The sequence below is a fragment of the Mustela putorius genome, unplaced genomic scaffold (assembly GCF_011764305.1).
Source record: "Mustela putorius furo isolate JIRA1106 unplaced genomic scaffold, ASM1176430v1.1 tig00537332_pilon_pilon_pilon, whole genome shotgun sequence".
Lineage (NCBI taxonomy): Eukaryota > Metazoa > Chordata > Mammalia > Carnivora > Mustelidae > Mustela > Mustela putorius.
Genome location: NW_025422454.1, coordinates 1,782 through 73,870, shown reverse-complemented (window position 1 = coordinate 73,870; position 72,089 = coordinate 1,782). Strand labels below are relative to the sequence as shown.

Sequence of the window (72,089 nt, the reverse complement as noted above, 5' to 3'; positions counted from 1 at the left end):
AGCAGAAAGCCCAATGTGGGGCTCAATCTCAGGACCCTGGGATCATGACATGAGCTGAAGGCAGAGGCTTTAACCCACTGAGCCACCCAGGCGCCCCTTATATTTTCATTCTTATAACATGCAACCCTCGTCAAAGTCTTAATACCAATAAATACAGAAACGGAAATATTTGGAAATAGCTTAAGTCTTAATAACAAATATGCATGGGTTTTCCTATTAAAAAATCTAGATGGGTCCTAGATTCTGACAGAGTAATTCCATAATCTATGTCTTCAAATTTTCAGGCAGGGGACACCTGGGTGGCTCAGTTGGTTAAGCAGCTGCCTTCGGCTGAGGTCATGATCCCAGCATCATGGTATCAAGTCCCACATCGGGCTCCTTGCTTGGCAGGGAGCCTGCTTCTCCCTCTCTGCCTCTCATTCTGTCAGCCTGTGATCCCTCTCTCTCTCTCTCTCTCTCTCTCTGACAAATAAATAAATTCTTTAAAAAAAAAATTCTCAGGCAGGATTTTGTGCAATAAAAATGAGAAAGTCTGGCATCCAAAATGTTCTTGTCACAAGAAAATAATATGCAATTATGAGTGGTGATGGATTTTAGCTACACTTACTGCAGTGACTACTTCTCAATACTTATGTTAAAGAAACTAATATAATCTCATGCTCATTTATATCTCAATTAAAAAAAAAAACGATGTTTACAACTGATTAAACATGAAAGCCACAGTAAGAAGTCTGAAGTCATTTCTGTGGAAGTTGTTGATTTTATAGAATGCTAAAGTCTCACTAACTTGGAATGCATGTCTAGATTAGTGGCAGAAAACATCATTAACCTAGGTCAATATAGTGTGCAAATAATAATTTTGATCATTAATAGTGTTCTGAAAGAGAAATTTATATTATTAAGACAGCATGATAATGAAAACAAATGATATCCACTATTTAAAAGAGGCCTTTCTTACACTGTTGGTGGGAATGCAAGTTGGTGCAGCCTCTTTGGAGAACAGTGTGGAGATTCCTCAAGAAATTAAAAGTAGAACCTCCCTATGACCCTGCCATTGCACTATAGGGCATTTACCCCAAAGATACAGATGTCGTGAAAAGAAGGGCCATCTGTACCCCAATGTTCATAGCAGCAATGGCCACGGTCGCCAAACTGTGGAAAGAACCAAGATGCCCTTCGATGGACGAATGGATAAGGAAGATGTGGTCCATATACACTATGGAGTATTATGCCGCCATCAGAAAGGATGAATACCCAACTTTTGTAGCAATATGGACAGGACTGGAAGAGATTCTGCTGAGTGAAATAAGTCAAGCAGAGAGAGTCAATTATCATCTGGTTCCACTTATTTGTGGAGCATAACAAATAGCATGGAGGACATGGGGAGATGGAGATGAGAAGGGAGTGAGGGAAATTGGAAGGGGAGGTGAACCATGAGAGACTATGGACTCTGAAAAACAATCTGAGGGGTTTGAAGTGGCGGGGGGGAGGTGTGAGGTTGGGGTACCAGGTGGTGGGTATTATAGAGGGCACGGATTGCATAGAGCACCAGGTGTGGTGCAAAAATAATGAATACTGTTATGCTGAAAATAAATAATTTTTTTAAAAAGAGGCCTTTAAAATGAATTTATTATGTAAATATCTGAACTTCCACTTTCATTTTCAGAGTCAGCTTTCTTTGATCCCACTAAGTAGTGAGACAGGTAGAACATGCCTGGGAGAAAATGTTTACTCTCACAACAGTTTTTTTTGCTTCTTTGTGTATAAACTGCTATGACAATCTGCCCCACTCCATCTCTGCTCTAACAGTTCCGGTGAGTTTCACCATCTTCATTATTTTTTTTCTGCTCTTTATACCTGTTTGGATGGTAACCCCAGACTGACTGCAGCTCTTGCATTTTACTTACATATTCTAAAAACACTTTCCATGCTTTTACCATCTTCCTTTAAATAAAATCTTGATATCTAACATCTTCTCTATAGTGACGTTTGCTGTGTTTCTTAAGCAACCTTTCTTTGAATCCTATCAAGCACGCAAAAAGGCCTTTCCTACATTTTTTTCTGTGGAAAATCTTTTTCAGATGTCTCTTTCCTTCCACTTACAAGCTTTGATATATCTGCCCATAACATAGTGTATATTTTTAATCAATAAAATTTATTTCTTTACAGCACCTTTAGGTTCACAACAAAACTGAGCAGAAAGTACAAAGATTTCCCATAATGCACCTCTCCCCACACACAGACAGCCTCTCTCACCAGAGTAATACATCCATTTCCATCAAGGAACCTATACTCACATGTCATTATCTCCCCAAATATTCTTTTCATTAGGCTTCACACTTGATGTAGTACATTTTATGGTTTTCAATATACATAAAGACATGTATCCACAACTGTACTAAGATACAGATGTGCTTCTTGCTCTAAAAATCCTCTGAGCTCTGTCTATTCATTCTACCCTCCACACCGACCTTTGGCAAACACTGATGTCGATGTCTCCATTGTTTTGCCTTTTCCAGGATTCATATTGTTGCAATCACATAATAGGTAGCCTTTTCGAATTGGTTTCTTACACTTAATCATACACATTTAAGTTTCCTACTTATCATGTCATGCTTGATAGTTCATTTGGTTTTAGCTCTGAATAACAATGCATTGACCAGAAAATCACAATTTATTTCTTTGTTCACCAATGGAGACCTCTTGGTTGCTTCTAACGTTTGACAGTTATAAAAAAAACAAAAAAAACAAAAAAAAAAAAACAACAACAACAACAACAAAAAAAAACCCAGCTATAAACATCCATATGCAACCAAAATATGCTTGGAAAATGACATATGGCTTGCTTTTAGTGTTAGACCAAGTCTTAATCTGTCTTTTGCTGGGCTTTTGTTTCCACTTACTTATCAATTTTTACTTTATCAATTTTTTTTTCAGTCCCTCAAGATTTGGAAAAATGTTTTATATTCTGTTAAATAGGTGCAATAAGAAGCAATTATGATTTTACCATCCTCAGTTCTTGGTTCTTAGTCTCTCTTGACTCTTAGTCTCTCTATTTTTAATATGAATTCAGGAGAATTAACACCAGGAGCCACTTTAAGAGAGGTTTGAAAGAAAAAAAAGAAAAAGAAAGAAAGAAAGAAAGAAAGAAAGAAAGAGATTAAGCTGGTTCTATACAGTTTTTTGTTTTTTGTTTTTTTAATTGCACAGCTGATTTCTGAATGCCACTACTGGAACAAGTGAATCTTCTATCATAAAGGTGCTCATGATGATTGGTATTATATGTAAGTAAGGAATTGTAGAACACTAATGAAAAACTAATTGTTGCACTGTATGTTGGCTAATGGAAAATGATGATAAAAAATAAGTAAGAAAAATAAAGTCATGGTTTTAATTTTAGATTTAAACTTCATCACTAGTGCAGAACGTGTATCACTATGTGGACTATAAGTCCAGGATGTTTATTAGAATTATCATTAAAATTGTCTTGACTTGATAATTTATTGATCAAATAATTTATTGATCAAAAGCAAAATTACCTTGTTTGCTTTGGACAGGAGAGTTTTGTTTGTTGGTTTTGTTTTGTTTGTTTTGTTTATTTGTTTGTTTCCTGCAAATGACCCTATCCACATCTCATGAATACTCCATAAAATTAAGTTTTCAGTTAATTCTGGTATGGGGGAGTTAGGATTCACTTAGCTATTGCATTAAGTTTCTTTCTCGTACCACTTCCTTTCATGCATTCCATTCATGTCAGTGATGGAATATAAAGACCATGAAATATTTCTTACCTCTCTTAGTCACACAAAGCCCATTTTTATATAAATGTGCTTAGTTATACGTTTTCTTCACTATTCTTAATATTTGAAAATAATGTTTGACACCAAACTTTTCTCATGGCACTTTTCATCTCTGTATTTCTCAGCGTATAGATTAAGGGATTGAACATAGGAGCAACGATGGTATAAAATAGAGCAAATATTTTGTCCTCAGGGAAAGTGGTTGGAGGTCGAAGGTAGACAAAGATTGAAGGCCCAAAAAATAAGCTGACCACAGTGATATGAGACCCACAGGTGGAGAGAGCTTTGCGTCTTCCCTCAGCTGAGCGATGTCTTAGACTAAATAAAATAATGACATAAGAAATAAACAAGACAACAAAGGTAACTAAGGTGACCATACCTGAATTGGCAACCACAAGGATCCCAGTGATATAGGTGTCAGTGCAGGCAACTTTCAGCAGAGGGAAGATATCACAAAAGTAGTGATCGATTTCATTAGGACCACAAAAGGGCAACTGGATTGCCATCAATAATTGAGGAAAAGAATGGAGAGCCCCACCAGCCCACGCAGCCAAGACTAGGAGATGGCACCTTGTCCTGTCCATGATAATCACATAGTGGAGAGGTTTGCAGATCGCAACATAGCGATCAAAGGCCATGACTGTGAGGATAAAGACCTCAATACTCCCAAAGAAGTGCACAGCAAAAACCTGTAACATACAATTACCATAAGAGATGGTTTTTGTTCCCCTTAGTAAGTCACCAATGAATTTGGGTGTGACGGTAGAGGTGTAACAGATGTCCATAGAGGATAAGTGGCTGAGGAAGTAGTACATGGGTTGGTGCAAAAGAGGGCTGCATCGAATGGAGACAAGGATCAGAAGGTTTCCTGCCAACAAGGCAACATAACAGAATAAGAAGAGCACACAGCAAAATATTTGCATGTTCTGGTCATATGAAAGTCCTAAAAGTATGAATTCTGAGATGTTTCTCTGCTTCTCCATATACTTGAGTTTTCTCTATGTTACACACAAATGAGTTATATATCTGAAGGAAATAAACAGAAATTTGGTTTAAACTTAACATTATGAACACAATGATATACAATTTACAAAAACTAGATTGTCATGAATATCACATTAGTATAATCATTCTGGATTTCTTTCATCTGTTTTATTTTGTTTTAATTCTATAGAAGTATTGAGGAATAATTTTATAATGGGAATAATGGGAAAGATCATGTATGTTACTCAGTTTTTTTTACTGATAATGATTTCTAAATATTTAAAAGAAGATGTGGTCCATATACATGATGGAGTATTATGCCTCTATCAGAAAGGATGAATATCCAACTTTTGTAACAACATGGATGGGACTGGAAGAGATTGTGCTGAGTGAAATAAGTCAAGCAGAGAGAGTCAATTATCATATGGTTTCACTTATTTGTGGAGCATAACAAATAGCATGGAGGACATGGGGAGTTAGAGAGGAGAAGGGAGTTGGGGGAAATTGGAAGGGGAGGTGAACCATGAGAAACTATGGTCTCTAAAAAACAATCTGAGGGGTTTGAAGTGGCGGAGGGGGAGGTTGGGGTACCAGGGTATTATAGAGGGCACAGATTGCATGGAGCACTGGGTGTGGTGAAAAAAATAATGAATACTGTTATGCCAAAAATAAATAAAAAATAAATTAAAAAAAATACTTGATAGAATTCATAGTGAAGGTATCTGGGCCTAGGTCTTTCTTTTTTGAGAAGTTTTCAATTACTATTTGAATTTCTTTCTTTAGGCTTATTCATGTTTAAAATACTAAATATCAATAGTTTATAACTCTCAGTGTGTCTATTTTATGTAACTTGTCTAATTATTTGACAGTTTATAATATCCCCTTAATTTATATATGTTTATAAAAAATAAAAAATTTAAAATAAAGATTACTCCTGTTTTGAAAAGAAATAAATGATGTTTTAAAATTAAAAACCATTCATTATTATAAATTATATTATTTAGGTAAAAAAAGAAGATTTTTAAAAATTGTCCCAAGTCAAAAAATGTTTTGCTGCCTATATCTTAAATCTGTGTGGGTAACACATGAGGTCAGCTTTCCTATTTTCACCATTTTCTGTTCAAATTCCGTGGATTATCTGGCAGGGAATCCTTGAGAAATGGACATATATCAGCCTGAATAGCTAATGGTTAATTTGTATATAGCACCCTCTTTTTTTGCTATGTGACCAAATATTGCAAATGGGTCACGCTAAACCAATGAATTCATTGTTATTTTTTTTTTTTAAAGTGAAGAACAGTGGAAAAGTATATGGAAAATAATGATGAGCTACAGAGTATTCAGCAGTTAATCTTAGCTAAAGACTATTGAAAAGCTTTCCGGAGATTGAATTCATTGACCTATTCCTACTCATTGCAAGTGATGCTGAAACTTTGTTAATGAGGTGGAAATATCGTTAATTTTCAGATACAGTTATTGACCTAAAACAATTTGGTTTAAAAAGAATTCTTATGCAAGAAAACTGCAAACAATTTAAAAGCAGAATTCACTTGACTAATCCAAAGCTTTGATTTTAAAAAGAGGAAACTCAGATCAAGAGATCTAAGGATTTTTTTTCAAGATGAGGATATTATACACTGTGAATTATGGGACACAGAAATCCTGATTTCCCCCTCAATTTTGAATGAATTTTATGGGAGAGAGCTGAGAGGGATGATGATGAGTGTCATGAAGAAAACATGAAAAGTCTATTCTGAGCCCTCCTCTGAGTAGAAAATTACATGCAAGATAAGATGATGAATGGACACCCATTCTGTCTTCCTGAATATTTATGGAAATAAAGATATATGGACTATTTAACATTAATGTTGTCTGGAATTTTCTCATCCTAAAACATTTCAAATAATTTTCCTTCAGTTTTACCAACATGTATATAGCTTAAATAAAGATTCTTCCTTGTTTCTATACCATCATTGGCCTTGAATCCACAATAGTGCTACTTATCCTTCTCACCCTGCAACCTGAAGGGTCATTACACATGATCGGGGCAGGGAGCAGATGTAAATGGGAAAAAGAAAAGAATTCTTGTCATAGAAATAAGATTTTGATGGGAAAGATAGTATGGACCCCTCTTAGGTAGAAACTGAAGTCACAGTTGACTCATAAAAACATCAGGCAACCACTGAACCAGTGGTTAGAAGAGCACAGCACAGGAAGAGGGAGAAACATTGAGGTGTCTAAAGGAAACTGACCAATGCCATCCTTGAGTGAATTCCTTCATCTCTCTAAACTTCATTTTAATCCTTTTACAATGAAGATATCCTTACAAAATTCAGAATTTTAATGAGGAATACATGAGGTAATATGAAAAAGCCAGAGATGTGTGTGGTTCAAAAACTGTCATTTTCCTTTTATATAGTCTTTACTTTCTGAGTGATTCCTTTAGGACCACAGACTGTCATGTGTGTACACACCCACAATCAATGGGGGAAATGAAGGAAATAAGAACATTCATAACAGGGATTTAGCAAATGTGATCATGGGAAACTCCAATTTAAAATCTGTTACAGAAACTCTTTTAATATCATCAATAATTGGTTATCTTAGCATGTTTTTAACACTGATCACTAATCTAATAATTTCTTCTCTAAAAAAGGCACTCAAATGATTACTTATTTTTTGCATTATTGAATAAAATTATGTGTATCTTTTGGATTATGCTGTTCATAAAAGAGTAGAAGCTCTTTTTATATATAATTGAAACACTTGGAAGCTAAAGACCACCCTGCTTAAGAATGTTTGTGGAACATAATCAATAACATGGAGGATATGGGGAGAAGGAGAGGAGAAGGGAGTTGAGGGAACCTGGAGGGGAGATGAACCATGAGAGACTGTGGACTCTGAAAAACAATCTGAGGGTTTTGAAGGAGTGGGAGGTGGGAAGTTGGGTGAACCCAGTGGTGGGTATCATGGAGGGCACGTATTGCATGGAGCACTGGGTGTGGTGCATAAACAATGAATTCAGGTACACTGAAAATAAATTAAAACAATAAAAAATTAAAAAAAAAAGAATGTTTAGATCAACCAGAAAATCAAAGAAGAACTTAAAGAATTCATGAAAACCAATGAGAATGAAGACACTTTGGTCCAAAACCTATGGGATATGGCAAAGGTGTTTTAAGGGGGAAATACCTAGGCATCCAAGCCTCACTCAGAAAAAAATGCAAAAATCTGGTATACAACAGCTCTCTTTTCACCTTAAGCAACTGGTAAATCAACAATGAATTAAGCCAACCCCACACACAGAAAGGGAAATAATCAAGATTTGAACAGAGGTCAATGAGATAGAAACTAGAGATACAGTAGAACACATCAATGAAACCAGAAGCTGTTTTCTTGAAGGAATCAATAAGATCGATAAACCACTGGCCAAATGAAGAAAAAAGAGAGAGGACCCAAATTAATAAAATTATGAATGGAAAGGGAGAGATCACAACTAACATCAAGGAAATAGAAACAATCATCAGAAATTATTATCAATACTTATATGCCAATAAGTTAAGCAATCTAGAAGAAATGAATGCATACCTGGAAAACTATAAACTTCCAAAATTGAAACAGGAAGAAACTGAAAACCTGAATAGACCAATATCTAGTAACTAGATTGAAGCAGTGATCAAAAATCTCCCAAAAAACAGGATGCCACAACCTAGAAGCTTTTACATGTAGATAGAAGTTTCTACCACAATTTCAAACTTTCAGTGTAACACAATATTCATGCATCAGAAAGTAAAAACACTTAGTGTAACAGAATGTAGGATTCTCAGATAAAACTAGTCTATTTTAAGATGCAGATGTTTTGAAATAGGAGAAAGTCTACATTATTGTACATATTCAAGCTTAAACTAGCCTGTTTCAAAATAGTTATATGGAAGACTGCCTGTATTCAAGATCTGCGGTCACAGTGAAATTCAGTACCAACTTAAATATGGTTTATCTATCTCTACTATTTTTCTCTCCCCAAAAGGGAATTGTGTTTATAAATAATGTGCCATTAGTCTAAAGTATGGTAAAACACTTCTGTAGTAATTAAATTGTCATATGCTGCAAAAGAAGTTATAAGCTTTAGAATGAAATTACATAGAATACATATAAAGAACACACAAGCAGCCTAGCACATGTGTGGTGGGACCCTTCCCAAACCAAGGTGACAAGGGTAATTCACTAACCATAAGGTCTGAGTGGCTGTCTGGTTAGATTTGGGGCTGCATCAGGAAGCATTCCGTCTGCACATACTCACTCTGCCAGTTTGTGTCTAGTACCAAAACCTGGAGTCAAATGCAGAGAGGTACAATCCCAGAATTCAAACACACCCGGATGAATTCTCTGCAAATATTTTGACAATCTCAACACATCCTAAGCCTTCTACAGGTTATAAGGTTAGTGGCCTTCCAATATTCAGTAAGTCTTAGTGATGCAAGAAGTGGATCTTCATCCCTCAGGGAAGTAGCCTGGGAATTTCAAAAGTTGATTTAGCTTCTTAATAATAGTTCAGAAGAGGGGCACCTGGGTGGCTTAGTCAGTTAAGCCTCTACCTTCAGCTCAGGTCATGATCTCAGGGTCCTGGGATTGAGTCCCATATGGGGCTCTCTGCTCAGCAGGGAATCTGCTTCCCCCCCTTACCCTCTGCCCATCCCCACTGCTTATGCTCACTTGCTCTCTCTCTCAAGTAAAGAAAATAAGATATTAAATAATAATAATAATAGTTCAGAAGAAAAAGTGAGAAAAGCATTTTTATATTCCTACAAATGCTTAAACAGTTTTGAGTTCATTGGAAAGATCCATTTATATTATGCCTATCATTGACTCAGAGGAACAGAATAATACTTAATTGGTAATGATAGGAATTAATAGGTCTGTGAAATATATCTGTAATTATTTTCCCAAAGGCATTTCTAGACAGGCCATGGTCCAAGTGTTGCAAATTCACCAACAACAGTAATGTGCTTGATGATCTTGGGTATAAACTTTCCACATTCGCCTAACTGGAAAAAAAAAAAAATGACTCTTTTTTCCTAAAGGTGAAAAGGCTGTAGTGTGACTGTCATGTGCTCTTCCAGCTTTGGAATTGGAAGGAAATTGTAGCCTATAGTAGTATCAGGTTTCGGTTCAGGAACTCTAAGATGAAGCAGTAGAGGAAACACAAAAGATGACCACATAGAGTCCTTTTTTCTTTCTTTCTTTTCTTTTTCTTTTTTTTTTTTTTGAAATTTTCAAGATCTTTGGTGTGCATGGTAGGTAGATAAATAAAATCAATGACTTGTGATACCATAATTAGAATGACCTCATTATTGATTAATGGCCTGTTGGAAAATGGGAGACAAGAAAAGAAAGGAATAAAGAACTCTCTCTCATTATGTGGGAGAGAGGAAAAGCAAATATTATAAGGGAAAATCAGAAGAAGGAAACAAAGTAGAGCAAGGCTTTTTTTTTTTTTTTTTTTTTTTTTAATTTTTTATTTTTTATAAACATATATTTTTATCCCCAGGGGTACAGGTCTGTGAATCACCAGGTTTACACACTTCACAGCACTCACCAAAGCACATACCCTCCCCAATGTCCATAATCCCACCCCCTTCTCCCAAACCCCCTCCCCCCAGCAACCCTCAGTTTGTTTTGTGAGATTAAGAGTCACTTATGGTTTGTCTCCCTCCCAATCCCATCTTGTTTCATTTATTCTTCTACCCACTTAAGCCTCCATGTTGCATCACCACTTCCTCATATCAGGGAGATCATATGATAGTTGTCTTTCTCTGCTTGACTTATTTCGCTAAGCATGATACGCTCTAGTTCCATCCATGTTGTTGCAAATGGCAAGATTTCATTTCTTTTGATGGCTGCATAGTATTCCATTGTGTATATATACCACATCTTCTTGATCCATTCATCTGTTGATGGACATCTAGGTTCTTTCCATAGTTTGGCTATTGTGGACATTGCTGCTATAAACATTCGGGTGCATGTGTCCCTTTGGATCACTACATTTGTATCTTTAGGGTAAATACCCAATAGTGCAATTGCTGGGTCATAGGGCAGTTCTATTTTCAACATTCTGAGGAACCTACATGCTGTTTTCCAGAGTGGCTGCACCAGCTTGCATTCCCACCAACAGTGTAGGAGGGTTCCCCTTTCTCCGCATCCTCGCCAGCATCTGTCATTTCCTGACTTGTTGATTTTAGCCATTCTGACTGGTGTGAGGTGATATCTCATTGTGGTTTTGATTTGTATTTCCCTGATGCCGAGTGATATGGAGCACTTTTTCATGTGTCTGTTGGCCATCTGGATGTCTTCTTTGCAGAAATGTCTGTTCATGTCTTCTGCCCATTTCTTGATTGGATTATTTGTTCTTTGGGTGTTGAGTTTGCTAAGTTCTTTATAGATTCTGGACACTAGTCCTTTATCTGATATGTCGTTTGCAAATATCTTCTCCCATTCTGTCAGTTGTCTTTTGATTTTGTTAACTGTTTCCTTTGCTGTGCAAAAGCTTTTGATCTTGATGAAATCCCAATAGTTCATTTTTGCCCTTGCTTCCCTTGCCTTTTGCGTTGTTCCTAGGAAGATGTTGCTGCGGCAGAGGTCGAAGAGGTTGCTGCCCGTGTTCTCCTCAAGGATTTTGATGGATTCCTTTCGTACATTGAGGTCCTTCATCCCTTTTGAGTCTATTTTTGTGTGTGGTGTAAGGAAATGGTCCAATTTCATTTTTCTGCATGTGGCTGTCCAATTTTCCCAGCACCATTTATTGAAAAGGCTGTCTTTTTTCCATTGGACATTCTTTCCTGCTTTGTCGAAGATTAGTTGACCATAGATTTGAGGGTCTATTTCTGGGCTCTCTATTCTGTTCCATTGATCTATGTGTCTGTTTTTGTGCCAGTACCATGCTGTCTTGATGATGACAGCTTTGTAATAGAGCTTGAAGTCCGGAATTGTGATGCCACCAACGTTGGCTTTCTTTTTCAATATCCCTTTGGCTATTCGAGGTCTTTTCTGGTTCCATATAAATTTTAGAATTATTTGTTCCATTTCTTTGAAAAAGATGGATGGTACTTTGATAGGAATTGCATTAAATGTGTAGATTGCTTTAGGTAGCATAGACATTTTCACAATATTTATTCTTCCAATCCAGGAGCATGGAACATTTTTCCATTTCTTGTGTCTTCCTCAATTTCTTTCATGAGTACTTTATAGTTTTCTGAGTATAGATTCTGTGTCTCTTTGGTTAGGTTTATTCCTAGGTATCTTATGGTTTTGGATGCAATTGTAAATGGGATTGACTCCTTAATATCTCTTTCTTCTGTCTTGCTGTTGGTGTAGAGAAATGCAACTGATTTCTGTGCATTGATTTTATATCCTGACACTTTACTGAATTCCTGTATAAGTTCTAGCAGTTTTGGAGTGCAGTCTTTTGGGTTTTCCACATATAGTATCATATCATCTGCGAAGAGTGATAATTTGACTTCTTCTTTGCCGATTTGGATGCCTTTAATTTCCTTTTGTTGTCTGATTGCTGAGGCTAGGACCTCTAGTACGATGTTGAATAGCAGTGGTGATAATGGACATCCCTGCCGTGTTCCTGACCTTAGCGGAAAAGCTTTCAGTTTTTCTCCATTGAGAATGATATTTGCGGTGGGTTTTTCATAGATGGCTTTGATGATATTGAGGTATGTGCCCTCTATCCCTACACTTTGAAGAGTTTTGATCAGGAAGGGATGTTGTACTTTGTCAAATGCTTTTTCAGCATCTATTGAGAGTATCATATGGTTCTTGTTCTTACTTTTATTGATGTGTTGTATCACATTGACTGATTTGCGGATGTTGAACCAACCTTGCAGCCCTGGAATAAATCCCACTTGGTCGTGGTGAATAATCTTTTTAATGTACTGTTGAATCCTATTGGCTAGTATTTTGTTGAGTATTTTCGCATCTGTGTTCATCAAGGATATCGGTCTATAGCTCTCTTTTTTGGTGGGATCCTTGTCTGGTTTTGGGATCAAGGTGATGCTGGCCTCATAAAATGAGTTTGGAAGTTTTCCTTCCATTTCTATTTTTTGGAACAGTTTCAGGAGAATAGGAATTAGTTCTTCTTTAAATGTTTGGTAGAATTCCCCCGGGAAGCCGTCTGGCCCTGGGCTTTTGTTTGTTTGGAGATTTTTAATGACTGTTTCAATCTCCTTACTGGTTATGGGTCTGTTCAGGCTTTCTATTTCTTCCTGGTTCAGTTGTGGTAGTTTATATGTTTCTAGGAATGCATCCATTTCTTCCAGATTGTCAAATTTATTGCCGTAGAGTTGCTCATAGTATGTTCTTATAATAGTTTGTATTTCTTTGGTGTTAGTTGTGATCTCTCCTCTTTCATTCATGATTTTATTTATTTGGGTCCTTTCTCTTTTCTTTTTGATAAGTCGGGCCAGGGGTTTATCAATTTTATTAATTCTTTCAAAGAACCAGCTCCTAGTTTCGTTGATTTGTTCTATTGTTTTTTTGGTTTCTATTTCATTGATTTCTGCTCTGATCTTTATGATTTCTCTTCTCCTGCTGGGCTTAGGGTTTCTTTCTTGTTCTTTCTCCAGCTCCTTTAGGTGTAGGGTTAGGTTGTGTACCTGAGACCTTTCTTGTTTCTTGAGAAAGGCTTGTACCGCTATATATTTTCCTCTCAGGACTGCCTTTGTTGTGTCCCACAGATTTTGAACCCGTTGTGTTTTCATTATCATTTGTTTCCATGATTTTTTTCAATTCTTCTTTAATTTCCCGGTTGACCCATTCATTCTTTAGAAGGATACTGTTTAGTCTCCATGTATTTGGGTTCTTTCCAAACTTCCTTTTGTGGTTGAGTTCTAGCTTTAGAGCATTGTGGTCTGAAAATATGCAGGGAATGATCCCAATCTTTTGATACCGGTTGAGTCCTGATTTAGGACCGAGGATGTGATCTATTCTGGAGAATGTTCCATGTGCACTAGAGAAGAATGTGTATTCTGTTGCTTTGGGATGAAATATTCTGAATATATCTGTGATGTCCATCTGGTCCAGTGTGTCATTTAAGGCCTTTATATCCTTGCTGATCTTTTGCTTGGATGACCTGTCCATTTCAGTGAGGGGAGTGTTAAAGTCCCCTACTATCATTGTATTATTGTTGATGTGTTTTTTTGATTTTGTTATTAATTGGTTTATATAGTTGGCTGCTCCCACATTGGGGGCATAGATATTTAAAATTGTTAAATCTTCTTGTTGGACAGACCCTTTGAGTATGATATAGTGTCCTTCCTCATCTCTTATTATAGTCTTTGGCTTAAAATCTAATTGATCTGATATAAGGATTGCCACTCCTGCTTTCTTCTGATGTCCATTAGCATGGTAAATTCTTTTCCACCCCCTCACTTTAAATCTGGAGGTGTCTTCGGGCTTAAAATGTGTTTCTTGGAGGCAACATATAGATGGGTTTTGTTTTTTTATCCATTCTGATACCCTGTGTCTTTTGACAGGGGCATTTAGCCCATTCACATTCAGGGTAACTATTGAGAGATATGAATTTAGTGCCATTGTATTGCCTGTAAGGTGACTGTTACTGTATATGGTCTCTGTTCCTTTCTGATCTACCACTTGTAGGCTCTCTCTTTGCTTAGAGGACCCCTTTCAAGATTTCCTGTAGAGCTGGTTTGGTATTTGCAAATTCTTTCAGTTGTTGTTTGTCCTGGAAGCTTTTAATCTCTCCTTCTATTTTCAATGATAGCCTAGCTGGATATAGTATTCTTGGCTGCATGTTTTTTCTCGTTTAGTGCTCTGAAAATATCATGCCAGCTCTTTCTGGCCTGCCAGGTCTCTGTGGATAAGTCAGCTGCCAATCTAATATTTTTACCATTGTATGTTACAGACTTCTTTTCCCGGGCTGCTTTCAGGATTTTCTCTTTGTCATTGAGACTTGTGTAAATTTTACTATTAGGTGACGGGGTGTGGGCCTATTCTTATTGATTTTGAGGGGCATTCTCTGAACCTCCTGAATTTTGATGCTCGTTCCCTTTGCCATATTGGGGAAATTCTCCCCAATAATTCTCTCCAGTATACCTTCTGCTCCCCTCTCACTTTCTTCTTCTTCTGGAATCCCAATTATTCTAATGTTGTTTCGTCTTATGGTGTCACTTATCTCTCGAATTCTCCCCTCGTGGTCCAGTAGCTGTTTGTCCCTCTTTTGATCAGCTTCTTTATTCTCTGTCATTTGGTCTTCTATATCACTAATTCTTTCTTCTGCCTCATTTATCCTAGCAGTGAGAGCCTCCATTTTTGATTGCACCTCATTAATAGCTTTTTTGATTTCAACTTGGTTAGATTTTAGTTCTTTTATTTCTCCAGAAAGGGCTTTTATATCTCTCGAGAGGGTTTCTCTAATATCTTCCATGCCTTTTTCGAGCCCGGCTAGAACCTTGAGAATTGTCATTCTGAACTCTAGATCTGACATATTACCGATGTCTGTATTGATTAGGTCCCTAGCCTTCGGTACTGCCTCTTGTTCTTTTTTTTGTGTTGAATTTTTACGTCTTGTCATTTTGTCCAGATAAGAGTAAATGAAGGGGCAAGTAAAATACTAAAAGGGTGGCAACAACCCCAGGAAAATATGCTTTAACCAAATTAGAAGAGATCCAAAATCGTGAGTGGGGAGAAAGGGGATAAAAAGAGGTTCAAAAAGGAAGAGAGAAAAAAAAAAAAAAAAAAAAAAAAAAAAAAAAAAAAAAAAAAAAGAAAAGAATTTTAAAAAAAGAAAACACCTAAGAAAAAATGTAAAAAAAAAAATATATATATATATATTATATATTATAAACTAGTAAAAAATCGTTAAAAAAGAAAAAGGTAACAGTTAAAAAAAAAAAAAAATTTTACCCGAAGGCGAAAAAAAAAAAAAAAAAAAAAAAAAAAATGAAAAAGAAAAAAAATTAAATTAACTGCAAGACTAAAAAAAATCACAGGAAAAAAGCCATGAGTTCCGTGCTTGGCTTTCTCCTCCTCTGGAATTCTGCTGCTCTCCTTGGTATTGAAACCGCACTCCTTGGTAGGTGAACTTGGTCTCGGCTGGATTTCTTGTTGATCTTCTGGGGGAGGGGCCTGTTGTAGTGATTCTCAAGTGTCTTTGCCCCAGGCGGAATTACACCGCCCTTACCCGGGGCCGGGGTGAGTAATCCGCTCGGGTTTGCTTTCAGGAGCTTTTGTTCCCTGAGCGCTTTCCGTAGAGTTCCAGAGGACGGGAATACAAATGGCGGCCTCCTGGTCTCCGGCCCGGAGGAGCCGAGAGCCCAGGGCCCCACTCCTCAGTGCGCCCTCAGAGAACAGCGCCCAGTTACTCCCGTCTGCCTGACCTCCGGCCGCGCTCCGAGCTCACCGAGCCTGCGACCGGTTCAAGGTAACACGGAGCTGCGAGCTTACTGTCAGCTCTGTCTCTGTAGCCGGCTTTCCCGTTCCAATACCCGCAAGCTCTGCGACACTCAGACACCCCCGATCCTTCTGTGACCCTGCGGGACCTGAGGCCACGCTGACCCCGCGTGGGCTTCGCCCCGGTTTAGCCTCTGGAGCGATGTCCCTCAGCGGAACAGACTTTTAAAAGTCCTGATTTTGTGCGCGGTTGCTCCGCCGCTTGCCGGGAGCCGGCCCCTCCCCCCGGGGTCTATCTTCCCGTCGCTTTGGATTCACTTCTCCGCCGGTCCTACCTTTCAGAAAGTGGTTGATTTTCTGTTTCCAGAATTGCTGTTCTTCTTCTCTTCGATCTGCCGATGGATTTTCAGGTGTTTGCAATCTTTAGATAAGCTATCTAGCTGATCTCCGGCTAGCTGAAGCAGTCTCAGCTTGCTACTTCTCCGCCATCTTGACTCCTCCCCCATCATGTGCCTTCTTAACATGTTTCCCATCTTGTTTGTTATCTGCTCACTGACTATTCACAGGTGATTTAGACTCAGCCTCATCTGCCTGATGATAAGCTGACGACAGTGATACAAGACCCACAGGTGAAGAGGGCTTTGTGTCTTCACTCAGCTGAGTGATGTCATAGACTAAATATAATGACATAAGAAACAAACAGGACAACAAAGTTAATAAGGTGACCATACCTGAATTGGCAACCACAAGGACAACAGTTATGTAAGTATCAGTGCATGCAACTCTCAGAAAAGGGAAGATATCACAAAAGTAGTGATCAATTTCATTAGGACCACAAAACAGCAATTGAATTGCCATCAATAATTGAGGAAAAGAATGGAGAGCCCCACCAGCCCAAGCAGCCAACACTAGGAGATGGCACCTTGTCCTGTCCATGATAATCACATAGCGGAGAGGCAACGTAGCAATCAAAGGCCATGACTATGAGAATAAAGACCTCGGTACTCCCAAAGAAATGCATGGCAAATAGTTGTGACATGTAATTACCATAGGAGATGGATTTTGTCTCTCCTAGTAGGTCACCAATGAATTTGGGTGTGACAGTAGAGGTATAGCAGATGTCCATAGAGGATAAGTGGCTGTGGAAGTAGTACATGGCTTGGTGAAAAAGAGGACTCCATCAAATGGAGAAGAGGATCAATTTTCCTGCCAACAGTTCAATGTAACAGAAGAAGAAGAGGGGATGTAATATTGATCAGTACTGAATTGTATCAATGTAATGGAAAGTTAGCAAAACTTGAAGAGAGAAATACACCTATGAAATCAACATACTTATGGATTAAAATTTAATTTATATATATAAGCTTATTTTAGTTAAAATTTAATTTATATATAGATATAAATGTGTATATATATACATATGTGTGTGTGTGTGTGTGTGTGTGTGTGTGTGTGTGTGTGTAGCGAGAGAGTGAGAAGTTTTTTAAATTTGAAAGTCATGTTCGTTTAGAATATGTTGGTTGGATTTTTATTTACCAGGTGATCTCATTAGATAAATTTCATTATCTCTGAGTAAAAGGCGGTGTCTGGTGTTTTCAATAGAGTCAAAATAAATGCTTAATTTTGTTACAGAAGATTAATGAATTTCACCATGAAAGCAGCCGATGTAAGTCCTGGTTCTGGGACTTTCCTATTTCCTTTATAAAGAAAAGCTTTCTCTCTTGGTTTTTGAAAATAAAAGGAAATAAAATCATCATTAGCATTTATGGTGAAATGTAAGGGCTTACTTAATCAGAGGGAGCCAGTTTGTTGTTTATGAAGAAAAATTAGATTGACTCTGCCCCTCCCAGAGGAACTTACTTGCAAAGCCCAGATACAAGGGTGGGTCAGGCCAGGTAGAGACGGCCCAATCAGTGGGCTATGCCATTATCTACTAGGAAGAATTGTAATTCAATTGGCCGCCCGTGTGTGACCCTAACATGACTATGCAGTTTTCTCTTTGTATTACAATCTCATTGGCCACCTGTGTATAGCTCGGCTAACCTACCTCTATAAAAGTTAGTCTGTGAGGCTGGGAAGGGTTGCCTCTTTGCAAGAGACGGCCCTGACCCGTCAGTTTGATTCTCGATGCTTGGCGGGAAATTAAGCTTTGATTGACCTTCCCTATCTATCAGTCTCTCTCCATTTATTACAGACCCTAACAGAAAAATGCTTTTGTTTGTTTTCTACCCAAAAGTTGTATATTCATTGGTTTTAGTGTTGGAAATATATACACGTGTTCTCTCTAATTTCCAGGCGTTATTTAAAGTACATTACCTGGGAGAATATATCCCCAAACCTCCCTCTCACTCTATGGGATGAGACATTTCCCAATAGAAAAGTTGGCCAATGTACAGCTAAACAAGGCTTAGTTCCTTTCCAGTCTTTAAAAAAAAATAGCTATGCCATGGTTAATAACTTTATACTCTGAGGAGTTGGACACAAACTAAGAGTTCTCTTCTCTTCATTATTGATAGGGGGTAAATCATGTGCTTCCTGTTGAAACAGATTCTGAGGTACAGTACAGAACAAAGTCTCAGCAGAGGTTAAACTAGAAAATGCCAAAGACGCCTAAGGTCTGCTTTAGCACAGAATAAATGAATTGAACAGTGGGTGGCAAACTTCTGTGTGGGACTTCATACCCCAATGGCCCTACTTCTTCCTCCAGCCCCCACATTGGCAACCGGTTTCACAGACTTAACTCTGAGAGTGGTGTAAATTTATACACTTCCTCCTACAAATACCACAATGAGGACTTTGTTCAAAAAAATGAAGAAAATGTTCCTCTAAAACAAATAAGATGTGTTTGTAATTCAGGGAAACCAATTACAAAGAGATATACATGATATACATATAAACATGATTAAAATAGCAAGAAAGGGGCACATAACTGAGGGAAGCTTGAGTAGCACATGATAATACCATTGACCCTTGAATAGCATGGGCTTGAACTGTGAGTTGTGTTACATGTGGAATTTTCTCAGTAAATACAGTACAGTACTATATTTACTCTTCCTTATGAGTTTTCTACTAACTAGTTTATTTTGTTATAAAAATGCAGTATATAACACATATATCTTGCACAACATATAAAATATGTGTTAATCAACTGCTCATGTTATTGGTAGGACTTCCAGTCAACAGTAGATGATTAGTAGTTAAGTTTGGGCCAGAGCTCAAAAAATTATACATGCCACTAATCCCCACATTGTTCAAGGATCACCTGCAGATTATAAAAGGTACAATTGAGAGACTTTCTGACCTGAGTGAACAATATGAACAAAGACTTGAGGCAGAGTGAAAATGATGCATCAGTTACAATCAGGACCAGATAAGGACAGTATGCAGACTCATTTAGGAGAGAAGTGAGGAATTTGGTTGTTACTAGGGCAACCATAGTCTAAATAACATTGGAAACCATAGACCTGGTTATCCCTCTATGCAGGAAAAAAAAAAATTGTTATATGGAAAAAAAACATATAAGTTAGTAATTTGAGAAAAAAAAAAAAAAAACTCTTGTAATGTTTGTCTATAAAAATGTTGACCTTATGTTTGAAAGAACATTTTTTCCTATTTTCTACACAAAAAATTTACTGACTTTCCACAAAAACAACATTGATGGGCTGGGATTTACAATGACTGTGGAACTTGAATGGTGTGTGGACAAGACACAGTTATAAGGATTGTGAAGCAACTACTGCCTTCTGTTGGTGGTTCGGTCGGTAGGCTAACATAAAGGATGAGGTAGTTACTACTTGGTCTACACAACTTCAGGTAAACCATCAGAATGAGAGCTTTTCTGTTGCAGTTAGGTCTCCAGAAGCCCAAACACAGACCCTGATGAAAATAAGGTCATGGGTTTGATCATAGACATGGGAGTTCACTATAAAGGGAACAGAAAGCACAGCCTCTACGGTCTCTTATGTCAACAACAGAACCACAAAAAGAAAAAAAAAATTGAAACAAATCTAAGATGATGTGTTTTGGGGTTGAATCTGAGAATTTTGAGAAAACAATTGCCATGAAGCCTCTCCACAAACAGAATCCCCTCCTCCATATTTCTAGAGAGAACAGATTCTCATGGCCTGGGGATGATATAATAACATCACCTGAGTTATTTTCTTGCAAAAAACCATGCTTATATTCTTAAGGTCTGATAGGCTTAATATATTTTGATAAAAATCCTGCAAAATCATCTCATTCCTCTCAGTCATCTCCTATTGCTTTAGAAGAAGTTGGCTGAAAAGGAAATATATGATTGTATCTGTTTATATTTAGTTCTTTCTGGCACCAACTGAAATGGAATGCTGTAATATTAAAAATCCAAATACAAAACCACTAAAAAAGATGGGGGTTAAGGAAAATCTTGTTAACAAATCCTCAACCAGTACATGGATTGTCTGCTTTGCACAGACCAAGAGATAACTAGAGCCTAGATCTATTCCAATTTGTGACAGTTGCTAAAGATTTTACTTGTGTTTAGGGACTTTGTGTGGGTAGAAAGTGTGACTATATGGGTAGACCTTATAAGCAAAATATAAGTCATACAAATGCTCACTACATGTTGTACACTGAAGAGGAAATTCTCAGTGGTGGTAGATGAAATGTTTCGTGGATATCAGCCACCCTCTTTTCCCAGCTACCCAAGTTCTAACTAATTTAGTCTAGGGCTAAAGCAGACATGGATGGGGCACCTGGGTGGCTCAGGAATTTAAGCATCTGACTCTTGGTTTCAGCTGAGGTCATGATCTCAGCATTGTGAGATTGAACCTGGCATTTGACTCCTCTGTCGGTACGGAGTCTGCTTGAAAGTCTCTTGCCCTCTCCCCCCGACCCTCGCCCTGCTTTCTCTAAAATAAATAACATAAATAATCTTAAACAAAAATTAAAGAGGTCAAGGTGGTTTAGGAAGCTTCTCTATGAAGGCTATTGTTAGGGTTGAACAATATGAAATTTCCCTCTAAAATTTCATCTGGCTTCTGTGACTACCAAGTACCAAATGTTTGTAGTTATTATGACTACAAGAGATAACCCCAAGTTTCATGTGTAAAACAACTAATTTACTATAAACTTGGGCTCAATGAATCAGGAATTTAGACATAGTGAGGATGGCTTGTCTATGCCACATGACATCTGAGGTCTCAACGGAGTAAACACAAGGACTGGGAATGCCCACTAGCTAGCAACTGAAGACTCTGGTGTCATCTTGAATTACATGTCTGGCAGTTGCCACTGGTTGTAGGCCCAGACATCAGATGAACTATTGGCCATACAATTCTAAGTCTGGCCTCTACACATGGTATCTCTATATGGACCAGTTAGGAAATATTGCTATGGCCTTGTTTGGAAGCTGTCACACCAGCATTGAATGCCCAACATATTCACTCCTCAGGAAGTCCACTCACTGCTGAGATAGCAAGTTGATTACACTGAAAACCTTCCATCATGGAGGAGGAAACCAAAGTTGTCTTCACTGAAATAGACACTTATTCTGGATATAGATTTATCTTTCCTGCTTATAATGCTTGTACCAACAACACACAAGCATTGACTTATGGAATGCCTTATTCACCATCATACTATTTCACTTTGGATTGATTCTGATCCAGTAATGTATTTCTTCCAGTTAAAGATGATTAGTAATGGACATACACACTGAAATTCATAGATTCTACCACACACTCTGTTGAGTTCCTGAAATTTTATATATTGAATACCTAGATCCAAGTAACTCAGAAGGTGACTATTTAGAGACAGGGCCATTAAAAGGGGCAATCAATTTACAATGAGGACTTTAGGGTAGGCCCTAACCCAATGTGGTAGGCATCCTTATAGGAGAAAAATTTGGACACACAGAAAAAACACCCAGGAATGTGTGTTCACAGATAAGACCATGTGAGGACATATGGAGAAGGCAGCCTTCTGTTTAAGCCAAAGAGATAGACTTTTGAAGAAAGTAAATCTGTCAGTAGTTTAACCATGGTCTTTCAGACCCCAGAAGTGATAGAAAATATATTTTTTGTTGTCCAAGCCATCCTATCTATGGTATTATTTTATGGCAGCCTCAGGGAACTCATTTATACCCCATTTATCTAGGTAACTGATGAGATACAATGAAAAAAATGGTTTACCAAAACACACCGCCAATCAAGAAACAGCCAGCACCCTGAAAAGCTTGAGTTATATTTTCAAGGATGTGTTGACCAACAGATGGTTATATTTCTCCCAAAGCCATCATAAAGAGTTTATAGAATCCTATGGAATTGAAGGATGTATTTGCAAGTGCCTCTTTTATTATTACACTAAAGTACTTTATAGTTCTGTTTTTGTAACCAAAAGTTTTCAGCTCATCTGGCCTTTAGGTTTTAGTTATAGATGTTTGGTTTCATGAGGGACCACAACAATTACTTTATTGAACTGGAAAACTGAGTTGCCCACCCTAGACACACATTTGGGGTCTTCATTTTGCCTTTACTAAACCAAAAGATAAAAAGGGGGGTTGGAGGAAATTGGTATTGATGATGAATGATGACATCTGTTTGTTTGACACAATGGAACATGAATGATCACTATTTGGAACACAGCCCATCTCTTAAAATTTCTATAACTAATAGTAAATGTTAATTTAAAAAATGGCAGGGACCATTAAAGATTCAGAATGTCAAGAATAAAAACTTTGGCACACATTATTAGATAATGAACCCCAATAATAAAAAGTTAACCTTAAATCAAAGGGAAGAGTGGTGAGTAGGTGCAGTGCAAGGAAGAAAGGTATCAATGTTAACTTAAATCTAATGACCAATCATAGAAAACAAGGACCCTTGTAGCAATTGTAACAGTGTATTGAGTAAGTTTTAAAGCCTGTTCTTAATGTTACAGATCTTTCAGGAAGGATTATAACCTGAAACTAGAAGAGAAACTTACACAAACTTAAATTTGTCCAAATGTTGAGAATATTATGTTTCATTTCTGGAAGGGACGAGAGAGGGAGAGACTAGGCTCAAATATCATATAGAAGAGTGTTTATGAATGCTGAATAGCTCATGTACCTATTGCCCCTCAGCTCAAAAAACCTACTATATATGCTCTCCTCTGAGATCATGGAAAGTAAAATCTACCTGTATTTCTAATCTACCAGATAGTTTCCTATTGTTTTCTACCAACAGGATTCACACTGTAGTGATAATGGAGTCAAGAGAAGGGGAAGGGGAAAAAAAAGACGTCATACATGTTCAAGATAAAAGTATCAAATTAAGGAGTACTTGGGACTGGCTGTTTTTTTGTATGTGAGGAGATTAGATCTGGTTCTAACCAGAATGAAATGAAAAAATAACTGAAAATTGTCCAATCATCAATAATAATATAATAACTTTGTGTGGTGACAGATGATAATTAGACTCATTGTGAGGATAATTTCAAAGTGTACAAAATATTGAATCACTGTGATGTATACCTGAAGTTGACAGGATGTCATATGTCAATAATACTTCAATAAAAAATACAAAAAAATCCTTAAAAATAATAAATTTATACAGTCAGTAGAGGTCTGAGGAAATGCTAAAGATTCTGAGCTCCAACCTGTGGTTGGCTTTTGCAATCATGATATACTCTGTGTATATCATTTCTTCTTACTTCTAAGGCTCAAGATAGTATCCTAAAATGAAATTCTAGAATGTTCTTAATATAAGTTACTTCCCTTCCCCAAACAAATGATGATACCACATTTTCTTCACAACATTCTTCATTTCCATGTTTCTCAGTGTGTAGATCAGAGGGTTAAACATGGGGGCAATGATGGTGTAGAAAAGAGCAAACGCTTTGTCTTCTGGGAAAGTTGTGGCGGGCCGAATGTAAACGAAGAGAACAGGCACAAAGAACAGAACCACAACTGTGACATGGGAACTGCAAGTGGAAAGAGCTTTGGAGCGGCTCTCTGCAGGGTAAGCCCTAAGGGTGTATAATATCAGAAAATAGGACACCATCAAAATCACAAAAGTCACCAGAGCAATCAGTCCTGAATTAACAACGACCAAGAGACCAATTCTGTCCGTGTCCCTGCAGGCCAGCTTCAGTAAAGGATACACGTCGCAGAAGTAGTGATCTATCTCATTGGGGCCACAGAAGGGTAGGAAGATGGTGAGGAGGAACTGGACTGGCAGAGTGGATTAAGGCCCCCAGTACAGCAGGGCTGTGATGATTGCGTGACACCTCTCTCTGCTCATGATGACAGTGTAGTGCAGGGGCTTACAGATGGCCACGTAGCGGTCATAGGCCATCCCTGTGAGGATGAAGACCTCCACACGCTCCCAAATAAATGTGTGGTAAAAAAGCTGTGTCATGCAGTTACTGTAGGAAATGGTCTTCCTTTCTGCCAGTAAATCAGCCATTAGTTTAGGTGTCACTGTTGAGGTGTAGCAAAGGTCGGAGAGTGAGAGGCAATTAAGGAAGAAATACATGGGTTGGTTCATTAGTGGACTGCACGTGATAGAAATTATTATGAGCAAGTTTCCCACCCCAAATGGCAATGTAGCAAAATAAAAATAATACAAAGCAGAGGATTTCAATGTTCTTGTTTTGAGAGAGTCCCAAGAGAATAAACACAGTGACGTTATTCTTAGTTTCCATGATCCAGTGCTCTAAAAATTCTTAACGGGTCTCCTGAAAAGACATATTGCACAAGTCAGTGTCAGACATGTGCATGAAGAATATAGATGATGACACTGACATCATGAAATTCTATTTAATGGATATGATATGATATGATATGATATATTTTTTCTTTTCTGGTTAGTCTCATGAAGATTTCCATAAGTCAATTTTTCAGGACATTATGTTCAATCCTGACATTATGTTTTATAAATCAATTCAATCAGTAAATTTAAAAAAAATGTTTAAAAAATTATTATATTAGTTGCCAAATGTTTTTTCAATTATAAAGGAATATACAACAAGTTCTCATAAAGGATATTTTTCTGGGTCCTTCCAAACACACATTTTGTTAAAAGAGGCAAGTATAAGTCATTAAAGTTGCTGTTAAATGATATAGAAGCAAATGTTAAGCTTGACTGTGGTCACTAGCAGACTATGTACAAACAAAATAGTTTCAGGAGGAGGTAGAAAATGAAACTAAAACATTTATAACAATACAAACATATTACAAAGTGGAAGATAAAAAGCCTCTGTAGGAGGACTCTGAGTTTCAATAATTTTTTTTATTAATTTTTTTATTTTTTATAAACATATATTTTTATCCCCAGGGGTACAGGTCTGTGAATCACCAGGTTTACACACTTCACAGAACTCACACAAAGCACATACCCTCCCCAATGTCCATAATCCCACCCCCTTCTCCCCAAAACCCCTCCTCCCAGCAACCCTCAGTTTGTTTTGTGAGATTAAGATTTTTTTTGATGGCTTGTTCATCTTTAACTTCCTGATTTAGGACAGTAAGATGCTGATCTTTTGTATGAAATGTTTATTTTTATATAGGATATCAATACAAATCCTATACTTAATGGAACCACAGAATAAAGAGAGAGTTAAAACTAAAAAATGATGAGGCACCTGGGTGGCTCAGTGGGTTAAGCCTCTGCCTTCAGCTCAGGTCATGGTCTCAGGGTCCTGGGATCTAATCCCCTGTTGGGCTCTGTTCAGTGGGGAGCCTGCTTCTCTCTCCACCTCTGCCTTTCTCTCAGCCTACTTGTGCTCTCTTTCTCTCTGTCAGATCAAATCTTCACAAAAAAATAAAACTAAAAGGAAGAACTCAAGGCAGTTTACCTTTGTGGTTTTTCTCTGACTCAATGTAGCATAATTTACAAGTCAATTTCTTCCCAATGGTATGAATTATAGTATGAATTTCTATTCGATATTCATCCAAAGCATGTCTTTTGCCAAACCCTTAAAGAATATTGGCACTTCAGAATTCAAAGAAAAAAATGTATAGGAAAATGTTTATATGAAGACAAACATTTGGGACCAAGCCTCCACTTACTAATTATACCAGTGTGTGACTTTGGATACCAATTTTTTTTTTTATTTAAAATCATCTTCTTTTTAAAAATAAAAAAAAATCTGACTGAACGTTGACACAAAATGGTTGAGAAAGAACTGTAAAAAAAATGAAGAAATGGACTCTTGCTTTATTGACCATAAGAGTATAAGTGCTAGAATTACCAAATCAGTGAGGCTATCAATAATGAAGTCTAGTAAATATGACTCCTTGTAGAAAATAAAATTTTAATGCCATAATTTTTTTTTTTGCCATAAAATTATTTTGAGCAGGAAGGTAACTTTGAGATTGGCACTAACCTAATCTCCTTGTTCCAAATAGAAGGGATTCTAATAGAATAGAAAGTATGTAGAAAATACAGGGACACCTGGCTGGCTTAGTGGAGGGAGAAACTCTTAATCATGATATTTTAAGTTTGAGCCCCATTTAGGGTATAGAGATTACTTAAAGAGAATCAATTAAAAAAAAAAAAGGAAAGAAAATATTGAAAATTTCCTGATAAAGTATACATAGATCACCTAACTAATATTTAACAAAACAGAATTTGAAATTAGAGTTTTCTTAATCTAGAGCCTGAGTCCATACCTGGAACAGAAGAAATTTAATGTTAAAGTCCCCTTTCCTCCAATTACCTAATTATTTCATGCAAACCCAGACAACCTCCAAAATCGTGATCCTTAAACTATTTCAGCCATTCTAATCTTGATATGCAGATGACAAAATGAGATAATAAATTATGACAAACTATCTTAGTCTAAAAAATGCAGAAAGGAATATTCAAACAAAAACTGCAAAGTCTCAATCTGGTTCCTCTCTCCTGCATATGTAGCCCAATTACAAAGAGTAAGAAATTATAGAGAATAAAAATCTCTGTTATTTTAGAGAAGAGCAATTTATTCTTAGAGAATACAATGCACTGAATGTTGTCATGTCCTTGGATACGCGCTTCTCCAGCCACAAATAGCTCCTCTGTAAGAGCCAGTGGTTAGAAGAAAGAGGTCATCATTTACTCCCTGCTGTAGTTCTTCCCTCACTGTAGGAACTTGTGTTCACTTGTCCTAGAGGCCCCTTCTTAAAAAAGGTAAATCTAGTCTTGAAAATTTATATGTGTTCAGTTTAAGATTTTTCTGCTTAAACTTTTGGCTTTCTGCTATTGTCAAATTTTGAAAAACCTTGATCATAATGTACATAATAAATTCGGGGGGGTTTTCCCATGAATCATTATGGCCCGGTCATTTCATTACGTTACTACACTATCAGTAGGTTTAATAATTTGTATATAAGCTTGCAATTTGAGCATCCCACATGCATAACATAAACATTTTAAATTCTCCCAATAATTCTGAGAAGAATTTCTAATTAGCTCACTTATAAAAAGTAACCTACCCATAGAGAAAATAAGTAAGTTAGCCCCAAACCCATAGACCATAATTAATAGAGTCTGGCAATCTGAAACAAACAAATCTCATTTAGTAATATACTTAGCAAAACATTATGTGCTTACCATACTTACTGGATGCTTAGTGTATACTCAATAGGTATTGTATATACTCTAATGACTTAAAAGAGTACCTCACTGACCCCAATATTTCCATATTTAACTTATGTCAAACTAAACCCAATATAGTCTTAAGTTTTGTTATCCTAAATTCCCAAAGGACAGAAAGAAAGTCTTATATTTCTGTCTTCAAATACTGAGTGTTTGCACAAATTTCTTTTAATTTTTTGTAGGTACGCGTCACAGTATTCATTGTATTTTGCAACCGCACCCAGTGCTCCATGCAATCAGTGCACTGCCCCCCCTTAATACCCACAACCTGGTTCCCCCAAACTACCAACCCCCCCGCCGCCTTCAAAACCCTCAGATTGTTTTTCGAAGTCCATAGTCCCCCCAATACCCTTCTCCTCTCTAACTCCCCTTGTCCTCCATTGCCATTTGTTATGCTCCACAAATAAGTGAAACCATATGATAATTGATCTCCTCTGCTTGACTTATTTCACTCAGCATAATATCTTCCAATCCCGTTCAAGGTTGCTACACAAATTTAGCTTTTCAGTTCTCGCCAGGTATCCGGATCTGGTACAATCTTTGGCATTGTGGGGTGTTTTTTTTTTTTTCTCAGATCATCACAGGGGGGTTGGCAAGGATAAGTAACATCATTGGTGGGTACATCTATCGCCGGGAGACTGTTGTGAGATAAAATGGTGGAAGTCACCCAGTACATTGTAGGGACTTCATAAATTATTTCTAATTATTTTTTTTATTTTTTTTAAACATTTTTTTTTTAATTTTTTATTTTTTATAAACATATAGTTTGGAATCCCCAGGGGTACAGGTCTGTGAATCACCAGGTTTACACACGTCACAGCACTCACCAAATCACATACCCTCCCCAATGGTCCAGTAAATCCCACCCCCTTCTCCCAAACCCCCTCCCCCGGCAACCCTCAGTTTGTTTTTGTGGAGATTAAGAGTCACTTCATGGTTTGTTCTCCCTCCCCAATCCCCTCTTGTTTCATTTATTCTTCTCTACCCATTAAGCCTCCATGTTGCATCGGGGGACTATCACCACTTCCTCATATCAGGAGAGTCAGTGCAACCATCAGCCAGTCACAGAAAGAAAGCTGGTATTATTTTTAAAGACAACTGACATCGCTCAACCAACATTCTCACAGTGAGTTCATATATTCAGAGTGACAGTTGGAAGTCAAATGGAATAATTTTATATCCAAAGAATCAAATCACATCTATATTTTCATCATTAAAATTTACCCCTAGAGATGCCCAAGCCCACATGATTAATTAATACTTTATAGAGAGTGCATTATAAAATTACTGTCTCTCTATCCTAGATCACTATTCTTTCCAAGGAAATTTGGGTTTAACCTTCCCAAATAGAAGTTCACCAGGTTGATTCCCTTTAGATCTAAGTTGACACCAGTGCAGCTAGGATCAATCCCGGATTATAAACAGTGGTGGCAAACCACAATTAATATTGCATGCCATTTAGGAATTTGTCATTAGAAATTCCGCCAGGGCGCCAGGGACCATATTCTCCTGCACTTAAAGGAATTCTGCTATGAAAAACAAACTTGACTTGAGGGTCCTAATCCCTTTCTCTGATCTCCATAAACTGACAGAAGTAGAAGTTTAGACATCCTTGGCCCTCATTGGTAACTAATGGTCTTCATTTTCTGCTCAAAAAACTGTCTTTAAAAGAATTGACAATGAGTTATAGAGTACTTCCAAGTAATATAGGGAAAAGTTATAAACTAATAGAAGCTAGTATTATTTTTCGGTTTATGAGAAAAAATAAAGATTTATTTTTAAGAGCAAATACTGAAAAAGAGTAGGCGAGCAGGGATAGGGGAAGAGGGAGCGGGAGAAAGAAACCTCAAGCAGGCCCCACTTTCCCTCCGTCTCCCCCACTGGACCAGGGCTTGATCTCAGGACCGGAGATCATTCCAGCTGATTAGAAATCAAGAGTTGGACGCTTAAGGGGACTAAAAAATCACTGAGAGTGCCCCTGATTTAGAACATTTTTTTTTTTTTTAAAAGTTATTTGAAAAAGAAAATTTTTTGCATTTTGACAAAAATCTGCATTTGAAAATCTTAAATGAGCGTTTTTGCTGGGTGTCATACACCTAAGTACTCTCCGTTTGGTGAATCTTCACAAAGACTTCCCACTTGGTTCTTATTTGAGCCACAACAAAACTCTGTAACAGCTAAGATAATACTTGACTAAGGGTCACTAGGCACAGAGGAAAGTGCAGAGTCAATATCAAGCAGAAATAGTTAATCCTTAGGAAGTTGAGCAGTGAGACAGGATGGTTCTTGACTCTGAGAGATGATGGTAGTGTTGTCCAATTTTTTTATTCATATGGAGATTACAGGGGTGTTTTCCTGCCCAGTTCTCTACCCCCAACCCCAGCGCCTATTCTCTCTCTCCTCGCTCTACTTCTCTATGTGTGCAGTGTATTCTATTTTATAAGTTAAATATGAGAAAATACAGAAGCAAAGACAACTCTAAAAACATATTCAAGGCAAAAAAAAAAATAGCAACCCAGGGAAGAGTGTGAAGTTGGATTTGCCCTTCAGAGAATTAACTTGAAAGCAACGTCTAGGTTGTTTCATTTGGTCCAGTCTATTCCCACTCTCCCGAAGGAATCTGTGGGTTGTGGGTTTGGTTTGTTTTGGGTTTTGTCAACCTGATGGGGGAATCAGGGACAAATATATTGTATATAGTCGAGTGTAAAAAAGTATGATGATTGGTATATGCATATTACATTGTGATGGATAAGTGACAAATACATGATGACCAGACGGTTATATAAAGTTCACGACGAGTGGGGTGTGTGTGGCAAGAAAGCTTAAAATGATCACGCTCAGCAGGCTTGGAATGAAACACGAACTGTATTATAACTGTTATCACCATAGTGGGTGGTGACGGCATCAGTAAACTGACGCTGCTCCTAACGCAATGGGCGATTTTGCGCACCGTTTGGACCGAGATCGCCCCACTGTGAAACGTGATATTAACACATTAACATTATACACGTTAGTAAACAGAAACTTCCTCCCCTCTAGGGTCCATAGGTTGCACACCATGATTTCGTATGGCTCAGACCCCAGAAGGGTCTGTGGGTGCCCAATGAGCCTCCAGTCCGCTCCAAACCACGCCAGGCCATCGTCCAGGCTCTGCTCTGCAGCCCCTACCCCTGAATCTTGCTTAGCTTTACTTCCTCACCAAGGAAGAAAGCATTTGGGGCGCCCAGCACTCCAAGTCCTCAAACGTGGAGGTGGCATCATTACAAATCGTATTTCAAAAGCTTAAACAGTTATGGAGCACTGAAGAATGTCCAATGTACCATAATGGGCTTTGACGTAGCAATGAGAGGAATGAGTTAATAGTCCATCATAAGGCCACACAGGAAGAAAAGTTGTTGAAAGAAAGACGAGGCCTTGGAGAACGCTGTGGGTGAATGTAGGTGATTAAGAAGTCTAGCTGGAGGGTATTCACGCAATTGTTTGTCGAGACATTAAGTTTGGGATAGAATCTGGGAGATCCAAAAAAAAAAAGGTAATTAAATCTGCATTTGCTAACTGCCTATGCTTGTATAGTTAATCCTTAGATGTAGCCGTCTGGTAGAATTTATGATTAAATTAGGTGTTTCGAAGATAAAATATGGTCTTGTCTGTGGGTTACCTATTTCTTTCTATAAGAGGGTGAGAAGAAAGCATCGTGGAAGGACAAGCCACCGTTGAGAATAAATAGGGAAATAATCATCGATTCCTGTTGTTAGATGGTTAAGGCGTTAATTAATAGGCCTTCACAGGTGTCCCGAGCCCACTAATGCATGTCTCAAAGGCATTTCAAATTTAGTCAGGTCATATTTAAAGGGACAACTGATAACTGGAACTTATCAGTTAGATGGGGAGTAATGAATAATTACAAGATGCTAGTGGGGGGGGGCCGGGATTCTGGACAGAAGCCGAATCGTTAAAAAACTGTAAGGGACGGACTGGCAAAGCAAAGTGGAGGACTCCTGGGTTTGATGATCAGTCTTCGCCCGAAGTGCTATTAAAGGTGGCTCGTCAGGAGGAAGACAAAATATACCGATCGGTTATATGCGGACTGGAAAGTGTTGTATTACAGATTAAGCACTTATGATGTTAGGAAATTAGGTAATAAAGGAAAAACATTTGCTCAAATAGACCTGGGGGTGGGAAGGAAATATTAGGCGGAGATGAAAGTATCTTTTTATTTTTTGCATTAATGAAAAAACAATAGGACTAAGAGTAAGACTTATCATTCACATTTTTTTCTCTCAAAGCCTGTAGATAGTCCTACACTGTCTTGTACTCTGAGGTACAACGGTTGTAGTTGAAGCACCACAATATTCATTTTTTCTTAATAATTTGTCTACATTTATTATTTATATGATTCTTTTGCACATAAGTGTGCTATAATTTGCAATTTCTTATCATTTTCTCGCCATTTCCTGCCTCTTCATTTTTTAAAAAGATTTATTGATTTATGTAGCGAGAAAGAAAGCACAAGTGGAAGGGAACCGAGGGAAAGGAGAGAGTTTCAAGCACACTCCAAGCTGAGTGTGGAGCCTGAAAGCAGGGTTGATTCCATGCCCCTGAGATGACGACCTGAGCCAAAATCAAGAGTTGGATGCTTAAGCCACTGTGCCACCCAAGTGCCCCCCACTTTCCCCCCTTTATGTTGCTGTTGAAACCAATATTTTTTTTAATCTGTGATTGCATTTCATTGTCAAATATTCTTCATGTATTGAGAAATACTCCCCCTTGATAGTGTTACACTATTACCAATCTTTTTCTTATGAATGTCAAATCTTTTTCATAAAGATCTTAATTATCTGCATTACGTATCTACTGATGATAAAAAATATTTTCATACATTGTTTTTCTGGTTTTCCTGGGAAATTGGTTCTCCAAAAATACCTATAGACAATATGTTCTATTCATGGATGACGGTAGTATATATTTTAATGTCAAAAAAAACCCTGTTTTATTACCTCTGTTCTCACTTTAGGATGAAAATTATATATATATATATATATATATATATATATATATATATATAGATATGAATAATGCTGAAGGAAAAAGTTCTATCTTGAAAAAGTTCAGTTGACCCTATTCCTTGTCCATAAGGATGATGAAAATGGAATGCATTTCTCAGGTCTCAGGTCTACATGTCAAGTCAAAGCTGACGTGCAGGTTTCTCCCCAAGCACACATTTTGAGGTCATTCAACCAAAGGTCCGTACCTACTCTACTGGAAGGGATATGGTCTACTACTTTTCTCATCTTGTCTTTCCACATTGTGAGTATCTGTGATGTAATAACCATGACAACAGAAATGAAAATTCCCCCCTTTCCCTTTGTCCCTATCTATGACATGTTAAGGGAGGTGGGAGGGGGTGTGGCAGCTCCCACAGGGCAAGTATGAGCGCCTCTTTTTCTTTGCTTTTTCTTTGGTTTAGAATCAAGTTATCTGCATGGATTTTTTCATCACACAATTTATTTCAGATAAGATTTAGATGAATTTCCTAGAGAAAATAAAGCTCAATAACAAAAAAAATTTTCTTAATTTCTGAAAACCACTTTTAATCTCCATCTCTACAGAATGCCAAAATGTTGTCAAATCTTCATGTATAAATTTCATATTCAAATAAATATTAAAGTTCACAAGCAGCCTCAAAGCTTCAGAAATGCTTACTGTATGTGACATAGACACATCATTCCTTTAGCCCAGAATATTTTTAATATACTTGTGTTCCTACCCAATTCCAGTTCCACTAGTAAAATACTTATCAAATAGTAAGTCTAATTACTAATTCTGCAGTTTATCATCTCTGACATTCATTAAGTGAATGTCATTGGTTTCATTGTCATTAAGTGAATTCATTGGTTTCAATGATCTAAGTGATCAGAGCTCTCTGATTTCAACTTCATTTTTGCTCCTGCATGAAGATTTCAGCATTTATTGAGTAGGACAAGTCAATTATGTTTTTCTTCTGAAAATATCCTTTGACACCAAACCCTTCTCATGGCTTTTTTCATCTCTGTATTTCTCAGGGTGTAGATTAGGGGATTGAACATAGGCGCAATGATGGTGTAAAATAGAGCAAATATTTTGTCCTCAGGGAAACTGGTAGGAGGTCGAAGGTAGACAAAAGATTAAAAGGTCCAAAAACATAGGATCACCACAGTGATATGAGACCCACAGGTAGAGAGAGCTTGCGTCTTCCCTCAGCTGAGCGATTTCCTAAACTGAATAATATAACAACATAAGACCCAAACAAGAGAACAAAGGTTACTAAAGTGACCATTCCTGAATTGGCAACCACAAGGACCCCAGTGATGTAGGTATCAGTGCAGGCAACTTTCAGCAGAGGGAAGATATCACAAAAGTAGTGATCGATTTCATTAGGACCACAAAAGGGCAATTGGATTGCCATCAATAATGAGGAAAAGAATGGAGAGCCCCCGCCAGCCCCACGCAGCCAAGACTAGGAGATGGCACCTTGGTCCTGTTCATGATAAGCAGGTAGTGGAGAGGTTTGCAGATGGCAGCGTAGCGATCAAAGGCCATGATGGTAAGGATGAGGATTTCAATCATTCCCAAGAAGTGCAAGGCAAAGACTTGTAACATGCAGTTATCATAAGAGATGGTTTTTCTAGCCAGTAGCAGATCACCAATCAGTTTGGGTGTCACACAGGAGGTGTAGCAAATGTCCATTAAGGCTAAGTGGCTGAGGAAATAGTACATCGGTTGGTAAAAAAAGGTCACTACAAGCGAACAGAGACGAGAATTTAGGAGATTTCCCAGCAAGATGGAAACATAACAAAAATAAGAAGAAAGCAAAGCAAAATTTTTTGTATGTTCTGGTTATAGGAAAAGTCCCAAAAGGATGAATTCTGAGATGTTTTCTCTGACTTTCCATAAATTGTGCATTATGCACAAATAACTATCTGAAAAAGAAAAAAATTGGATGAAAAACATTGACAATGTAAACACAATCATATAAGATCTGTTAACAAAATATAAAACCTAATTCAACAAATCACAATGGCTAATTTATAAAACCAATATTATTACATGTTTTCCCTTTAGGAATCAAAACTGATTTTGCAATGATTTTTAAAATTTTTTTCAAGCATTCTCTCATTTTGAAATACTAAAAATACTTTTGATTTAATTTTGAAAATGTAATGACTTAAAAATTACTATTTTCTAACATGAAATTGTGCCACTGTAGTTATAACCTTTAGATAGTAGAGGGCATTAATTTAATGCAGGAAATTTATTTTACTTATCATTTTCCATTGTGTTCTTTATTCACAGCAGGCTTTTGTTCTAGGTAATGTTCCTTTTCCCCACATGATATGGAACTTCCTCCTAAATGGGTTAGAGACAGAGGAGCAAGGATAGTGCATTGCATTTAAAAAAAGAGACACAAAAACACATCTGCTTAAATTGTGAGTTGGGTGATTAGGATTGCAAATAATATTATTTGAACCATAAGGGTGGGTGCGGGGGGTTGTATATAATAGCTTGAGCTTGAGAAATCTATCTTGCTAGCTATGTTATAAGGCAAAAATACTTGAAAATCCAACAAAAAGTTGATTTCGTTTGTCAGTGAAATGTTGAAAAATAATTTCAAAAATACGTATATTTCTAACTTTTTAGTGTAAAAGAATGTTTGAAGGGTAAACTCCATAACCATTAAATTTCATAATGTAAATAAAGAAAGAAAAAGACACTAATGGAAATTTAAGACATTCTAGTCTCCTTTTTTTTTTTTTAAAGATTTTATTTATTTATTAGACAGAGACACAGTGAGAGGGAACACAAGTAGGGAGGGGGAGACGTAGAAGTAGACTTTTTGCCAAGCAGGGAGCCTGATGTGGGGCTTCATCCCAGGACCCTGGCATCATGAAGTGAGTCGAAGTCAGGCGCTTCAGGACTGAGCCACCTAGGAGCCCCCACTAGTCTCCCTTTTTAACATGAAAGCATCAAGTTCTATCCTTAAAATTGTATACAAGTTATAGTTCTCCCATAATTTAATGTTTTCTTATATCTTCATGTATATTGTTACCACTACAGTTGCAAACAATAACTAATTTATGAATCTATAATATTGCATTCATTTAGATAATTAAGCATAAAAACTGAAACTGAGATAAATTTGAAAATACTTATCAAATAGAAAGTCTAATTACGAGAATGATTTAAGTACTAAAATACTCATCTACTACCACCATATTCCTTTCAGTGTAGAAGAACAGATTAAGAGAATCTAAATGACTATCCCATATTAAAGAGCCAATAAACTGAAATATTTATATTTATAAAGTATATGTCCTAATTCTTATTCTTTCAGTGTAGCTTCCCCCAGGAAAGGGGCATGCATCAGAGAAGATAGCAGTGGAGGAATTACCATAATTTTCATCTCTTGAGAGATGACAGACTCCAAGATCACTATAAAATTTAAGCAGGGGAAATACATGACATTTTTTTTTTTTAATCTTCAAAACATTAAACATAAAAATGAAGAACATCATCATTTGTAACATCACTAAAGCAATGCAGACAGAATTAGAAATGATGGGGAAGAAAAAGTAAGGTAGAGGACAGACCACTTTTATTCAAGCTTCCTTTATACTACTGAGGAGGGAGCAGAAGGCTGGCTGAGGATAAAGCAAAAAGGCTGACACCCTGGCCATCTCCTCCTCACTCCCACTCCTGGGTGGGACCAATGTGACATTCTTTAAGTCCCAACTATGTTAATGATAATGGCTTGTTGCTGGCAAGACCTCAGGTATCAGGTACCTTGTGGATCCTCTTTAGCATATGAAAGTTTTATTGAAAACTCCCTTTCCCTTACCTTCCCCCAACCCCATGGTACATAACCCTGCCATCCCTCACAAATCAGGGCAGCATCTCTTCTTGTCCATGGGTCCTATCCCTGGGCCAAAAGAGGAGGCTTTAACCCATTGAGCCACCCAGGAGCCCCTGAACACTTAATTTTAAGAAAATGGTCTTTTTCCATGCTACCAAAATTAAATTAAAAAGCCAGTCTGTAATTTTGTAGTCTGCCTAACAGTCCTGTACTCTCCTTATGAGTTACCACCAGCTTTGTAAAACCTCATTCTCCTATACCTTAACCCGGGTAAGTCTATACTAACTACATATATTTCTATTGATGTACTCAACATGTGCCTTACTACAAACTTACTTTACCTGATTCAGGTGAATCTAAAAAAATTGGAGAGATGCTAATTTCAGGGATGGGATTTTCTTCAAAGATTGGGAAGCTGGAAAGTCACTGGCAGTCTAAAGATTTCACTATGTTCACATGTATTTTTCAAAAACACACAAATTCTGTTTGTAATATACAATAAAGACTAAATATTGCTTTTTCTTACTCTTGTTTAAATCTGAATATACCACACCAGAAAGTATCATGCTTAAGATAACAGAATAAGTGTCAAATAGATCTAATGAGCCTAAAATAGGAGGTTATAAGTGTGATTACCTGAGCATCAGTTGTGCATGTTCTTCAGGTTTTCAGTTAGTCAGGAAAATGTCTTGGTCACACATATGCCCCCTTTAGTTACATAGTTTGTTTGCCCTTCACTGGCATTTACATCTGAAAATGTGAGAATACAAAGCACTGATTCAAACAAATCTCAGTAAATTCTCTAAAAATATCTATTATTATCACTTTCCTTGAATTTGCAGGAAGGAAGTTCCTATCCTTTTGCAAAGAGGGTGAAAATATAAATATCACTGCAAACTATCCTGATTCACAGAGAAATATGTGTCCACTTCACAGGAAAGTGATCTAAGATTTTAAATACAGATATAATTCCCTGACCCCCGTTCATACTTAGAAGTAAACAAGAGCATTTTGGATTGTCTGCTAGGGCATCCTACATATCTTTGCCCTAGAAGTCAGGTCTTTCAGGTTTATGCCTGCAAGCCATTTGCTCTCCAAGGGCCAAATACAAACTGAGAAGAGATCATAAGAACTTTTTTATTTTGAAATTTACAGACATTGTGTTCCCAGGAGTAGTTCTTAAAAGATTCTCAGTAAAGAACACTGTCCAAGTTTATATTCCCTAGCCTCCTGGGAATTGTCAGGCTTTCAATTTATTTCCATTTTTACATTAGCCAAGCTCTGGGCACTGTGTCTCTAGAGGTCACTATTGTTATACAGATCCAGAGTAGTTAAAGAACTTCTGCCTGTTTGGGCTAATTTCTTCCTCTGAAAAGCCAGAGGGAAAAATTGGTAACACTATGAGAGCATTGGTTTGTTTTAGAGAAATCTCTATTTCTACAGTGGAGAAGGTAAAAGAAAATCAGAGAGATAATGTCCAGACAACAAGAGTCATTAACAAAAAAAACATGAGATGAATCACAGTGAACAAGTCAATGACTTGTCACACCACTTTTCTCCTGGACCAGCACCCACACCCAATAGTAATTAACTCTCACTGCTGCAATGGAGGGTTGGATTGTTAAGAAGAAGGGAAAAATAAATAAATAAAAAATAAAGAATAGATTAAAAATTAAAATAAATCCCCACTCTTATTTATCTATGAAAAGCACTCATAGGATTTGTTGAAAAATATTGGAGAGGATAACCAAACCAAATAGGTACAGCTCTTATTCTCATTACTACCAGGCACTTTCCTTTGTGTGGTTGCAGTGCTGCAAGGTACACAGACTCAGAATCATGTGCACTGAAATTCAGGTGGCCTCCCTTCTTGGAAGGCAGCCATGCTCACCACTATATGACCAACGCAGGTGGCCTCCTTTCTTGAACAGAAAATCCATATATGTGTGTAGTCATATGACTTCAGATAATCAGTGTTTTATAGCATCCCATCTAGAACAACTCACATAGTAAACTAATCATAATATTTATAAGCATTTTTAAATTCCTATATGTTAATCACTGTATTAAGCATTTCAAATACATTATCTGATTTAATTATTAAAAAATTTTCATGGGACTTATTGCCCTTATTCCTCAAATGGGGGAAAAAAGGAATCTTCTAGAGATTAAATAGCTTGCTCAAGATAACAGAGCTGGTTTCCAAAATAATAACAATAAATCTGGTCTTCATAACTTTTGTTGCACTAAAAGGTATGGCAACATTACATAAAGGTTGGGAAGAGAGAAATGGAAGGATATTATTGTAATGCTATTATACTATACATAAAGTGGTATCATGAGAATGCTCAATTGATTCAAGGGAAGAGAAGCAAAAAAAAAAGAACAAATAGAATTAATAGAAATTTATTACAAGATGATAGACTTACACTCCAACTTATCAATAATCACATTATATGGGAATAGTCTAAGCAGTAAAGTTAAAAGGCCTCATAGGATATACAAACAAAACAAAGCAAAACAAAAAACAAACAAAAAAAAGCCAGGCAACTTAACTATACTCTGGAAACAGAAAATTATGTATTTTACATAGGAAGATACAAATAATAGATTAGAGGTAAAAGGACGGAAAATATAAATAATGCTAATGCCAATGAAAGAGGGAAAGGCTTTTCAATTATCAGAGAAAATTTTAAGAGCAAAAAATATTATGAAAGATAAAAAAATTCATGTCATATGATAAAGGGGCCAACTAATCAAGGAGACATAACTACCTACCTAATATTTATGACCCTAATAACAGGGCTATCAATTCATAAAAAACAACAACTTACAGAATCTTTAGGAAAAATAAACAAATTCACAATATGGTTGAATATTTCAGAATACATCTATTAATAATTAATGGAACAAGTACACAGAAAATCAGCAAAGATATTAGTAGACTTGAGCAAACCATCAACTAACTGGCTTGACTTGATTGTCTCTATGAATACTTCATCTAACTCTAGCAGAATACATATTCTTGTCAAGTTAGCTAAAAGCTTTGACTAGGATACATCATTATTCTGGTCCATCAAGTAAGTCTCAGTAATAAAAGGACTCTAACCCTTCTTAGTATTTTCTCTGACCACAGTGGAATCAAATGAAAAATATTAAAAAGAAATCTAGAAAATATCTGGAAATTATATAAGGCACTTACTTCTAAGTAACTTCCTGGATCAAGAAGAAATCAAAAGGGAAATTAGAAAGTAGCTTTATATGAATGAAATTGAAAATAAAATATATCAGAGTTTGGGGTCCTGGTAATACAGAACTTGGAGGGAAATTTATTGCATTAAACATCTAAACTGGAGGGGCACCTGGGTGGCTCAGTTGGTTAAGCAGCTGCCTTCGGCTCAGGTCATGATCCCAGCGTCCTGGGATCGAGTCCCACATCAGGCTCCTTGCCCCTCAGGGAGCCTGCCTCTCCCTCTGACTCTGCCTGCCACTCTGCCTGTGCCCTCTCTCTTTCTCTCTCTCTCTCTGACAAATACATAAAATCTTTAAAAAAAAAAAAATCTAGACTGGAAAAGAATAAAGGGTTCAGATTAATGTCCTCAGCCTCCAGGTTTAAATTAGAAAAAGAAGAGCAAATTAAGCCACGTGAAAAGAAGGGAATAATGAAGATCAAAGTAAAAATCCATGAAAAACAAAAGAGAAAAACAATAAGGAAAATTGAAAGCAAAAAAATCTGTTTGAGAAATTCAATAATGTTGATAAACCTCTGTCCAGAGTGACGGAGAGCAAAGGGAAGAAGACACAAATTACCAATATCAAGAATGAGAGAAGTGATATTACTACAAATTTTGCAAATACTGAAAGATTAATCAGAGAACAATATAAGCAATTTTATGTCTAAAAATTCAACAATTTAAGGGTGCCTGGATGGCTCAGTCACATAAGCATCTGCCTATGGCTCAGGTAATGATCCCGGAGTCCTAGGATCAAGCCCCGCATCAGGCTTCTTGCTCAACAGAGAGTCTGCTTCTCTCTCTCCCTCTGCCTGCACTCTGCCTTCTTGTGCTCTCTCTCTCTCTCTCTGTCAAATAAATAAAATGAAATCTTTAGAAACATAAAAATAAAAATAAAAATTCAACATCTTAGATGAAAATCTTTAAGATGGGCAAAAGATTGAAAAGACATATCCCCATAAAACACTGCACTCTTTTCACCATGTCAAGTAAGTGCATGAGAATCTGCTCAATATCACTAGCTATTTGTGAAACGCAAAATAAAACTGCAATGAAAAGCCAGTTCACACCTTGTAAGATGGCTAAAAATAAGAAAATTTGTATAGGAAGAGTGGAAGAGAAGTGGGAACACTCATAACCTTCCTCTGGGGATATAGCTTTGAAAAGACAGTTTTGTGGTTTCTTCACATGTGAAACATACAGCTGCATATGATCAACCATTCAACACCTTAGGATTTACCTGACAGAAGTGAAGCATACAGTTCACACAGAAACTTGTGCATAAATGTCTGCAAGCAGGTTTGTTTGGAATAGCCTAAACTTGGAATGAGCCAAATTCCAAAGAGCAGAACTGTGGAATTTGCAGGGTAGAATCCATGCAGCAATGAACATGGAATGCACATCTGATGTGTGTAATGATATGGATTAATCTCCAAATAACCATATGGAAAGAAGCTAGTGAACATAGATTATATACTGCATGATAAATTTATGTAAAAATCTAGAGAACACAAACTGATCTATAAAGACCCAAAGCAAATCACCAGGTATCAGGGAAAACTTTTCAGAGGGCTGGATACTCTCCCAGTCTTGATTATGGTGATGGAGTCACAGGTTTATGCTTGTGTCCCAACTTGATCAGATTGTACATTTTAAATATGTGCAGTGTATTGTAGAGCATTTATACTTCAATGAGAGTTTTAGAAGTAACCTAGGACTGAAGAAGAATACCCAAAGAATGAACTTGGAAAAGGGGTACCCTCCCCAAAATTGGGATTGGAAGAGTAGAGTTTGAAGCCATGGCCAGAACAGTCAGTCACCCAGCAAGTGGGAAGTGCTTTGGGAAAGCAAGAGCACAAACTGTTGTTTTTCTGATCATTTTCTTCCAACCACAACCCATGATGTTGTGGACAGGATCTTTCTTTTGTTTTTCTAGGCTTTATCTCACATGTTAGATAAGATGGCCTAATTTAATGTAATTTTAGGCTTACAAATACGCCTACTACTTCTCTCATTCTCCCTTCTGCCTGGCATCTATCTTCCTTCTCAGACTTCCTCCCTTTTTAATGAAAACATTCTGCACAACTTCTTTTACTGAGCATAGATTTGTAGTCAGATCTTGGTTATTTTTCATTGTTGTTCCATTGTACTGAAAAATCCTAATTTTACTCTTCTTGAAAAATTCAGAAGTCAAGGATAACATTTTCCTTTTAGTGCTTTCATGAAGCAATTCCATTTTCTTCTGTTTTCTACTCATATTATGATTGAAATATTGACTGGACATAGTGTTTTCTATGATTCTTGTTAAGAGCAAATCTTTTTGTGGGTGCCTGGATGGCTCAGTTGGTTAAACATCTTCCTTTGGCTCAGGTTCTTGGTCCCAGTGTCCTGAGATCAAGCCATGCATCAGGCTCTCCCTGCTCAGCAGATAGCCTGCCTCTCTTCTATCTTCCTCTGCTAACACTCTTGCTATCTCTCACTCTCTTTCTCTCAAATAAATGAATAAAATCTTTAAAAAGAGACAAATATATTTCTTTCCTGCAATTTTGTAAAGATTATTTTCATCAGTTTTCAGAAATTCCCAATTATTATATTTCAATTTTTTTTTTCCTGTTACCAAAATCCTGGAATCCGATAGATACATGTTGTTTTCTCTTACTTCATTCATAATGTATCTACTTTTTTCTATCATTTCTTCTTTTGAATTCAGTGTTCTGGTAAATTGTTAATATTAACATTCCATTCACCCTATTTTTCTTAAAATATAGCCGCTCCTTTTTATCCATCAAAGTACTAATTAGAATATCCTATATTTGTTTCTTACTTTGTCTTTTAACATGTTGGAGAACTTTCAGATTCCTGTTCCAATATCCTGCTTTTATTTGTTTATTTTTAAAATATTGTATGTATTTATTTGAGAAACAAATATAGGGAGAGAAAGCACAAGCAGGGGATGGGGCTAAGAGGGAGAAGTTGGCTCCCCGCTGAGCTGGGAGACTGATGCAGGCTCCATCCCAGGACCTGAGATCATGACCTGAGCTGAAGGTAGATGCTTAACCATCTTAGCAAACCAGGCACACCTACAGCATACTTTTAAAATTATTTCTTACTTTTTCTAATAAATATACTCATATTCTGTCTGTGTCAGAACAACACGCAAAGTTGCCATTGTATGACATATTCTGCAAAGCTGTTTTCACAATATAACTTCCTCTTTGTAATTTTTGCTGTGTTATCATATGCTTTGCACAGAAATTAAATATTTTCTCCCTCTTTCTACATGGTCTACTCAAGTCTCTTTATTCTGATTACAGGAGAGATAGAAACTCAAGGAAGATCTTATTTCCTATACTGTGTACTTCTGCACATGTGTGTGAATGTGTGGCAATCCAGTGTTGTATGTACAACATTCCTTCTTCACCTAAAACCACTGCCCTTATTTGAAGCCTACCAAAATGTATTTTTTTTTCTTCCTAGGAGCTAAGTAAAGAATTTTATTTGTTTTGCTTATTAGGACAAACAACTTCATATAGTGCAGTGAATACCCTATGTATTAAAATTTCCCAATTGTGATCACCAAAGTGTTCATCTTGCTAACCTAACCTAATGCCCTGTTCTGGGAAGTTTTTCTGAGCTGCGCTGTAGGGACTATCTTCTTTCATTTTTTTTTTTTAATATATAACTTTTTAACCTATTTACCATCACAGTGAGATGTCCAGTGCATTAAATTCCATAATAACTTTTTAACCTGACCTTTTAATCATATACTGGTGTTTTGCTTTTGCTTTTCTATTTTTTAAATTTATTTTTTAAATTTTATTTTATTTCAGGTTAGCTTATTCTTTTTTTTTTTTTAATATTCATATAGAGATAAGCCTCAAGGTAGTCCCCTTTCCCAAATCAATGCTACCCCTATAGGTAAACCAGTTTTTAATCCCCCTTTATCTTAGGAAAGTTGAGTCCTTTAACAAAGATATCAAGATACATCCAGGAAGAATCAAAACAACCTTCCTCGCACACACTGAGAATTTATAACAACTCTCCCATCTTCTTCTTCCACCAGTGTTTCTGTGTTTTTGTGTTTGTCCTAATAGCATATAAATCTTACACGTGGGGTTCTTTTTGACGAGGTTCTTCCTTTATTTGCATATTTTTTTTCTCTTGTCATATACTTGTATCAGTCTTTCTGTTTGTCTGTTATTGTTTGTCTACTTCATAAATCATACCTTGGGGCCCATCTGGGCTGAACCTTCTCTTTCATCTTCCCTTTATTTCCTGTATCTCTCTCTCTCTCTTTTTTTTTTCTTTTTCTTTTTCTTTTCTTTTGTCTCTCATTTGGGTGGGGAATCCTGATTGCTCAGAAGTGTTCCAGGGTGCACCTTGACTGCACCACGGTTGATACATCCAGCTACATCTGTTCAGTCATCTCCCACCAAAATGACTAGGACGAGGAATACCCAACAGAAGAAAAATACAGAGGATAGACCTTTTGCAACAGAGCTAATGGCTATCAACATAGACAATATGTCAGAAAGAGAATTCAGGCTAACAATTATCCAGGCAATAGCTAGGTTGGAGAAAGCCATGGATGACCAAATGGAATTGATTAGGGTCGAACTGAAAGCGAACAGACAGGATGTTCACAATATTAGGGCGGAGCTTAAAGCTACCAGAAAGGAGGTTCACAATGCTCTCAATGAGTTCCAATCTAATCTAAACTCTCTCAAAGCTAGGGTAACTGAGACAGAAGATAGAATTTGTGATCTGGAAGACAAACAGATAGAGAGGATCAGGAGGAAGCCTGGAACAAACAGCTTAGAAACCACAAAAACAGAATCAGGGAAATAAATGATGCCATGAAGCGTTCAAACATCAGAATTATTGGAATCCCTGAATGGGAGGAGAAAGAAAGAAGTCTAGAAGATATAGTGGAACAAGTCCTTCATGAAAATTTTCCCAATCTCGCAAATGGAACCAGCGTTCATGTACTAGAGGCTGAACATGCAGCCAAGAATGCTTCATCCAGCAAGACTGACATTCAAAATGGTTGGAGAGATAAAGAGTTTCCACGATCAGCAAGGCTTAAAAGACTATGCAACCACCATGCTGACACTGCAGGAAATATTAACAGGTGTTCTATTAAAGAGTAAAAATCCTAAAAATAGCATTGAACAGAAATATAGAGAAAGTCTACAGAAAGAAAGACTTCAAAGGTAACTCAATGTCTATAAAAACGTATCTATCAATAACCACTCTCAATGTGAATGGCCTAAATGCGCCCATAAAATGGCACAGGGTTGCAGATTGGATAAAACGACAGGACCCATCCATATGTTGTCTACAAGAGACCCATTTTGAACCTAAAGATACACCCAGACTGAAAGTGAAGGGATGGAGAAGCATCTGTCATGCCAATGGGTCTCAAAAGAAGGCTGGGGTAGCGATTACCATATCATATAAATTAGACTTCAAACTAAAGACTGTAGTCAGAGACACAGAAGGACACTACATAATCCTTAAAGGGACTATCCACCAAGATGATCTAACAATTGTAAATATCTATGCTTCCAATATGGGAGCAACCAATTACTTAAGAAAACTGTTAATCAAGATAAAGAGTCATATTGATATGAATACACTAATTGTAGGAGATCTTAACATGACTCTCACAGAAATAGACAGATCATTGAAACAGAAGATCAATAAACAAGAGCATTGAATGAAACATTGGACCAGATGGACCTCACAGATATATACAGAACATTCCACCCTAAAACAACAGAATACTCATTCTTCTCAAGTGCACAGGAAACCTCCAGAATAGACCACATACTGGGTCACAAATTAGGGCTCAACAAATTCCAAAAGACTGAGATTATTCCTTACATATTCTCAGATCACAATGCTTTGAAACTGGAGCTCAATCACAAGGAAAAGTTCAGAAGGGACTCAAACACCTGGAAGCTGAAGACCACCTTGCTTATGAATGCTTGGATCAACCAGGAGATCAAAGAAGAACTGAAACAATTCATGGAAACCAATGAGAATGAAGACACTTCGGTCCAAAACTTATGGGATACAGCAAAAACGGTCCTAAGGGGGAAATACATAGCCATCCCAGCCTCCCTCAAAAAAAAATTGAAAAATCCAGAATATATCTGCTGTGTCTATACCTTAAAGAACTAGAGAATCAACAACAAATCAAACCAAGTCCATACATAAGAAGGGAAATCATCAAGATTAGAGCTGAGATAAATGAGGTAGAAACCAAAGATACAGTAGAACACATCAATGAAACTAGAAGGTGGTTTTTTGAAAGAATCAATAAGATCAATAAACCATTGGCCACACTAATCCAAAAGAAAAGAGAGAAAGCCCAAATTCATAAAATTATGAATAAAAAGGGAGAGATCACAACTAACACCAAGAAAGTAGAAACAATCATCAGAAGTTACTATCAACAGTTATATGCCAATAAGCTTAGCAACCTAGATGAAATGGACAAATTCCTGGAAAACTATAAACTCCCAAAATTGAACCAGGAAGAAATTGACAACATGAATAGACTGATATCTAGTAATGAGATTGAAGCACTGATCAAAACCTCCCAAAAAACAAGAGCTCAGGACCTGACAGATTCCCTGGGGAATTCTACCAAACTTTCAAAGAACAAATAACACCTATTTTCCTGAAGCTATTTCAAAAAATTGAAGCAGAAGGAAAATTTCCAGACTCTTTCTATGAAGCCAGCATTACCCTGATCCCCAAACCAGGCAGACCCTAACAAAAAGGAGAATTTCAGATCAATATCACTGCTGAATATGGATACTAAGATTCTCACAAGATCCTAGCAAACAGGATCCAACAACACATTAAAAAGATAATCCACCATGACCAGGTGGGATTCATCCCTGGGCTACAAGGATGGTAAAACATTCACAAATCAATCAATGTGATACAACAAACTGATATGAGAAGAGAGAAGAATCACATTGTCCTCTCAATTGATACAGAAAAAGCATTTGACAAAATCCAGCATCCGTTCCTGATTAAAACGATTCAAAGTATAGGGACAGAGGGACCATTCCTGAACCTCATCAAATCTATCTATGAAAGACCCACAGCAAATATCATCTTCAATGGGAAAAAACTTGCAGCCTTGCCGTTGAGATCAGGAACAAGACAAGGATGCCCACTTTCACCACTCTTGTTCAATATAGTATTAGAAGTCCTAGCAATAGCAATCAGACAACAAAGAGAAATAAAATGTATCCAAATTGGCAATGAAGAAGTCAAACTCTCTCTCTTGGCAGATGACATGATTCTTTATATGGAAAACGCAAAAGACTCCACCCCCAAACTACTAGAACTCATACAGCAATTCAGCAACGTGGCAGGATACAAAGTCAATGTACAGAAATCAGTGGCTTTCTTATACACTAACAATGAAAATACAGAAAGGGAAATTAGAGAATCGATTCCATTTACTAAAGCACCAAGTACCGTAAGATACCTGGGAATAAACCTAACCAAAGAGGTAAAGGATCTGTACTTGAGGAACTACAGAACACTCATGAAAGAAACTGAAGAAGACACAAAAAGATGGAAGACCATTCCATGCTCTTGAATAGGAAGAATAAACATTGTTAAAATGTCTATACTGCCTAGAACAATCAATACTTTTAATGCCATTCTGATCAAAATTCCATTGGTATTCTTCAAAGAGCTGGAGCAAATAATCCAAAAATTTGTATGGAATCAGAAGAAACCCTGAATCTCTAAGGAAATCTTGAAAAACAAAAATAAAGCTGGGGCCATCACATTACCTGATTTCAAGCTTTATTACAAAGCTGTGATCAGCAAGATAGCATGGTACTGGCATAAAAACAGACACATAGACCAGTCGAACAGAGTAGAGAGCCCAGATATGGACCCTCAACTCTATGGTCAATTAATCTTCGAAAAAGCAGGAAAAAATATACAGTGGGAAAAAGACAGTCTCTTCAATAAATGGTGCTGGGAAAACTGGGCAGCTATATGTAGGATAATGAAACTCGATCATTCTTTTACACAATACACAAAGATAAACTCAAAATGGATAAAGACCTCAATGTGATACAGGAATCCATCAGAATGCTGGAGGAGAACATAGGCAGTAATCTCTTCGATATCAGCCACAGCAACTTCTTTCAAGATATGTCTCCAAAGGCAAAGGAAACAAAAGCGAAAATAAACTTTTGGGACTTCATCAAAATCAAAAGCTTCTGCACAGCAAAGGAAATAGTGAAAAAAACAAAGAGGCAACCCACAGAATGGGAGAAGATATTTGCAAATGACAGTACAGACAAAAGGTTGATATCCAGGATCTATAATGAACTCCTCAAACTCAACACACACAAAACAGGCAATCATATCAAAAAATGGGCAGAAGATATGAACAGACACTTCAATCAAGACATACAAATGGCTATCAGACAAATGAATAAATGTTCATCATCACTAGCCCTCAGGGAGATTCAAATTAAAACCACATTGAGATATCACTTCGCTCCAGTTAGAATGGCCAAAATTAGTAAGACAGGAAACAGCATGTGTTGGAGGGGATGTGGAGAAAGGGGAACCCTCTTCCACTGTTGGTGGGAATGTAATTTGATGCAGCTTCTTTGGAGAACAGTGTGGAGATTCCTCAAGAAATTAAAAATAGAACTTCCCTATGACCCTGCCATTACACTCCTGGGTATTTACCCCAAAGATACAGATGTAGTGAAAAGAAAGGCCATCTGTACCCCAATGTTTATAGCAGCAATGGCCACGGTCTCCAAACCATGGAAAGAGCCAAGATGTCCTTCAATGGACGAATGGATAAGGAAAATGTGATCCATATACACTATGGAGTATTATGCCTCCATCAGAAAGGATGAATGCCCGACTTTTATAGCAACATGGACAGGACTGGAAGAGATTATGCTGAAGTGAAATAGGTCAAGCAGAGAGAGTCAATTATCATATGGTTTCACTTATTTGTGGAGCATAACAAATATCATGGAGGACAAGGGTGTTAGAGAGGAGAAGGGAGTTGGGGGAAATTGAAGGAGAGGTTAATCATGACAGACTATGGACTCTGATAAACAATCTGAGGGTTTTGAAGTGGCGGGGAGGTGGGAGGTTGGGGTACCAGATGGTGGGTATTATAGAGGCCACGGATTGCATGGAGCACTGGGTATTGTGAAAAAATAATGAATACTGTTATGCTGAAAATAAATAAATTAATAAAAAAATAAAATAAAAAAGAAAAAGAAAAGAAATTAAAAATAGAGCTTCTGTATGACCCTACTATTGCACTATTGGGTATTTATCCCAAAGATACAGATGTAGTGAGAAGAGGACTATCTGTACCCCAATGTTCACAGCAGCAATGGCCACAGTCTCCAAACTGTGGAAAGAACCAAGATGCCCTTCAATGGACGAATGAATAGGATGATGTGATCCATATACACTATGGTTATGATGCCTCCACCAGAAAGGACGCATACCCAACTTCTGTATCAACCTGGATGGGACTAGAAGAGATTATGCTGAGTGAAATAAGTCAAGCAGAGAGAGTCAATTATCATAAGGTTTCACTTATTTGTGGAAGAAAAGAAATAACATGGAGGACATGGGGAGATGGAGAGGAAAAGGAAGCTGAGGGAAATTGGAGGGGGAGATGAGCCATGAGAGGCTATGGGATCTGAAAAACAATCTGAGGATTTTGAAGGGGCAGGGGGGTGGGAAGTTGGGCCAATCTGGTGGTGGATATTGTTGAGGACACGTATTGCATGGAGTACTGGGTGTAGTGCATAAACAATGAATTCTAGTACAGTGAAAAGTAATTTTAAAAATTTTAAAAAGAATTTAGAAATCACATTATTGTATTTTAAAGGATCGAATCATAACTTTTTTCTTTGTATTTTTTAAATTTTGATGACATTACTATATTGAGAAAAAACATTATTTTGGATATTAAAAAAAAAAACATGGATCCAGGGGTGCCTGGGTGGCTCAGTCGTTAAGTGTCTGACTTCGGTTCAGGTCATGATCCCAGGTTTGTTGGATCAAGCTTTGTATTGGGCTTTCTGCTGGCACGAATCATACTTCTCCAGCTCCCTCTCTCACTCCCCCTGCTGGTGTTCCCTCTCTCACTGTGTCCCTCTCTGTCAAATAAATAAATAAAATCTTTAAACAATAATCTCTGTCTCTTGCTCCTTCTCTCATGTTAACTAGATCCCATACTTGCAAGATAAGCAAATATTACAATGACTTCCCTTGCTACCCTCAGCTGAATTTCTTCTTGGTAATTCTCCAAAGTATCATCAGATACCCAAAGAATTCATAATCATGCTATTTAAATTAGAACATTTCCAAACCTTCACATTATTTACAATGTCTCCTTTATTAATATTAAAGTTACTGAATTTGAGATTTATAAGATCCTGATTTTACATCTGTGTGATTTAAAGACAGAATTTATCAGAAGCTACAAGGACTAATTCCACTATTAAGGAGGATAGCAATGGGGCCATATGGCCTGTAGTAAAGTAATTAACCTGTCTGACAAACAGTTTCTTCCTTTTTAACATGGGAATTCCTAAGATTGATATTCCATAGATGTGTGGATTGAATAATATGGTGCAAAGTATACAATAGGCACTAATTAGTTTCTTTTTCACATTGCTCTTGCTCATATTATTTGGTATAAATTAGGTACCCAATATATAAAATGAAAAATAAGCAGAAGTACACTAAAGTGTTAATAAAGAAAAATACAGGCTATTAAATTTATATAAAATAGGTTGCTATTATCAGCAGTCTTAAACAGACATGAGAGAAATAATGATAATTTCTAATATTATTTAGTACTCACCATCCTCTGCAGACAGTTCTAAAACTTCTATGTGTATTAAACTGTAAAACCTAAAGAGGCCAATGATGATTCTTCTGTTATTTATATTTTGTAAAAAGGAAACCACGTCTCTTTAAAATTTGAATAAAATACTGATGTTCTAAACACTAATTTTATGCACATTTTAGTTATTTTTTATTAAGTGATACTGATAAATTTGGTTAGTAAATCCACATTATTCTGAGAATTATTCTAGGGGCATATTACCCTTTTTTTTGTTTTTTTTCTTTTTCTGTAACCAAGTTGGCTCTCCCCAAGTCAAGGTCCAGCTAAATCTTTGCTGACAGCCTCAAAGCTTTCTCCTAGCACCAGCACCCAGGCTTGCCTAAACTAATTCTATTTCCTTTCTTTTTGTTTACCCTTTTCTCCTTCCTGATCAGATTTGCCCCACATTGACGTGCAGGATCCTCTGATTGAGGTTTTCCAAATCACAATGCATCATACTCTTAATTATTCACTGTACTTACAGAGTAGCAAAGTAGAGAAGGAACCTATCTCTACTCTAGTGCATTCTTTTCATTATATTTAATTTGTACCTCTTTCCTATTTATTTTTCTTTCAACTGCTTAAAATTCAGGTTGCTCACTTGATTTATCTATCAATTCTTTTTCAGATACACCCTATATAGGCCATGAATAATATTATTATTTCCTTTATGAATTTCCCAAAATCAAGCCAAAAAATGATTTACTTCATTTTGACATCTGCTGAGGGACATAATATTAATCAGTCATTGAATTGTACTAATGTAATGGACTGTTATGTTATAAAATTTTGCAAAACTTGAAGAGGGATATGCACCAATAATATCAACAGACTTAAACATAAAAATTTAATATATATATATAAACTTATTATATCTGTGTGTATATATCTGTATATATACTTTTTAATATATATAGTTTTTTTTTAATTTGAAAGTCATTTGTTAACTATGTGTTGGTTGGATTTTTACTTAACAGGTGATTATCTCATTAGATAAATTTTATTATCTCTGAGTAAAGGGTAGAATCTGGTGTTTTCAATGGTCAAAATAAGTGCTTAATTTTGCTGCTGAAGATTACTGAATTTCATTGGGAACATAGCCCATGTAAGTCCTGGTTCTGGGAATTCCCTATTTCCCTTACAAAAAGAAGCATTTTCTTCTGATTTTTGAAACTAGAAAGAAATAAAATCATCATTGGCATTTATTTTGAAAAATGCTTTGGTTTGTTTTCTACCCAAAAGTTGTATATTCATTGGTTTTAGTGTTGGAAATATATACAAGTTTTCTGTTTAAATTCCAAGTATCATTTAAAGTAGATTACATGGGAGAATATAACCCCAAACCTCCCTCTCAATCTTTCTATGGGATGATACATTTCCCAAAAGAAAAGTAGGGCAATGTATAGCTGAGCAATACATTTCTAGTAAATACATTTCTAAAGCAATCCTTTCTAGTCTTAAAACAAATAGCTATGAGCATCAGAGGAGTCAAGATGGCGGAGAAGTAGCAGGCTGAGAATACATCAGCTAGCCGGAGATCAGCTAGATAGCTTATCTAAAGATTGCAAATACCTACAAATCCATCGGCAGATTGAAGAGAAGAATAGCAATTCTGGAAACAGAAAAACAACCACTTTCTGAAAGGTAGGGACTGGCGGAAGTCATGAATCCAAAGTGACGGGAAGATAGACCCCCTGGGGGGAAGGGCTGGCTCCCGGCAAGCGGCGTAGCAATGGAGCACAAAATCAGGACTTTTAAAAGTCTGTTCCGCTGAGGGACATTGCTCCAGAGGCTAAACCGGGGTGAAGCGGGGGTCAGCGTGAAGCCCACGCGGGGGTCCAGCGTGGCCTCAGGTCCTGCAGGGTCACGAAGGATCGGGGGTGTCTGAGTGTTGCAGAGCTTGCGGATATGGGGGGGGGGTGGAATGGGAAAGCCGGCTACAGAGACAGAGCCGACAGTAAGCTCACAGCTCAGGGGTGACCTTGAACCAGCCACAGGCTCGGTGAGCTCAGAGCCCAGATGGAGGTCAGGGCAGACAGGAGTAACTGGGCGTTGTTCTCTGAGGGCGCACTGAGGAGTGGGGCCCCGGGCTCTCGGCTCCTCCGGGCCAGAGACCAGGAGGCCGCCATTTGTATTCCCGTGCTCCAGGAACTCTATGGAAAGCGCTCAGGGAATAAAAGCTCCTGAAAGCAAACCTGAGCGGATTACTCAGCCCAGCTCCTGGTAAGGGCGGTACAATTCCGCCTGGGGCAAAGACACTTGAGAATCACTACACCAGGCCCCTCCCCCAGAAAATCAACAAGAAATCCAGCCAAGACCAAGTTCACCAACCAAGGAGTGCGGTTTCAATACCAAGGAGAGCAGCAGAATTCCAGAGGAGGAGAAAGCAAAGCACAGAAGTCATGGCTTTAACCCTGTGATTTTTTTTTTTTTTTAAGTCTTGCAGTTAATTTATTTTTTTTTTCATTTTTTTTTTTTTCTTTTTTTTTTCTTTTTTTCTCACTTTTGGGTAAAAAATTTTTTTTTAAATTTTTACCCTTTTCTTTTTTTAACGTTTTTAAACTAGTTTCTCTAATATATATATTTTTTTTTCTTTTTTATATTTTTCTTTTTATTTTTTTTTTTTTTCTTTTTTTTTTTTTTTTTTCTTTTCTTTTCTTTTTTTTTTTTTTCGCTTTTTTTTTTTTTTTTCTCTTCCTTTTGAACCTCTTTTTATCCCCTTTCTCCCCCCCCTCACGATTTGGGATCTCTTCTGATTTGGTTTAAAGCATATTTTCCTGGGGTTGTTGCCACCCTTTTAGTATTTTACATGCCCTTCATATACCATTATCTGGGCAAAATAACAAGACGGAAAAATTCACCACAAAAAAAAGAACAAGAGGCAGTATCCAAGGCTAGGGACCTAATCAATACAGACATTGGTAATATGTCAGATCTAGAGTTCAGAATGACAATTCTCAAGGTTCTAACTGAGGCTCGAAAAAGGCATGGAAGATATTAGAGAAACCCTCTCGGGATTTATAAAAGCCCTTTCTTCTGAAGAAATAAAAGAACTAAAAATCTAACCAAGTTGAAATCAAAAACGCTATTATATGAGGTGCAATAAAAAATGGAGGCTCTCATTACTAGGATAAATGAGGCAGAAGAAAGAATTAGTGATATAGAAACCCAAATGACAGAGAATAAAGAAGCTGAGCCAAAGAGGGACAAACAGCTACTGGACCACGAGGGGAGAATTCGAGAGATAAGTGACACCATAAGACAAAACAACATTAGAATAATTGGGATTCCAGAAGAAGAAGAAACAGAGAGGGGAGCAGAAGGTATACTGGAGAGAATTATTGGGGAGAATTTCCCCAATATGGCAAATGGAATGAGCATCAAAATTCAGGAGGTTCAGAGAACGCCCCTCAAAATCAATAAGATAGGCCCACACCCCGTCACCTAATAGTAAAATTCACAAGTCTCAGTGACAAAGAGAAAATCCTGAAAGCAGCCCGGGAAAAGAAGTCTGTAATATACAATGGTAAAAAATATTAGATTGGCAGCTGACTTACCCACAGAGACCTGGCAGGCCAGAAAGAGCTGGCATGATATTTTCAGAGCACTAAACGAGAAAAACATGCAGCCAAGAATACTATATCCAGCTAGGCTATCATGGAAAATAGAAGGAGAGATTAAAAGCTTCCAGGACAAACAAAAACTGAAAGAATTTGCAAACACCAAACCAGCTCTACAGGAAATATTGAAAGGGGTCCTCTAAGCAAAGAGAGAGCCTACAAGTGGTAGATCAGAAAGGAACAGAGACCATATAAAGTAACAGTCACCTTACAGGCAATACAATGGCACTAAATTCATATCTCTCAATAGTTACCCTGAATGTTAATGGGCTAAATGCCCCTGTCAAAAGACACAGGGTATCAGAATGGATAACAAAACAAAACCCATCTAATATATTACCTCCAAGAAACTCATTTTAAGCCCGAAGACACAACCAGATTTAAAGTGAGGGGGTGGAAAAGAATTTACCAGGCTAATGGACATCAGAAGAAAGCAGGAGTGGCAAATCTTATATCAGATCAATTAGATTTTAAGCCAAAGACTATAATAAGAGATGAGGAAGGACACTATATCATACTCAAAGGGTCTGTCCAACAAGAAGATCTAACAATTTTAAATATCTATGCCGCCAACGTGGGAGCAGCCAACTATATAAACCAATTAATAACAAAATCAAAGAAACACATCAACAATAATATAATAATAGTAGGGGACTTTAACACTCCCCTCACTGAAATGGACAGATCATCCAAGCAAAAGATCAGCAAGGAAATAAAGGCCTTTAACGACATACTGGACCAGATGGACATCACAGATATATCAGAACATTTCATCCCAAAGCAACAGAATACACATTCTTCTCAAGTGCACATGGAACATTCTCCAGAACAGATCACATCCTCGGTCTTAAATCAGGACTCAACCGGTATCAAAAGATTGGGATCAATCCCTGCATATTTTCAGACCACAATGCTCTAAAGCTAGAACTAAACCACAAAAGGAAGTTTGGAAAAGAACCCAAATACATGGAGACTAAACAAACAAATTCCCTTCTAAAGAATTAATAGATCAACCGGGAAATTAAAGAAGAATTGAAAAAAAAATTATGGAAAACAATGATAATGAAAATACAACGGTTCAAAATCTGTGGGACACAACAACAAAGGCAGTCCCTGAGAGGAAAAATATATAGCAGTACAAGCCTTTTTCAAGAAACAAGAAAGGTCTCAGGTACACAACCTAACCCTACACCTAAAGGAGCTGGAGAAAGAACAAGAAATAAACCCTAAGTCCAGCAGGAGAAGAGAAATCATAAAGATCAGAGCAGAAATCAATGAAATAGAAACCAAAAAAAAACAATAGAACAAATCAAACGAAACTAGGAGCTGGTTCTTTGAAAGAATAATAAAAATTGATAAACCCCTGGCCCGAATTATCATTAAAGAAGAAAAGAGAAAGGACCCAAATAAATAAAATCATGAATGAAAGAGGAGAGATCACAACTAACACCAAAGAAATACAAACTATTATAAGAACATACTATGAGCAACACTACGCCAACAAATTTGACAATCTGGAAGAAATGGATGCATTCCTAGAAAACATATATAAACTAACCACAACTGAACCAGGAAGAAATAGAAAGCCTGAACAGACCCATAATCAGTAAGGAGATTGAAACAGTGATTAAAAATCTCCAAACAAACAAAAGCCCAGGGCCAGACAGCTTCCCAGGGGAATTCTACCAAACATTTAAAGAAGAACTAATTCCTATTCTCCTGAAACTGTTCCAAAAAATAGAAATGGAAGGAAAACTTCCAAACTCATTTTATGAGGCCAGCATCACCTTGATCCCAAAACCAGACAAGGATCCCATCAAAAAAGAGAGCTATAGACCAATATCCTCGATGAACACAGATGCGAAAAATTCTCACCAAAATACTAGCCAATAGGATTCAACATTACATTAAAAGGATTATTCACCACGACCAAGTGGGATTTATTCCAGTGCTGCAAGGTTGGTTCAACATTCCACAAAAAGACAGTCAATGTGATACAACACATCAATAAAAAGAAAGAAACATTGGGCGCCTGGGTGGCTCATGGTTAAGCCGCTGCCTTCGGCTCGGGTCATGATCTCAGAGTCCTGGGATCGAGTCCACAGAAAGGTCTCTCTGCTCAGCAGGGAGCCTGGTTAACCCGCTTCCTCGCTCCAAATCTCTAGTCCTCCCCACTCTCTGCTCTGCCTCTCTGCCTACTTGTGATTCTCTCTTGTCAAATAATAAATAAAATATTAAAAAAAAAATAAAAAAAATAAAAGAAAGAACAAGAACCATATGATACTCTCAATAGATGCTGAAAAAGCATTTGACAAAAAGTACAGCATCCCTTCCTGATCAAAACTCTTCAAAGTGTAGGGATAGAGGGCACCATACCTCAATATCATCAAAGCCATCTATGAAAAACCCACGCAAATATCATTCTCAATGGAGAAAAACTGAAAGCTTTTCCGCTAAGGTCAGGAACACGGCAGGGATGTCCCATTATCACCACTGCTATTCAACATAGTACTAGAGGTCCTATCCTCAGCAAATCAGACAAAAAAAGGAAATTAAAGGCGTCCAAATCGGCAAAGAAGAAGTCAAATTATCACTCTTCGTAGATGATATGATACTATATGTGGAAAACTCAAAAGACTCCACTCCAAAAACTGCTAGAACTTGTACAGGAATTCAGTAAAGTGTCAGGATATAAAATCAATGCACAGAAATCAGTTTGCATTTCTCTACACCAAACAGCAAGACAGAAGAAAGAGAAAGAGATTAAGGAGTCAATCCCATTTACAATTGCACCCACAAAACCATAAGATACCTAGGAATATACCTAAGCCAAAGAGGCACTGAATCTATACTCAGAAAACTATAAAGTACTCATGAAAGAAATTGAGGAGGAAGACACAAAGAAATGGAAAAAACTTGTTCCATGCTCCTGGATTGGAAGAATAAATATTGTGAAAATGTCTACGCTACCTAAAGCAATTTACACATTTAATGCAATTCCTATCAAAGTACCATCCATCTTTTTCAAAGAAATGGAACAAATAATTCTAAAATTTATATGGAACCCAGAAAAGACCTCGAAATAGCCAAAAAGGGATATTGAAAAAAGAAAGCCAACGTTGGTGGCATCACAATTTCGGACTTCAAGCTCTATTACAAAGCTGTCATCATCAAGACAGCATGGTACTGGCACAAAAACAGACACATAGATCAATGGAACAGAATAGAGAGCCCAGAAATAGACCCTGAACTCTATGGTCAGCTCATCTTTGACAAAAAGCAGGAAAGAATGTCCAATGGAAAAAAGACAGCCTCTTCAATAAATAGTGCTGGGAAAATTGGACAGCCACATGCAGAAAAATGAAATTGGACCATTTCCTTACACCCCACACGAAAAATAGACTCAAAATGGATGAAGGACCTCAATGTGCAATAGGAATCCATCAAAATCCTTGAAGAGAACACAGGGCAACCTCTTCGACCTCAGCCGCAGCAACATCTTTCCTAGGAACAACAACGCCAAAGGCAAGGGAAGCAAGGGAAAAAAATGAACTATTGGGATTTCATCAAGATCAAAAAGCTTTTGCACAGACAAAGGAAACAGTTAATAAAATCAAAAGACAACTGACAGAATGGGAGAAGATATTTGCAAACGACATATCAGATGAAGGACTAGTGTCCAAAATCCATAAAGAACTTAGCAAACTCAACACCCAAAAAACAAATAATCCAATCAAGAAATGGGTAGAGGACATGAACAGACATTTCTGCAAAGAAGACATCCAGATGGCCAACAGACACATGAAAAAGTGCTCCATATCACTCGGCATCAGGGAAATACAAATCAAAACCACAATGAGGTATCACCTCACACCAGTCAGAATGGCTAAAATGAACAAGTCAGGAAATGACAGATGCTGGCGAGGATGCGGAGAAAGGGGAACCCTCCTACACTGTTGGTGGGAATGCAAGCTGGTGCAGCCACTCTGGAAAACCAGCATGGAGGTTCCTCAAAAATGTTGAAAATAGAACTGCCCTAGTGACCCAGCAATAGCACTACTGGGTATTTACCCCTAAAGATACAAACATAGTGATCCAAAGGGGCACGTGCACCCGAATGTTTTATAGCAGTAATATCCACAATAGCCAAAATATGAAAAGACCTAGATGTCCATCAACAGATGAATGGATCAAGAAGATGCTGTGGTATATATACACAATGGAATACTATGCAGCCATCAAAAGAAACGAAATCTTGCCATTTGCAACAACATGGATGGAACTAGAGCGTAATCATGCTTAGCGAAAATAAGTCAAGCAGAGAAAGACAACTATCATATGATCTCCCTGATATGAGGAAGTGGTGATGCAACATCGGGGGCTTAAGTGGGTAGGAGAAGAATCAATGAAACAAGATGGGATTGGGAGGGAGACAAACCATAAGTGACTCTTAATCTCACAAAACAAACTGAGGGTCGCTGGGGGGAGGGAGGTTGGGAGAAGGGGGTGGGATTATGGACATTGGGGAGGGTATGTTGCTTTGGTGAGTGCTGTGAAGTGTGTAAACCTGGTGATTCACAGACCTGTACCCCTGGGGATAAAAATATAAGTTTTATAAAAAAATAAAAATTATAAAATAAATAAATAAATAGCTATGCCATGGTTAATAACTTTTTATACCCTGAGGAACTGGAGCACAAACTAAGAGTACATGTCTACTCACTTTTGATAGGCTATAAATCATGTGCTTCCTGTTGAAAAAGATTCTGAGGTACAGTAGGGAACAATGTCTCAGCAGAGGTTAAATTAGAAAATGGCAAAGATGCCTAAGGCCAGGTTTTGAAGTCTGCTTTAGCAGAGAATAAATGAATTGAACAGTGCATGACAAATATCTGTGTGCAACTTCATACCCCAATAGCCCTACTTCCTCCTAGATCCCCCACCATTGCAACTGGTTTTCACACAGACTTAAACTCTGAGAGCTGGTACAAATGTATACACTTCTTCCTACAAATACCCACAATGAGGATTTTGTTCAAAAAAATTAATTCCTCTAAAAATGAGTTCCTCTAAAAGTAATAAGATGTGTTTGTAATCCAGGCAATTCCAATTAAAAAAAAGTAAATGTGGTTAAAATAGCTAGAAAGGGTCACATAACTGAGGGAAGCTTGAGTAGTACACGATAATAACCATTGACCCTTGAAACATGGCCCCTGGGCCGGAACTGTGAGTTGTGTTACATGTGGATTTTTTTCAATAAGTACAGTACAGTACTGTATTTTCTCTTCCTTATGAGTTTCCTTCTATTTTGTTATAAAGTACAGTATATAACACATATATCATGTATGACATACAAATATGTGTTAATGAAACTGCTCATGTTATTGGGTGGGGCTTTCCAGTCAACAGTAGATGATTAGCAGTTAAGTTTGGGGCAGGGCTCAAAAGTTATACACATCCCTAATCCCCACATGTGCAAGGGCCAACTGTAGATTATGAAAGGTACAACTGAGAGACTTTGTGACCTGAGTGAACAATATGAAGAAAGACGTTGAGGCAGACAGAGAATGTCTGAAAATGATGCATCGATTATTATCAGGACCAGATAAGGACAGTATGCAGACTCATATGGGAGAGAAGTGAAGAATTTGGTTGTTACTAGGGCAACCATGGTCTAAATAACATTGAAAAACTTAAAGCTGGTCATCATTCTATGCAAGACAAAAATATTTTTTATATGGAAAAACACATAAGTTAGTAATCTGAGAGAAAAAACTCATAATGCTTGTATATAAACAACTTTGACCTTATGTTTGGAAAGAAACATGTTTGTCCTATTTTCCACACAAAAAAAAGTGTTCTTTACCGACGATTTTCCATAAACAACATTGATGTGCTGGGGATTTACAATGACTGTGGGAGCTTGAATGGTGTGTGGATAAGACGCAGTTATAAGGATTGTGAAGTAAACTCACTTCTGTTGGTGAACGTCAGTAGGCTAACATAAAGGATAAGGTAGTTACTACACTTGGTCTACACAACTGCAGGCAGACCATCAGGATGAGAGCTTTTCTGTTGCAGTTCGGTCTTCAGAAGCCCAAACACAGACCCTGATGAAAATTAAAGTCATGGGTTTGATCATAGATGTTGGAGGGCTATAAAGGGAACAGAAAACTCAGCCTCTAAGGTCCCTTATGTCAACAATAGAAAACAACAAAAAGAAAAAAAAAATAGATTGATTTGTCTGAGATGGTGAGGTCTGGGAATGAATCGGAGAATTTTGGGAACCCAACTTCCCTGAAACCTCTGCTCAAATAGAATTCCCTCCTCCGTATTTCTAGAGGATGAACAGATTCTCATGACCTGGGATGATTATATAATAACATCACCTGAGTTCTTTCCTTACAAAACCATGCTTTTTTTTCTGATAGGCTCTGATAGCCCAGGTCTGATAGGCTCAAGAGATTTTGACAAAATTCCTGTGAAATCATCTCCTTCCACTCAGTCATCTCTCTGTTACTTTAGAGGAAATTGGCTGAAGAGGAAATATATGATTGCATCTGATTATATTTAGTTCTTTCTGGCACTAACTGAAATGGAATGTTGCAGCATTAAAAACCCAAATAAAAAAGTACTAAAAAAGATGGGGGTTAAGGAAAATATTATTAACAAAATCCTCAACACAGTGCAACCAGGATTGTCTGCCTTGCACAGACCAAAGATAACTAGAGGCCTAGATCTATTCCAATTTGTGACAGTTGCTAAAGGTTTTACTTGTGTTTAGGGTCTTTGTGGTGGGTAGAAAGTGTGACTATATGGGTAGACCTTATGGGTAAAATATAAGTCATACAAAATGTTCACTACCTGTTGTACACTGTGTGGAGGAAATTCCTCAGTGGTGCTAGATGAGATGAAATGTTTTGTGGATACAGCCACCCTCTTTTCCCAACTACCCAAGTTCTAACTAATTTGGTCTAAGGCTAAAGCAGCCATGGATGGGGGCACCTGGGTGGCTCAGGAATTTAAGACTCTGAATCTTGGTTTCAGCTGAGGTCGTGATCTCAGGATTGTGAGATCGAGCCTGGCATTTGGCTCCGCTGTCGGTGCGGAGTCTGCTTGAAAATCTCTTGCCCTCTCCCCCCGACCCCTCGCCCTGCTTTCTCTAAAATCAAATAATTAAATAATCATTAAAAAAAATAATAAAGTGGTCAAGGTGGTTTAGAAAAGTTTCCCTATGAAGGCTATTGCTGCTAGGTTGAACAATATTAAATTTCCCTCTAAACTTTCATCTGGCTTCTGTGACTACTGAGTACCAAATGTTTGTAGTTATTATTACTGCAAGAGATAACCGCAAATTTCATGCGTAAAACAAGTAATTTACTATAAACTTAGGCTCAACGGATCAGGAATATAACATAGCGAGGATGGCTTCTCTATGCCACATGACGTCTGAGGTCTCAACTGAGAAAACACAAGGACTGGGAATACCCACTAGCTAGCAACTGAAAAGATCTGGAGTCATCTTGACTTACATGTCTGGCAGTTGCCACTGGTTGTGGGCCCAGACATCAGATGAACTGTTGGCCATAAAAGTCTACGTCTGGCCTCTATATACAGTACCCCACCATAGGGCGAGCCAGTTAGGAAATATTGCTATGGCCTTGTTTGGAAGCTAATTTCTTTCTTTTTTTTTTTAATTTTTTATTTTTTTATAAACATATATTTTTATATCCCCAGGGGTACAGGTCTGTAAATCGCCAGGTTTACACACTTCACAGCACTCACCAAAACACATACCCCTCCCACAATGGTCCATAACCCCCCCCCGACCTCCCCCCCCCCCCCCACCCCTCCCCCAAGCAACCCTCAGTTTGTTTTATGAGATTAAGAGTCACTTATGGTTTGTCTCCCTCCCAATTCCATCTTGTTTCATTTATTCTTCTCCTACCCACTTATGCCCCCATGTTGCATCACCACTTCCTCATATCAGGGAGATCATATGATAGTTGTCTTTCTCTCGCTTGACTTATTTTGCTAAGCATGATACGCTCTAGTTCCATTCATGTTGTCGCAAATGGCAAGATTTCATTTCTTTTGGAAGCTAATTTCTGTCACACCAGCATTGAATGCCCAACATATCGCTCCCCAGGGAGTCCACTCACTGCTGAGATAGCAAGTTGATTACACTGAAAACCTTCCATCATGGAGGAAACCAAATTTGTCTTCACTGAAACAGACACTTATTCTGGATATAGATTTGTCTTTCCTGCTTATAATACTTGTACACAGCAGCACAATGCATTGAATTCTGGAATGCCTTATTCACCATCATACTATTTCACTTAAGATTGATTCTGATCCAGTAATGTATTTCTTCCAGTAAAGATGCTTGGTAGTGGACATACACATTGAAATTCATAGATCCTACCACACATACTCTATTCTAGGCCAAATTGAGTTCCTGAAATTTCATATATTGAATACCTAGATCCAAGTAACTCAGAAGATGACTATTTAGAGATAGGCCATTAAAGGGGCAATTAAGTTAAAATGAGGCCTTTATGGTGGGCCCTAGTCCTCTGTGGTAAGCATCCTTATAAGAGAAAATTTGGACACAAAGAAAAGAACGCCAGGAATGTGTGTTCACAGAGAAGACCCTGTGAGGACATATGGAGAAGGCAGCCTTTGGTTAAGCCAAGGAGACAGACCTTTGAAGAAACTAAACCTGTCAGTAGTTTGACCATGGTCTTTCAGACCCCATAAGTGAAAGAAAATATATTTTTGTTGTTTAAGCCATCCTATCTATGGTATTATTTTATGGCAACCTCAGTGAACTCATTCATATCCCATTTATCTTAGGTAACTGCTTAGATACAGTGAACAAATGACTTCCAAACAGACCACCAATTGAGAAATAGCATCCTGAAAAGCTTGAGCTATATTTTCAAGGATTGTTGGCCCACATATCGTTATATCTCTCCCAAAAGCCATCATAAACAGTTTTAGAATCCTATGGAACTGAAGAATATATATGGAAGTGCTTCCTTTATTATTACACTAAAAAGTCCTTTTATAATTCTGCTTCCTGTACCAACAGTTTTGAGGCTCATCTGGCTTTTAGGTTTTAGTTATAGATGTTATGGTTTCATGAGGGGCCACAACAATTACTTTATTGAACTGGAAATTGAAGTTGCCACCTGGATACCATTTGGGGTCTTCATACCTTTACTAAACCAAAAGATAAAATGGCGCTGGAGGGGGCACCTGTGTGGTTCAGTGGGTTAAAGCCTCTGCCTTTGGCTCAGGTCATGATCCTAGGATCATGGGTTTGTGCCCTACATTGGGCTCTCTGCTCAGCGGGATCCTGCTTCCCTTCCTCTCTCTGCCTGGCTCTCTGCCGACTTGTGATCTCTGTCAAATAAATAATAAATGAAATCTTAAAAAAAAAAGGGGGGGGGGAGTGGTGGAATTGGTATTGATGATGAGGTGACATTTGTTTGTTTGACACAATGGGACATGAATGATCACTATTTGGAACACAATCCATTTCTTAAAATTTCTATAACTAATAGTAAGTGTTAATTTAAAAAAAATGAAAAGAAAAACAAGAAAAAAATGGCAGGACCATTAAAGATTCAGAATGTCAAGAATGAAGATTTGGTACACCTTAGTAGATAATGAGCCCCCAATATTAAAGGTTAACCTTAAATCAAAGGGAAGAGTGAGTAGGCAGTGCAAGAAAGAAAGGAGATAAATGTTAACTATAAATCTAATGACCAATCATAGAAACAAGGACCCTTGTAGCAATGTAACAGTGTATTGAGTGATTTTAAAAGCCTGTTCTTAATGTTACAGGTCTTTCCGGAAGGATTATAACCTGAACCAGAAGAGAAAAAACAACACAAAATGAAACTTTGTCCAAATGTTGAGGATATTATGTTTCCTTTCTGAAAGGGAGAGAGGGAAACTAGGCTCAAATATCATACAGAAGAGTGTTTATGAATGCTGAATAGCTCATGTACCTATTACCCTCAGCTCAAAAACCTACTATATATGCTCTCTTCTGAGATGCTGGAAAGTAAAAACTACCTATATTTCTAATCTATCAGATGATTTCCTATTGTTTCTATCAACAGGGGTACACACTCCAGTGATAGTGGAAGTCAAGAGGAGGAGAAAAAAGACTTCATTACATGTTGAAGATAAAGTATTTAATCAAGGAATACTTTTGGACTAGCATGTGAGAAGATTAGAAGCAGAATGAAATGAAAAAATAAATGAAAATTGTCTAATCATCATAATATATTATAATAATGTTGTATGGTGACAGATGATAATTAGACTTCTTGTGAGGATAATTTCAAAGTGTAACAAAAATGTTGAAATCACTGTGATGTATACCTGAAATGGACAGATGCTATATGTCAATAATACTTCAGTAAAAAAGAATAAAAAAAAGTCTTTAGAAAATAATAAAATTTATCCAGTCAGGAGAGGTCTGAGGAAATGCTAAAGATTTCTGAGCTCCAACTGTGGCCTGGCTTTTGCAGTCCATGATATCATACTCTGTGTATATCATTTCTTCTTACTACTTCTAAGGCTCAAAGTAGAACCCTAAAATGAAAATTCTAGAATGTTCTTAATACAAGTTACTTCCCTCCCCAAAATAAATGATGATGATACCACACATTTTCTTCACTGCATTCTTCATTTCCATGTTTCTCAGCGTGTAGATCAGAGGGTTGAAACATGGGGGGCAATGATGGGTGTAGAAAAGAGCAACACACTTTGTCTTCTGGGGAAAGTTGGTGTGCGGGCCGAATGTAAATGAAGAGAATAGGCACAAAGAACAGAACCACAACTGTGACGTGGGAACTGCAAGTGGAAAAGAGCTTTGGAGCGGCTCTCTGCAGGGTAAGCCCTAAGGGTATTATAATATCAGAAAATAGGTACACCATCAAAATCACAAAAAGTCACCAGAGCAATCAGTCCTGATATTAACAACGACCAAGAGACCAATTCTGTCCGTGTCCGTGCAGGCCAGCTTTAGTAAAGGATACACACGTCGCAGAAGTAGTGATCCACGCATCTCATTGGGGCCACAGAAGGGTAGGAAGATGGTGAGGAGGAGGAAATGACTGGCAGAGTGGATTAAGGCCCCAGTACAGCAGGATGTGTGATGATTGCGTGACAACTCTCTTTTGCTCATGATGACGGTGTAGTGCAGGGGCTTACAGATGGCCACGTAGCGGTCATAGGCCATCCCTGTGAGGATGAAGATCTCCACACCTCCAAATAAATGTGTGGTAAAAAGCTGTGTCATGCAGTTACTGTAGGAAATGGTCTTCCTTTTCTGCCAGTAAATCAGCCATTAGTTTAGGTGTCACTGTTGAGGTGTAGCAAAGGTCGGAGAGTGAGAGGCAATTAAGGAAGAAAGATACATGGGGGGTTGGTTCATTAGTGGACTGCACGTGATAGAAATTATTAGAGTAAGTTTCCCACCCAAATAGCAATGTAGCAAAATAAAAATAATACAAAGCAGAGGATTTCAATGTTCTCATTTTGAGAAAGTCCCATGAAAATAAACACAGTGACCGTTATTCTTGTGTTTCCATGATCCAGTGCCATAAAAAATGCTTAACAGTCTCCTGAAAAGACATATTGCAACACAGTTAGTGCCGAACATGTGCATGGGAGAAATATATGATGATGACACTGACATCATGAAGCTCTATTTAATGGATATGATACGATATGATATAATTTTTTTTCTGATTAGTCTCATGGAAGATTTTCCATAAGTCAGTTTTTCAGGATATTATTTCGATCTTGACATTACGTTTTATGAATGAATTCAATCAGTAAATTAAAAATTTAATAAATTATTATTAGTTGCCAAAAATGTGTTTCTATTCTAGAAGAAAGTATACAACAAAGTCCTTATAAAGGAAATTTTTCTGGATCCTTCCAAACACACATTTGTTTTTGTTTTTGTTTTTGTTTTTGTTTTTTTTAAGATTTTATTTGAAAGAATCACAAGTAGGGCAGAGAGACAGGCAGTACAGAGAGAGGAGGGAAGCAGGCTCCCTGCTGAACAGAGAGTCCCATGCGGGGGCTCCATTCCAGGACCCTGGGATCATGACTGGATCCTTAACACACTGAGGCCACCCAGGTGCCCCAAACACACATTTGTTAAAGAGGCAAGTATAAGTCATTAAAGTTGCTGTTAAATGATATCGAAGGCAAATGTTTAAGCTTGGCAAATGGTCACTAGTGGGACTTATATGCTTCCCCAAAATAGTTTTCAGATTGAGGTAGAAAAATGAACTTAGAGATTTATATGATAGAAATATATGTACAAGTGGAAGATAGAAAAATCTCTGCAGGAGGCCTCTGAGTTGGTTTGAATAATTTTTTGATTGCTTGTTTATCTTACTTAGTGATTTAGGACAGTAGGATCTGTGATCTTTTGTATCAAATGTTTATTTTGTTGATATCAGATATCAATACAAATCATATATTTAAAGGAACCACAGAATAAAGAGAGAGTTAAAACTAAATGATGAGGCAACCTGGGTGTGGCTCAGTGGTTAACCTTCTGCCTTCAGCTCAGGTCATGGCCTCAGGGTCCTGGGATCTAATCAGCTGTTGTGTGTTCTGCTCAATAGGAAGCCTGCTTCTCTCTCCACCCTCTGCCTTGTCTCTCACCCTACTTGTGCTCTCTCTCTCTCTCTCTGCCAATAAATAAAATCTTCACAAAAAATTAAAGCTAAAAAGAAGAACTGAAGGCAGTTTACCTTTGTGGTGTTTTTCTCCGACTCAGTGTACCATAATTCACAAGTCAATTCGTTCTCCCTCAGTCAGTCCAAATTATAGTATGCAATTATTTTTCGATATTCATCAAAAAAATATCTTTTGCCAAAACCGTTAAAGAATATTGAAACTTCCATAACTCAAAGAAAAAATGTATAAGAAAATGTTTATATGAAGACAAACATTTGGGACCTAGACCCCATACTAATTATACCAGTATATAAACTTTGGAGACCAAATTTTTTTTTTTTTTTAATTTAAATCATCGTGTTTGGGGTGCCTGGGTTGCCTCAGTGAGGTTAAAATCTCTGCAGTCAGCTCTGGACATGATCCCAGGGCCCCTGGGATCAAACCCTGCTTCGGGATCTCTGCTCAGCAGAGAGCCTGCTGGCCTCCTGCTCTCTCTGCCTAATGGTGATCTCTATATGTCCAAATAAGAAAGAAAATCTTTTAAAAAAGGTCCTCGTGTTGTTAAAAAATAAAAAAAAAGGGACTGAACGGGGCCACAAAATGGTTGAGAAACTCAAAACAAAAATCAAGAAATGACCCTTGCTTTATTAACCATAAGGTAGTGTAAGTGCGCCAGGGTGACTTAATTCCGTAAGGTCTGTCAATAATGAAGTCTCATAAATATGATTCCATGTAGGAAATAAAATTTTCAATGCCTTAAAATTATTTGGGAGCAGGAAGGTGTAACATCGATAATTGGCACTAATTTAATCTCCTTAGTCTAACTTAGAAGGGATTTTAAATTAAAGGGGCTATGTTGTAGAAATACAGGGACACCTTGGCTGGCGGCATACTGGAGCATGAAACTCTTAATCTTTGATTGTTGAGTTTGAGCCCCATGTAGGGTTTATAGAGATTAAACTTAAAGAAATCTAAAAAAAAAAAAAAAAAAAAAAAAAAAAAAGACAAGAAACGAAAACTTAAAAAATGAAAAAAAATTAAAAAGCATATAGAAAATACATATAATAAATGAAGATAGCTTCAATCTCTTCATTTACCAGTTTGATATTAAACCTACTACAGGATTTGATATGTGAAGATACAGGCTAATTTAGTTGCGGGTGACCATGTCTTCTGCTAACTTAGACTCTCAGTGCTACCGAAAAAAAAATAACATTGAATTGGTAACCCATGATCCAAGTTGTTTTTCTATAAATTTTGAACTCAAAAGGCATCATTAATATTTACCATCTTCTTCCTTTAGAAGTTGTGAAGTTATTCTGATCTTCTGCCCCTAACTTGTTGCTACAGTTTCATCTCATCAATTATTGGGGGGGGGGGGTTTTAAAAGGGGTCTCTCCCCTTATCAACTTTTCTTTTAGAGGTTAATTGTATCACACAACACAAACATAAAATTCCTTTGTAATGGGGCCTTAAAACAAATGAGTTTATTTATTTGGTACAATTTTAAGATTTAGAATTAGTGTAGCAAGAATCACTGAAAGTTTAGATTTCATGCCTCCAATGATGCCATGAAAATTTCTTCTTACCTATAATAAGTACCCCCTCTATTTTTGAAATAATATTTAAAACACTTTTTTGGTCTTTTTTAAAGTAATGTGCTTGTTCCTTTAAATAGACAAGAATAAAAACATTATCTTAATCATGTGATCATAGAATAAACAACCACCTGATTGGTTTTTCTTTTTCCCCTTTCCCTCCCAAAAATTAAAAACAATTTTTTAATACCAAAACCTGAAATAAATCCCCTATACAAATTAGTTTGTCAGAAGATGTAGGTAAAGCCCATCATTCTGTCTTCATCGATAAAAAATTAATTTTCCAACTGATGAAATGTGGTTTAAAACCTCATAGCAAAACAATATGTTAAATATGTGGTAGAATTTTTTCGATTTTCCCTCTCAAACTCCCAGTCCCATAGAATAATGCGTTCATTTTCACATCTTTTCCTTTCTTTTTTTTTTTTTTTTCATTTCCCTTCCTGTTCTGCAAACTTCTGTGGTTTATCAAGTAAAGAACGACCACATATATTTCTAGCTTTTCAATATTATTTAGTTAAAAGATTTTATTTATTTATTTATTTAAGAGCACAGTAGCAGGGGAGGGGAAAAGATAGAGGGAGGGAATCCCTCAAGCTAAATTCCCACTGGATCACAGAAGCCTTGATCCTAGAACCACTAGATCACTACTTGAAGCCAAAACCTGAGAGATTGACGCTTAGCTCCCCAGCTCCTCTCCTGAACCCTGAGGCGGCAACTCTAGCTTCTCAATTTTAGAGTGTCAGAGTGAACTCTTATTTGCTATTGTCCAACTGAGTCATCAATTTTTCAGTGTGATCCCCAAACTTCATTACACCTCAACACATTTGGGTTTGTCTAAAAAGAGATGCAAATTCTTTGTTCCACTAAATAAATTAGAGAGTTGTGTTGGATTTTCAAATTTTAGAAATAGATGTATGAGTACTTTTTGAAAAAAATACTATCTAAATGAATATGTGTATGTAAGATCCGTTTGATGCACGTCCAAGAGTAGTAATACCTTACGGATACTAACAATTAGTTAAAAAATGTCCATGATAAAGTATATATAGATCACCTAAATAGTATTTAGCAAAACAGGAATTTGAAATCAGAGGGTGTTTCTGACAATCTAGAGCTCTGAGTCCGATGTCCATCCCTGGAACAGAAGAAATTTAATGTTAAAGACCCCTTTCCTTCCCATCCTCCAATTATTTAATTATTCCATGCAAAGCCAGATAACCTCCAAAATCGTAATCCCTTAAAGCCATTTCAGATTTCATGCAAAGCCAGATAACCCCTCCAAAATCGTGATCCTTAAACCATTTTCAGCCATGTGCTAATATCGATATGCAGATGATAGAATGAGATAATAAAGGATCAACAAACTTATCTTAGTCTATAAAATTGCAAAAAAGAAGAAGTATTCAAAAAAAAAAAACTGCAATCGCTCAATCTGTTCCTCTTTCCCCTGCATATGTAGCCCCAATTACAAAGAGGTAACGAGTAGAGAATAAAAATCTGGGTGGTTAGGTAGTTAGAGAATGCAAATTTATATCCTTAGAGAATACAATGCGGCCTGATATTGTCATGTCCTTGGATACGCTTCTCGTCTCCAGCAAAAATAGCTCCTCTGTAAGAGCAGTGGGTTAGAAGAATAGAGTCAATCATTTACTCCCTGCTGTGTAGTTTCTCCCCTCAACTGTAGGAATCTTGTGTTCACTTGGGTTCTAGAGGCCCCTTCTTACAAGAGGGAATAAATCTAGTCCTTGGAGAAATTTATAGTTTTTCAGTTAAGATTTTGCTTAAACTTTGGGCTTTTGTCTGCTATTGGTCAAAATTTTGAAAAAACCTTGATCATAATGAACATAATAAATTCGGGGTTTGCTATGAATCATCATATGGCCTCAGTTGCATTACTTTACTACACCATCAGTAGGTGTGTTAAAGTCTAATGGAAATAATTGGTACGATACAGCGATATATACAGTAGAACTTCTTGTGGTAATTGCTGCACTAGGTAATTCTGAGAAAGTAAATAGTCGGTGTTGGGGTGGGATCCGTAGTGGATATGTAGTGCATTTCAGAACATGAAACTGAGGGGCGGGCGTGGGGTGGGGCGTCAGTGGGGTGAAAGGCCTGGCTGCCTTCCACTAGGGTCCATGCGCTTCGGTCCTCTGTGATCGAGCCCCGCGCATGGGGCTCAATGCTCCGCAGGTAACCGGCGTTCCTTCACTCATCTCTCTGGCGCTGGGGCGGGGTCTCTTGACAGGTGGGAGATTTTGATGCTCTGTCTGTGCGAACTAATAAAATCTGAACGAACGAAGAAAAGAAAAGTGAAACTGAAGTTATAGAGAAAATAAGTAATGTATCCCAAACCCATAGACTCTAAGGTTAAGTAGAGTTTTGACCAAGCTTAAACAACAGGGTCCTCAGTTTGCAATTATATTTAGCAAACATGATGTACTTACCATAGGGGGGGATCGACTAATGGGATTCCGTTATTGTATACTCATAGGGTGGAGTATTGGGAAAGGGGGGGTCGAAGTAGGAGCGGTTAAAAAGTGAGTGCCGTCACGTGGACCGACCCCAATATTTCCCATTTTAACTTTGCGGCGAAAGACTAAACCTAAGTATAGTCTTCAAGTTTTGTGATCCCTAAAATTCCCAAAGTACAAAGCAGCAAGGTCGTTAATGTTCTGGGCTTTAAATACTAACGTAGGGTGGTTTGGCACAAATTTAGCGTCTCACAGTTCTCAGCCAAGGTATTCCTGAACTGTTAAATGCTTGGCAGGTACTGTTTTTTTTTGTTCTCGGATCATCATAGTGGGGGGCATGGATAAAGTAAACATCATTGGTTGGGCCAGGGTGTCGGATCTCCGAGACGTGTGGTTGGGATAATGAGACTGTGTAAGTGTACGGTGACCAGTACATGGTTGTAGGAACTGAATCATCGAGTGATATTTCTAAATTATTGGTTACACTGGTTGGGGTGTCTATCAAATGATGCTGATAATACCGGTTACTACTGATATGTACCAATTAGTCAGCAGAATGGGATGTGTGTGAAAAAGTAGATGACCAGCAAAAAAGCTTTCAATGTAGTCAAATAGGGTCCGTAAATAAAATACCAGGCATAAGGAGTGATTTTATTGTCCTAAAAAAGCTGAATTGCCCTCCCCCAGAACAAGGGCAGGCAAAAACAATGTAACCACTGCGAGAAAGAACCAAAATACAAGAAAAATAAACATAGACGCGAGGTTGTGATAGAGTTTTGCATTAGGGGGGGTGGTGGTATTAGTTGTGGCGACCATGAGTAAGGTGCT

At 37.4% G+C, this 72,089-nt stretch overlaps 1 protein-coding gene and 2 pseudogenes across 1 annotated transcript; all 3 read right to left on the bottom strand.

The window, feature by feature from the left end:
- Positions 1-3,835: 3,835 nt before the first annotated feature.
- On the bottom strand, positions 3,836-4,783 carry LOC123390361 (olfactory receptor 4P4-like). Its single transcript, XM_045074286.1, has one exon. It carries the CDS (start codon positions 4,781-4,783, stop codon positions 3,836-3,838), a length of 948 nt encoding a protein of 315 aa, XP_044930221.1.
- Positions 4,784-23,923: 19,140 nt separating this feature from the next.
- Positions 23,924-24,860, bottom strand: LOC123390360 (annotated as a pseudogene).
- Positions 24,861-33,777: 8,917 nt separating this feature from the next.
- LOC123390363 lies at positions 33,778-65,786 on the bottom strand (annotated as a pseudogene).
- Between the last annotated feature and the right edge of the window lie 6,303 nt (positions 65,787-72,089).

Bases quoted from the DNA above. Each gene is read 5' to 3' on its own strand.
- LOC123390361 (XM_045074286.1), bottom strand. From the start codon at position 4,783: ATGGAGAAGCAGAGAAACATCTCAGAATTCATACTTTTAGGACTTTCA.